The 60,948-nt window shown below is 32.2% G+C and overlaps 6 protein-coding genes across 7 annotated transcripts; 3 read left to right on the top strand and 3 right to left on the bottom strand.

Annotated features, from left to right (window-relative positions):
* Positions 1-16,732: 16,732 nt before the first annotated feature.
* On the top strand, positions 16,733-20,225 carry LOC122594082 (RCC1 and BTB domain-containing protein 2). The gene is made up of 4 exons (XM_043766558.1): positions 16,733-17,082; positions 18,178-18,388; positions 18,849-19,146; positions 19,530-20,225. The coding sequence occupies exons 1-4, from the start codon at positions 16,781-16,783 to the stop codon at positions 20,012-20,014; spliced, it is 1,296 nt and encodes a 431-aa protein (XP_043622493.1). The 5' UTR covers positions 16,733-16,780; the 3' UTR covers positions 20,015-20,225.
* LOC122594083 lies at positions 20,107-21,059 on the bottom strand. Its single transcript, XM_043766559.1, has 4 exons — positions 20,723-21,059; positions 20,589-20,625; positions 20,374-20,495; positions 20,107-20,290 (listed from the first exon to the last, which is right to left on the bottom strand). Exons 1-4 carry the CDS (start codon positions 20,987-20,989, stop codon positions 20,228-20,230), a joined length of 489 nt encoding a protein of 162 aa, XP_043622494.1. The 5' UTR covers positions 20,990-21,059; the 3' UTR covers positions 20,107-20,227.
* A 12,614-nt stretch (positions 21,060-33,673) lies between these two features.
* LOC122594659 (CASP-like protein 2A1) lies at positions 33,674-36,850 on the top strand. Its single transcript, XM_043767089.1, has 3 exons — positions 33,674-33,983; positions 34,575-34,692; positions 36,318-36,850. Exons 1-3 carry the CDS (start codon positions 33,763-33,765, stop codon positions 36,588-36,590), a joined length of 612 nt encoding a protein of 203 aa, XP_043623024.1. The 5' UTR covers positions 33,674-33,762; the 3' UTR covers positions 36,591-36,850.
* A 345-nt stretch (positions 36,851-37,195) lies between these two features.
* LOC122594658 lies at positions 37,196-43,562 on the bottom strand. 2 transcript variants are annotated; one of them, XM_043767087.1, is made up of 8 exons: positions 43,326-43,562; positions 41,465-41,714; positions 41,257-41,380; positions 40,827-41,134; positions 39,139-40,753; positions 38,089-38,339; positions 37,807-37,893; positions 37,196-37,466 (listed from the first exon to the last, which is right to left on the bottom strand). In XM_043767087.1, exons 1-7 carry the CDS (start codon positions 43,409-43,411, stop codon positions 37,822-37,824), a joined length of 2,706 nt encoding a protein of 901 aa, XP_043623022.1. In that variant the 5' UTR covers positions 43,412-43,562; the 3' UTR covers positions 37,196-37,466; positions 37,807-37,821. The 2 variants fall into 2 exon arrangements, with proteins under 2 accessions (XP_043623022.1, XP_043623023.1); XM_043767088.1 differs by having other exon boundaries at positions 37,196-37,469.
* A 6,196-nt stretch (positions 43,563-49,758) lies between these two features.
* LOC122593703 (translation initiation factor IF-2, chloroplastic) lies at positions 49,759-56,095 on the top strand. The gene is made up of 11 exons (XM_043766149.1): positions 49,759-51,612; positions 51,697-51,729; positions 51,896-52,009; positions 52,340-52,489; positions 52,573-52,740; positions 53,267-53,422; positions 53,526-53,591; positions 53,683-53,919; positions 54,375-54,650; positions 54,972-55,160; positions 55,521-56,095. The coding sequence occupies exons 1-11, from the start codon at positions 50,116-50,118 to the stop codon at positions 55,680-55,682; spliced, it is 3,048 nt and encodes a 1,015-aa protein (XP_043622084.1). The 5' UTR covers positions 49,759-50,115; the 3' UTR covers positions 55,683-56,095.
* An 819-nt stretch (positions 56,096-56,914) lies between these two features.
* Positions 56,915-60,392, bottom strand: LOC122594374 (endoplasmic reticulum oxidoreductin-1-like). The gene is made up of 10 exons (XM_043766840.1): positions 60,219-60,392; positions 59,608-59,739; positions 58,936-59,194; positions 58,728-58,838; positions 58,525-58,643; positions 58,320-58,424; positions 58,034-58,236; positions 57,492-57,615; positions 57,240-57,403; positions 56,915-57,134 (listed from the first exon to the last, which is right to left on the bottom strand). Exons 1-10 carry the CDS (start codon positions 60,342-60,344, stop codon positions 57,107-57,109), a joined length of 1,371 nt encoding a protein of 456 aa, XP_043622775.1. The 5' UTR covers positions 60,345-60,392; the 3' UTR covers positions 56,915-57,106.
* Positions 60,393-60,948: the final 556 nt, after the last annotated feature.

Below are 60,948 nucleotides of genomic sequence, written 5' to 3' on the forward strand. Positions count from 1 at the left end.
GGTCATTTTATTTTTTTGGGTCCGTTTTATTTTCTTAATGGTCCAATTCATTTTCTTTTTGACCGATCTTATATTCTTAATTTTAGGCTTGACAAATTATGCTTTGATTTTTTAAGTTGCTTCCAATTTGTTTATAAAATATCACTTATTTTAATTGCATATTATTATTTTTTTAAGTTTGTAACATTTTTAAAATTATCTCATCTTAGCACAAATGAATCATTACATAGTATATATACACATAACAGTAGGGTGTATGTTTTGAATATATACACCTAACCATCTCTAAAAAATTTGTTTGCAATACTTATTAGTTTCAATGTTATTTCGGTTGATGTTTTATTATTATGGATTATTTTTGTTTCAGTTTCTATTTTCAATGATTTGGAAAATTAGCTTTAATTATGTTTGTATTATTAATTTGTTTTTTTTATTTTAAATATTCTACTTTCATACTTATTATCTTTTAAAATTTATATAATATATTAATCTGTCATAAAATTATACTGTTGATTTTTTTTAATTTATAATTGCTTACCTATTAAAAAATCAATATCAACTCAGGTTTTGAGCTAAATAATGTTTCTAAAAACATGTAATAATTTTTACATAATACGAAACACAATAAATATAATGTCTCCCGAATATCTCGTTTTGAATGAAAGAGAAAACGTTGTGCACTTGTATTTTTACCAAGAAGGATAAACCATGTCATATCACCTGCCACTTGTTATCCTTTGAGACCAAGTTTTATCATTCACTCTCTGACCCATTTTAGACTCACAAAATAAAGATGAGTCATCATATTATCTTTGACTCATTTGTTGACTCGTTGATGAATCGATGAGAACTTGCATCAGCTACAAATTAATCATCTCAATGAATCTTTGTCCTAACAGTTTTCAAAATATAATATTTGGGTTTAAACTATATAACATTTCAAAATTTAGAATGGTTATCGACTAAATGAAAGTTTGATGGGGTACGTGCAGTGTTTCAGTTTTTGATTCGGTATATAAAACATAGTTAAATATTGTAAGATATAATTGGTATTAAAAAGGTGTAAAGTTAAATATAGACTAGATTCAATTTGAAATAAATGGTTTACAATAATATAAGTCATGAAGTACGAAAAGATGATGCATGATAATGTCATAATGTTTTTATCTGTTAATTGTTAGATATAAGTTATTTAAATTTATATCATATTGTTATGAATTTGATTGTTGAAATTCAATTTGCTCAATTCATTTTAGTTTAAACGAGGGTTGGTGTTCACGCGTTGCGGCGGTTAAACGGTGATGATAATATGAAACAGTAGGTGAGGAATTGATATGCATGTATGTAAATAGGAAAGAGAGAAAGAAATGATAGTGTGTTAGATCTTGATAGAATGTTTGTTTGGTTGTGTTTAGAGATATAAAATTAAAATTAATGTGTGAATTAAAGGCAATATGAGGATATTGAAAAAAGTGTTTAAATTACTAAAAATAAAGTTTCAATATGTTTTATAAGAGTTTATAGATTTATAGATAGTATTACTTTTTAATGCACACAGATATATCATAACACATACTAATTAAGGTAGATTAAGTGGTTTGAGTCTTTGAGCCTGAAGACAAAAGTCAAATGTCCAGCCATAAGACTACTTACAAACTCGGATACATTACGCATTTATTATCAATAAATTAAGGTATTCAATCAACCAATAGTTGAATGTTTCATACACTTTTTAATAAAAAAACAAGATATAAACAAAATTTTTAAAAAAATTAAGCAATTTTAGTAGGTGAATATGAAATGAAAAACAAGACTGTTGTACTCCTATATATGGTTAACATATTTTCAAATTAATGTTTATCTAATTATCAATTAAAGTAACATTTTTATTCATTAAACCTAGTTAAATTTTAATAAACAAAATAATTATTACATCATTCGAAATGATCATATAAAAACATTACAGATAAAAAAACAAAATCAGTGCTAATTTATAAACTCTATATCTAAAAATAGTTCATTGGTTATTATCTATCTATACTATTATAAAGTATTATCTATTTCTATGATTTTGATAAGTCCAAATATCTCTAGAGTTTTTGCATTTCTCACAACTAAAACATATAAGTCTTTAAAAACACTCAATAAATGAAAGGAAAATATATGTACTAAGACTTTATCAAAGTTTAGGTACCGGCATTTTAAAAAAATTTATAAATTAAACCTTTGAATTTAATAAACATACATAGCCTCCCCCCCTCCCCTGAATTTTACATAACCTCCTCCTGAATTTTACATAATCCCCCTGCTTTACTAATACTGCATGTTTTACCTGTCCCATAGATTAATTCAAAACATTTATTTATTAACTCTTAAAATAACTACACATAAACATCTTACAATAATAACATACATTACTAGCTGCCACCACCAACAATTATCACCACCCGTTGCCGTTTCCATCACCAAACTGTCGCCATTACCATCGGCTACCGGCGAAACCACATACAAAAAAGGGGGAGTTCAAGCTATGGGTCCATTAAATTTTTTTTCCGAAATATGATGTATTTTTCATTGGTGCTACGGGTGAAATAAATATATGATACCGGTCAATATAATTAACTTTAAACTTTCAAAAAACTTAGAAATATGTATTGGTTCAAATAAATGTGAAATGAACACAATCATATGTGAAAAAAACTTTTTAAACCTGTTAAAATTAGAAAAAATTACAAAAAATGCTAAAAATCGTAAAAATTTAATTTAGACGTTATCAATATTTTACGTCGATACGAGGTCAGTGAAAATTCTATGCTACAGATCACATTCGATCATGATTCTATCACTGTATCGTAACCACATCAAGCTAACATCCATCTAGTTTTTCTAAGGGTGTTTCATGTGTCTAGCTTGGTTCATCGTAAGTTATCGCTTGTTAAACACATGTAAAAGGAGCTAGTCGGTAATAATATCGTTCGCATATTATTAAAATGTCATTATGCGGATTATATTAATGTTGAGCATTAACTACTATAACATATAAAGATGTGACATATTTATTATCTTTAGAGAAAACACTTTAATTCGTCATCGAAATTAAATGTTATCACCTTGCATGTGTAGTATAGTATAAAAACACCCAAAATCACCCATATGAAGTCACCCTCAATCTCTCATTTCTTATTGCTCGATCCAAAAATTAAACCATGCTTAGCTTCTATGAAAACCCCGGTCGCGCTAAGGCACAACTTAGCACATCATTTCCAGCTTGTAGACACTTTAACTTGCCCGTAAATGAGAGTTTTACCTCCGAATTCACCTTGAATCCGCGAATACCACAATTGACCACCCAATACGAAGTCGTTGAGTCAAATTGGTTAACCAGCGAAAAACCAAGCGTCGAACTTGACCTTAAACTAGGCCAGCCTGGTCAAACTATCACCAAAAAGGGGCAAAAGACGACCAAAAAAAAATCTCAAAACCAAGACAAATCTGCTGGCCCTAGCCGAGCACATACTAAAAGAGTTGATAACTATGGACCTTGTTCTAGATGTGGCAGGGAATTTGAGATTTCTCAGACCTATGCTGGCCACATGTATTCTCACTATAGAAAGGAAGCCAAGGAGTTGAAGCTCAGGAATGAAAGATGGGGCAAGACTCTCAAAATGTTTACTCAAAGTTAATTTAGTATATCATGATCTCTTGTTTTTATGTTAATCTCCTTTTCACTTTTCTTGTTTCTAGTTTGTGGATCTATGTATGGTTTCCATAATGTCACACCCCACCTTAGGCGGAATCGTAGGATATGACGAAAAGATATAGTTATAGCACATGGACTTTATAATAGAGTCAACTAAATGAAATTAAAATAAATGTAATTTCCACAAACGGAAAGTCTAGGCAACACGCCTCAAATAGCAAAGAAGTAACAATTGCAAATAGCGTTCAATGTTTCACATGCAATCTAGGAGTCCATGAAGGATCTCTTTATTGGTCATCCTAAAGTCCATAAGCTCAATCTTCTTAATCATTGTTATTACCTGAAAATGAATGCTCGAAAATGTCAACATAATGTTGGTGAGTTCGTAGGTTTAAAGGAATACAAATGAGTTTGCTGTGCATGATATATCAAGTTTGGACAATAATGTAAATATAAACATGTAGTAGCATACTAAATACTGATCAATGCCATCATAGTTATCCAACAACACAATCCTCATCACTCCTGCCAACAACTCAATCATGCTTTAAATACCAACAACTACCAGCTGGAGTATAAAGTTGGTCGATAGTTTTCCAATAGTCTTCAATAGATATCAAAAGATATCTATTGCATCAAAGAAATCAATGCAAGCTAACATACACATTTCATAATTACACGTATTTGTCCATGAAAACAAACAAGTTTTGGCACAGCTAGTAAAGAAATGAAAAGTGTTTTGAGCATCATTTTCCCCCAAAGAAATAATATAAAAAGGGGCCACGAAACTCACCTCAACAAGCAAGTAGTTATGCAAAGTCCAACAAGGTCGCTAGAATCTACACAACATATATATGAACAAGTTACAATTATGGACATGGTCAAGAACCATCCATTGTAACCCGTATTTGATGATATATACATATATGGCTACTTTCAAAATATTCCCAACTGATTTGTCATCTATTATTAAGTTACAAGTCACATAACTTAATATAGAGTATTTGTTTTAATGATTTATGATTTAGTTCTACAAGCTCTTATTCGCTGAAATTTTTGGTAACTTTATCAATTTTTATTCTAGATCACACCCGAACTAACCAAGTCCTTAAATTTTACCACAGTAACTTTTATGTGTTATATACTTAAATGAATTTTACAGAATTTATTTTGTTCTTGAACTATTTTTAAAAATTCGATAATTACAGACTAGTTAATAAATTCACTGTTTGCGCACAGAAAAGTTTTATAAAAGTTAAGGGCCTTCGAAGCTTCAAAAAAATCCATTTTTTTACTGTACAATCTTAACATCTCAAAAACGTTTCTAGAGAAAAATAATTTTGTAGTTCATAAAATCGACCAAGATATGACTATTTGAAGTCGACCAAAATCTGTTCGGAAAACTCAGCTTTGCGCAGTTTTGTTATAAAATTCGTTTGACAACCTTTAACTTCATATTTTGACACGAAACTACTTCCACCAGAAAGTAGACTTCCTGAAAATAATTTTAGACACCAAAAACGTGACTTAACCATCTTCCATGACCAAGATACGACCTCTTAAAGTTAACAAACTGAATCTGTCCAGATTCTGAAATAACTCAAACTTACTGTTTTAAAGACTACTACAATTAAATACTTATATAAACCTTTCAAATCCTTCCAACACCTATTTACATCTGTTATTATGATTTCCTTGCCCTCATAATTGTATTTCTTTAATTACATTAATTATTATGCTACAATAAATACGTAAACTTTTAACATTAATATGATTTATACTTCAAGCTTTTGATTTAACCCTAAAAAAAAACCCTTTCATTCATTATTATAAATTTGCCATAATATATATTCATCAAATAGGTTACTTATAAATAAATATTAATAAATAAAAAGATATGCTTATATATATATATTAATAAATAAAAAGACTAATATATATGAAAAGAGAAGACAAGTGATTTTACCCCAAGATTGATGATCTTCTTCTTAGATACCTTGACAAAATAAAATAAAATACAATCTATAAGCTAGGATTTCATTATAAATTGTATTTTAAATAAAAATTTCATGAGGATATATTATTATTACCAAAGCTTACTTTGACAATGTTGATTAAAATTTGTTCTTGTGGTGTAGGCTTGGTTCGACGACAGCAGCAAAACAAAGATTTGTGATTTGATTTTGATATATATATAATTTGTTTTGCCGACTTATAAGCTAGGAGGATGTCTCCATGACTCCATCTCAAATTCAAGTTCTATATTATTTTTTTTATATATAAATAAGTACTTAGAATTTGCATATAGTTAGGATATATATCATTATTATTATAAACTAATTATACAAATTTTAGCCGTAAATTCCTTTTCAAGTTGTTGAAATGAATTTTTTTTTTTTTTGTTGGTATTTGATATTAAACTGCATTTGAACTTTTTAGATGTTTTATAATTTAACATTATAACAAAACTATTATCTTATGACTATAGGCTTTAACTCACCACAATGTATAGGGATTTATCAATGTATAAAAATGAATATGACATATAGGCACATTGACTAGTCAATGAATTTTGAAATATAAGTTAGAGACTATAATAAATTGCAGGTTTTGGTGACGGATGTCACAGTTTCTCCCACTTGAGAAAATTTCGTCTCGAAATTTAGTTAGAATTACTATTGAAATCTATCATTGGTTTGTGATGTTTGTTTTTCATCTCAAGCTGTTTCGCGGTCCAGTTCAGTACCACCTCCATTGTATTGTTAGTATTCATATAAAGTAACTGCAGTTAACCTACCACACTACCAACACACTGATGACATAATAGATACCTACCGTAACCATACACTATACATATTCACAATAATATATATATTTCTTTTGATCCCCTTGCTCTTAAGGTGTTCATTGAAGGTTCCATTGAAGATTAACGATAAGCTTTATAATGTTTTAGTTCATACATCTTTTGATTCCTAATCATAACTGTTTCTCTACGCAAATGTAACTTATGGTATTTGAATCTTATATTCTCTTCCAATGATAAATTCAAAGTTTCGTTAACAAGGCATTTCTTAGGATTTCGACACGTGAAATGTATCATAAACAATGCGTAACTCATGAATAGGCTAACCGAACGACTCATTTAATAATTTTTTTTTTGAAAGAAATCGGAAACTTATGCTATCTTGCCCTTTACTAATCGTATGAAAATTTCCTAAGGCGACACTTCAAGTAGCAGTTTATTGTTGACGCAAACTTCTAAAGATTTTCGTAATAGCTCTTTTTGAGGATCATGTATAGCTTATGTTTGTCCTTCCATCCGGAGGATTATTATGGTAGTTTCTTGTTAGATTTTAAACTTGTAGTATTATGTATATACACCAAGAAGCACATTGATTGATATAAGTAATATGTGATGGGTTATATTTTTTTGAATTGACCGTTTGAGAACAAAACTTTACAATTAATTCAATAATTTTGACATTTGCTATAAACGAGCTAGACCATGGACTAGATACCTTAAATGTCTATTTCAGACACAATAGATGTAAGATCTTTGGCATCGATTAACTGTGAATCAATAACAATGTTGACATATTCGAAATGATCAGCATAACTTTTTTGTAAAATCCAATGTGTACAAAGAAGTTATAAGATTTCATTTTGTAATTCAGCAAATTACAAAAGAATTTGTATTTTAATTCGAAACTTTAAAATGTATATTAAGCAAAAATAAATTATCGAAGAAGTATATAGCTTTAAAAAAAATGACAAGGTTTCCAATGGATTTTTTTTTTTTTTCATTTTATTATAGATGAGATAGTTTAATCTTTTTTTTTTTTTTTTTTTTTTTTTTTTTTTTTTTTTTGTATTCGTCTTTGAATTTTTGAGATACATGGTTAGGGTTGATATATTTTGTACTTTGACCAATTAAATCTTTTCTTAGACCATTATTAACCGTTCACCATTTCCATTTACACATTTTACTCCCACATCGGCTCCATTTTCTAACCATTTTCCTCATTTTCTTTTCTCCCTTAACCATTCCCTTCAAATTTAATACCCCACTATACTCATAATATCATCAATCAAAATAATATAAAGCAAGGTAGTAACAATTAATAAGGTCTACAAAACCATAGCTGAATATAATCATTATCTTTTCATCACCTTAACCCATTTCGTATCCACCCCATAATTGTTCACCAACTTCACCCTCTTATTTCACCTTCCTTCTTTCACCTACCCTTAAAAATGGCCCTCATATTATTATTATTATTATTTTTTTCCTAAGTGTTCAACGTATCTTAATTCAAGACCTCAATACTAGGGATTTTATTGTTATGGACAACCCGACTAATCAACTGTAATATATATTTGGTAATAGTATTAATATATAACAACCTCTTTAGTTAAACTTAATGTAGTTGAAGGAGGATTCACTTAATAAGATTGCGAATGACTTGAATAAATAAATTGAGGTAATATAAAAATTTTCTCCCACTTACGGGGCATCATTCAAACGTCCATCATATAATTTTGCTTTGTAGTAAAAATGAAGTGATATTATTATATCGACTATATGTTTCTTTGGTATGTTTTGGGTTAATGTGGGATTATACATTCATGCGTGGAATTATTGGACTTCATTTGAGTTTACTTGATGATGTTCTTGGCCTTTAAGTTGTTTCTGATTATGTGCCTTATATTTGTTGTATATGTCTTGCTAGCTACACTAGCTTGCTAAATAAGATTGTTATGATTACTATAAATGAGTATAAATTTTCGTATATGAAAATAATTATTTAGCAATATGTATAAGATAGTGAACTAAAACTTATTATTATAATAAAAATAAGATGAACAAATGAGTTTAGAAAAAAAAAATGTACAAATAAGGATTAATAGGTATAGAGTTAAAAATCTATCATCTAAAATTTTCAACAAAATGAGAGAGATATGAATTCATCTCGTGCTAACCCAACAATGTTTTATTATATAATTATTAGAAAGATACTCTAGACACTTTCTTTAGGTGATAGTTGAACACTTGCTTAAAGATTGGTTTAGCTTTCCAAAATGCTTACGAAGGGTTACATTCACTTTCTACATTACTTTGTCGAGTCAAGGATAACCTACCATGATGGTCTCTCAAATAGAGCATGAAAATATATGTGTGGTGTTTGAGGCTTATTTTGGGATCTATATTACCACATAATGATGATAATATAAGATTTTAAGATGGTGATAATATAAATAGGTTACAAAATGATATAACACTTGAATTTAATAAATAAATGAGATGATTAAAGGAACCGATAAAATAACTAAATAGGAAAAATAATTATGAGATATGTGATAGGTATAAATTTTGGATTAGGTGATATTTGAATTATTATTTATACATACACAAATATATATATTTGCGCGCGCATGACTAATTATATATGTTGAAGTGGTGCTTTTTTTTTCCGCATTATCTATCATTTATTATAAGGATTTTGATTAAGGATTTTTCGCATATACTAGAAATAGTCGTTTCAAGTGAAATGGTTGTAGTTGTAATTGAAACGAGTTTCTATTTTTAAGGTATATCTTGAGACTATAATCTAGACTAATTAAAAAAAATGGTATGGGAGAGGAGCTACCATACATTTAACCATACAGATCTAAAACCATATCACTATGACCCTAGACAATGGGATTCCCCAAGATTAGCATGCATTGCAAATTACAATAACGTGTGCACCCGTGATTGTAATTTACTTTGCATGGTCACCCTAATTCTTCCCATTCTCGAATATGTATACTTTCCTGTGTGGAGTGTTATCTACGCTAAGAACATCAGGTCATTAAGTCACTACATGTTTATAATGTGTCACTATAGAAAGCAGAAGAGAAGGTTTCTAAGTTGTACTCAAGAGGACGATGGAGACTTATATATGATCCATTTCTAGTTTCCTAATGTCGTGTTATGTGATGTGTTTACCTTCAATATCCAACATCACTATTTATAACCAGAAGTTTAAACAACTAAGGTGATTTTAGGTCTAAATATTAGAAATTCTCAAAACTACACAACCCCCATAGAAGTATTGCCAAACAAGCTAGATCTAATAATGCAGGATTTACTAGTGATCATAGGTTCATAGTGAACGTATTAGTATTATATGAGTAACATAAACATATACAAGCACCTAGTTCACATAAGAAAACACATATTGGTCACAAAGAAGTGAAAGAACTCATGAACGATTAGACATATATATAATGCACACATAGTCCCTATTATGCATGCTATATGTGGGAACTTAGGTTATAGTCTAGGTCAAACCACCTAATTCTCTATAACCACGGCTCTGATACCAATCTGTCACACCCCACCTTAGGCGGAATCGTAGGATATGACGAAAAGATATAGTTATAGCACATGGACTTTATAATAGAGTCAACTAAATGAAATTAAAATAAATGTAATTTCCACAAACGGAAAGTCTAGGCAACACGCCTCAAATAGCAAAGAAGTAACAATTGCAAATAGCGTTCAATGTTTCACATGCAATCTAGGAGTCCATGAAGGATCTCTTTATTGGTCATCCTAAAGTCCATAAGCTCAATCTTCTTAATCATTGTTATTACCTGAAAATGAATGCTCGAAAATGTCAACATAATGTTGGTGAGTTCGTAGGTTTAAAGGAATACAAATGAGTTTGCTGTGCATGATATATCAAGTTTGGACAATAATGTAAATATAAACATGTAGTAGCATACTAAATACTGATCAATGCCATCATAGTTATCCAACAACACAATCCTCATCACTCCTGCCAACAACTCAATCATGCTTTAAATACCAACAACTACCAGCTGGAGTATAAAGTTGGTCGATAGTTTTCCAATAGTCTTCAATAGATATCAAAAGATATCTATTGCATCAAAGAAATCAATGCAAGCTAACATACACATTTCATAATTACACGTATTTGTCCATGAAAACAAACAAGTTTTGGCACAGCTAGTAAAGAAATGAAAAGTGTTTTGAGCATCATTTTCCCCCAAAGAAATAATATAAAAAGGGGCCACGAAACTCACCTCAACAAGCAAGTAGTTATGCAAAGTCCAACAAGGTCGCTAGAATCTACACAACATATATATGAACAAGTTACAATTATGGACATGGTCAAGAACCATCCATTGTAACCCGTATTTGATGATATATACATATATGGCTACTTTCAAAATATTCCCAACTGATTTGTCATCTATTATTAAGTTACAAGTCACATAACTTAATATAGAGTATTTGTTTTAATGATTTATGATTTAGTTCTACAAGCTCTTATTCGCTGAAATTTTTGGTAACTTTATCAATTTTTATTCTAGATCACACCCGAACTAACCAAGTCCTTAAATTTTTACCACAGTAACTTTTATGTGTTATATACTTAAATGAATTTTTACAGAATTTATTTGTTCTTGAACTATTTTTAAAAATTCGATAATTACAGACTAGTTAATAAATTCACTGTTTGCGCACAGAAAAGTTTTATAAAAGTTAAGGGCCTTCGAAGCTTCAAAAAAATCCATTTTTTTTACTGTACAATCTTAACATCTCAAAAACGTTTCTAGAGAAAAATAATTTTGTAGTTCATAAAATCGACCAAGATATGACTATTTGAAGTCGACCAAAATCTGTTCGGAAAACTCAGCTTTGCGCAGTTTTGTTATAAAATTCGTTTGACAACCTTTAACTTCATATTTTGACACGAAACTACTTCCACCAGAAAGTAGACTTCCTGAAAATAATTTTAGACACCAAAAACGTGACTTAACCATCTTCCATGACCAAGATACGACCTCTTAAAGTTAACAAACTGAATCTGTCCAGATTCTGAAATAACTCAAACTTACTGTTTTAAAGACTACTACAATTAAATACTTATATAAACCTTTCAAATCCTTCCAACACCTATTTACATCTGTTATTATGATTTCCTTGCCCTCATAATTGTATTTCTTTAATTACATTAATTATTATGCTACAATAAATACGTAAACTTTTAACATTAATATGATTTATACTTCAAGCTTTTGATTTAACCCTAAAAAAAAACCCTTTCATTCATTATTATAAATTTGCCATAATATATATTCATCAAATAGGTTACTTATAAATAAATATTAATAAATAAAAAGATATGCTTATATATATATTAATAAATAAAAAGACTAATATATATGAAAAGAGAAGACAAGTGATTTTACCCCAAGATTGATGATCTTCTTCTTAGATACCTTGACAAAATAAAATAAAATACAATCTATAAGCTAGGATTTCATTATAAATTGTATTTTAAATAAAAATTTCATGAGGATATATTATTATTACCAAAGCTTACTTTGACAATGTTGATTAAAATTTGTTCTTGTGGTGTAGGCTTGGTTCGACGACAGCAGCAAAACAAAGATTTGTGATTTGATTTTGATATATATATAATTTTGTTTTGCCGACTTATAAGCTAGGAGGATGTCTCCATGACTCCATCTCAAATTCAAGTTCTATATTATTTTTTTTTATATATATAAGTACTTAGAATTTGCATATAGTTAGGATATATATCATTATTATTATAAACTAATTATACAAATTTTAGCCGTAAATTCCTTTTCAAGTTGTTGAAATGAATTTTTTTTTTTTTTGTTGGTATTTGATATTAAACTGCATTTGAACTTTTTAGATGTTTTATAATTTAACATTATAACAAAACTATTATCTTATGACTATAGGCTTTAACTCACCACAATGTATAGGGATTTATCAATGTATAAAAATGAATATGACATATAGGCACATTGACTAGTCAATGAATTTTGAAATATAAGTTAGAGACTATAATAAATTGCAGGTTTTGGTGACGGATGTCACAATAAGTAGTCCATTTCTTTTTATGTTTTGAAGAAAATAAAAATTTGGAATCCTAGCTATAGCTAGATAAATAATGTCTATTTCTTATATGAAGAATAAATTTAATAGTGTTCTTGCAATTAAAAGTTATACAAAGTAAATCTCGCATCAAATATAGGTTTTGATTAAATTCGATATTTTCAAAAGAGGAAGTTCATCAACCAAAAGAAATCTATTTAAATTATCTTTACCGTCAGCTTTTTGAAAGACTTCTATTTAAATTATCGTTATAGTTAGGTTTTACGCGGGTGAATGAGTTATAGCACGCGCTTTGATGAGATTCTACATTGTCAAAAGAATAAACTCTACAAAAAGAAATCTATTTAAATTATCGTTATACTTGGCTTTTACGTGGATGTATGCGTTATGGCGCACTGCACGTTTTGATTGAATTCTACATTTTCAAAATAATAAATTTCATAGAAAGACCGTAAGTTAGTTTTTAAACGGGTGAACGATCGAGTTATGATGCCCGTTTTGATTAAATTCTACATTTTCAAGAAAATAAGTTCAACCATTAGAAATCTATTTAAATTATCGTTATCGTCAGCTTTTACGCGGTTGAATAAGTTATGGCGCGTGTTTTGATTGGATTTATATTTTCAAAATGGTAACTTATAAAATCAAAAGAAAACCATTTAGTTATTGTTAAATTTAGTTTTTATGCAGATGAATGGGGCACATTTTTATTAAATTTTGCATTTTCAAAAGAATAAATTCTACGAAAAGATATATATTTAAATTATTGTTAATTAGTTTTTACGAGGTTGGATTAATTATGTATACAGTGAGTTTTTGATTAAGTTCGTGTGTTTTTTATTTTCTACTTTGTCAGAAGAATAAACTCAGCCAAATCAATTGGGTGATAATATTCGTACCACAAAAATTATTAAATTTATCACAATAATAATGCATTAAACACTTATATATGTTATATAACTTCATACTCTATCATAAATTTATTAACTTTTATGATACTAATATCATTACTCAAAAAAAATTATTATCTTCAAGCTTTGTAAATCAAATATAACAAAACACAACTTCGAAGTAAATAAACACAAGTTGTTCATTTTTACCATATAATCCATTATTGATTCAATAAAAAAATGAAATTGTGTATTGTGTATATAAGTTTAACACATATTTACATAGTAAGCTTGAACTACTCAGCATTGTCTATGTTCGCGGACATACGGGTTTTGTTTTGTTTTTTTTTTATCATTAAGCTAACTAGCCAGACGTTATTGATCATTAAGGATTAGAAGAAAGTGTTTAAGTATAAAATTTTTAGAAAATTATTGGCTATTGTTAATGTCCATAAATATTTTTTACTTTCAGATAAAGGCTAGCTCGTCTCTAGATCTTAAATACATACCATAAGACTTGTTATTAGCCTTTACTAGGTAATCAACCCGCATATTATGCGGGTAGCTGAATAGAAGTTGTTGTTAAAATTACAGTTTGTTAAGAAGTCAAAATATATAAATCACATTTGTTATATTAAAAATCTGATAATAAATTGATTATTCAATTCTCATACTTCTAACTCCAAAATAAAATTACAATAATAAATTTTAATCTACAAATTTGTTTTCTATTTCAATATCAACCTTTTTGATAACACTTAATATTTCACTTAAGTTACAATGATATCGGGAAAAAAAATATAGTTATATAATTTTAAAAAAATACAATGAAAAATTTAATTAATTATACGAGTTTTGATTTTTAGTTTCTATTCCTCCTAAATATTTAAGTAAAATAAAAATTTTTCATATACTAAAATTATGTTAAAATCATTATATCTTGAAATAAGTTTGAAATTGTTTTGTTTTATCTATTTTTTTGAATGATGTCATACATACGTTAAGATAATATATTAACATATTATGTAAAAAAAAATTTTAAAAAAATGACATCATCACAATCTTCTTTTATTAATATAAGAGATACCTCTCAATATAAATGCCCTTACTCGATATTAAATATATATATATATATATATATATATATATATATATATTCAACATTTCAACATATGACATTGGCAAGTAATAAATGTACATAGAATGTGGAATCTTATTATACGAATTGCATCTCATTGAGCATTATCTATTAACCAGCATTCACATGGTACTTACGGATTGCAACGTCGATAATTTATAGCATGAAAAATGGCATGACAATACAACATATAAGATAGCGTGAAGACAATAATCTATATTGGTGAGTGGCAGACTGGTGGTGTTTGTGAGTGGTGGCGATGATGATGGCAATAGCGACAAGTATGACTGTATGTGTGGAAAGAGATGTAGGTTAATTAGCGATAATAGATTTATGAATATAGTTTGAAAAGAAAAAAAACTTTTGATTTAAACTTAAAAGGGGTATTGATTTATAAGATGGTGATACTTAGAATTGTAAAAAAATTATATAGGTATATATAAGTGGAAATTCCTTCCACATACTGCCTTATATAGATGAACAATCCTTGTGAAAAAATTGATTGTGTTAAATGTTAATTATCTATTTGGCATCCATTTAAACAAAACAAACCATAAGAGAGGTAATCTTGGTGTTAAACCTGGAACATCAAAACACTAATCATGGATACATTTTGTTAATGAATATTATGGTTAATATTATAATCACGTTCAAATGATTCTAATATTAATTAAATACATATATAAACCGAAAGTAAAGAACAAAAAAATGTTAGTTTACTCAAGGTCTTAAGTTCGAGTTTTGAGGTTTTCATCTTAAAGGAATTTTCCATGAGTAGGGGGTTGGAAGTCCAGAAAATCTCTGATTAAAATTGCTTCCAACACGTCTGAATCGAAACTCACTTTAAAAAAATAAAAATTAAAAATTAAAGTTTCTAATAGATTAGTTAGAAACCAAAGAGAAAAAAAAACTATACGAGAAACCAAGAATAAAACGTAGGATTAAAACTAAAACGAGATGCGACGTGATAGAATCCGAACGACGGTATATGTGGTGCAAAATATGTTGAATGAAAGTTTCTAAGATATTAAGTGGAAACCAAAAACAAATATAACTCAACTAAGAACCGACAATAAAATCCGGGAAAAAAGCTTAAATGGGTCCTTACGTGATAAATTCTTCACGATAAATAGAATACCATGCGACTAATGATGGACGGACGGTGAGTTAGTTATTCATTTCATCTCTTTTATAAACCGAATTATCATCTTTCTAAAATATTGAACCAATAACCTCAAAATATCTTTTTTTTTCTCCATTAGTTTAGCTCAATGGTTGAGCACCAGCTTTGCATATTGGAGGTTTCGAGTTCGAGACATGAGAAAGATATATGAAGGATTTTCACAAATCAAGTCTTCCGGTGAAGCAGGTTTGAGTCCTGCGGATGGGGCAATGTTTTATACCAATTAAATGTCGTGCCTTCAGGTGATTTAGTTAGAGGTTTCTTCTCCTACTAGGTATTGCGGGTGAAAGGGATCTATAGCGTGGACCCAATTAGACAACGTAAGTTAGATCCCCTGTTGCGAACAAATGATCCCCATCTTTTTTTAAAAGAAAAAACTTTGTTTAATATACATATTACCAATGAAATCATTTATAACATATATCTCCAATCCTTAAAATAACTATACGATTTCTTTTTACATCAATTATTTTTACATTAATAATGACACCGTTACCCTTGTACGGTTGTACCCCTATTAATCGTAGTCCTTCTATGAGGGCTTGGTTTGGGTATACCTAAGTTCAAGTCGGAGGACAAGGTTTACCCCATTAATCGTCGTGTCTTCGGGCGGATTAGTTGGGAATTTTCTCCAATTGGGTATTTGAAATAGATATTTCTTTTCAAGGGAGCTCTCTAGCACGTACCCGGTTAAAAAAACGCATAGCCTCTCGGTGTTAATTTATGACACAAAGTTTCAAGCGAAATTCACCTTAAAAAAAAAAAATGAAAGATTATTTTTTTTTTCTCTCACCGGTTTTAATAACTCGGGTCCAGAAGTCATCAAGCGGGTAGTTTAATCTGAAAACAGACACCCCCTTCAACAAAAAGAGAAAAATACAATAAAATAGAGTAATATAAAAAGAAAAATAAAATATTGAAAGAAATGATACATCGATTTTTAAAAAACTTTAGTTTAACCGGCGTGCTGGTCGGCCGTCGGCATATGAGCAACTCGGCCACCGTGATGAGCTTCGGTGACGGTAGCCACGGTGCACTTGGGTTGCCATTGATGGCCGGAATTGGTTCCGATGCATATGAACCAACACCCATTTCAGCCTTACCTTCTGATGTTTGTAGCATAGCTGCCGGTCATTATCACTCGCTTGCTGTTACTAGTCAAGGACAAGTATGGTCTTGGGGCCGAAATCTCGAATACCAACTTGGCCGTTCCTTTGATTCTCCTAGGTATATGTTTTGTTTTATTAATAAACTTTTGAATTTTTTTTTTTTTAATAATAATTTTAGACGTATCCAGAAAGAAAGTAAGTTAGTAAGCACCCAATGTTGTCTTCAACGGGTTATGGGTCCCAATACATCGACAGCGTATAGGGAGGTTAAAATGTAGACAACCTTACCCCTACCACGACGGTATATAGAGGCTGCTTCCCGGTTCTATTTATAAGATAGAAAAGGACATTCAGCCTTGCAAGACATTAGGATAGAACCCTTGACCTCTGTCTCCGTTTGTCATATTTTGCTACATTGTACTAGATGAGTAAGCGGAAGAGGTTTTCCTGTTTGGGTTACGTGACTTCTACGTTTGTTTTTTTTTTAAATGACAATCATATAAGTTGTTACGTTGTTAAAATTTACAAGTTATAAGAGGCCAAATACATGAAACAATAAAATTTGAAAGTTTGGTACCTACAAAAGAAGGAATAAGTATTTGATAATGTATTCAACTTAGTCTACTGTATGTACTTCTTTTTCACATATTGATATTGTATGTATCTAGAATGTATTTTGATAATGTGACATCCATATAAGTTGTCACGTCATTAAAAATCCCAATGGTATTGAAGATATACAATAGCAGTATCTAAAAATTGGATACATAAAGTTGCAATGTTTAGAATTTGAAACATATAGTTAAATATATTTTGTAAGCAGTTAACCAAAAGAAAGTTTTATTGTCAGGTAATAAAATACTACATCAACACGTGACAAGTTGGATACATCGAAAATTTGGGTTCATCCTCACCATTCAGCGTACTTTTTGCTGTATTTGTCATGACCGGCATCCAATATGGTAGATTAGGAAAGATATTGGTACATCTTTTGGTGACCTACAAGGTAGTATGGATAATTTTGATGGCCATAAGGATTAATGCTGAATAGGGGTGGTTTCCTTGTATGTTATTTTGAAGTTTGATACAAATAATCTGAGTTTCTGACTTGTAAAATGACCCAGACGGTTCATAATACCATCTTTTGGCTGACTTATGCAGTGGCATCTCATTCTCTTTTGAGGCCTACTAAATTCTTGCTTATTTGTAACAGAGATACATGGGTGGAACCACAAAGAATAGATGGGTTGAGTGATGTAAAGTCTGCATTTGCATCAGGAGTTGTATCTGCAGCTATTGATGTAGATGGGTATCTATATATTTGGGGAAAATCAAAGCGCGGTCAGTTGGGCCTTGGAAATGGTATCGCAGAGGCCGTTCTTCCCAAAAGGATAAAAGTTCTTGATAAAGAAGAGATAATAAAGGTGGTCTCAATACCATTCTTAAGGTAGAATTATGAATTTGAATGTCATCATCAGCCTTAGGGGGTATTTGCCTTTGGCATTGCTCTTTATATATGATTATCCAGTCATTTTGTTTCATTTTCATGTAAAAACCAAAAAGTGTCAATGCAGGTGCTCAAAAACTAAATTAAGCTAAAAATGCAATTGCAACTAAGCACTTTGGAAAATGCAATCCCAAACATCCCTTACTCCCTTAGTGTTTGGATAGTAAAATCTTTCGATTCAGATTTTACATGTTAGTAAAGAATCAGATTTTACCTAACAGATGCAGTACTTCAAACATCATTTTCTCAGCTCGTATTAATGTATTATTACAGCCAAGTATCTTGTTTTGATTAATACCAGTGATATCCTAACTTTCAAAATGCAATGTCAAACACCCTCCAACACATAGAAGGAAACCTAATAAGTTAATGAACAGGTTGTATTTGGATGGGGCCATGCTCTTGCACTTACTAAAGATGGAAAGTTATTTGGTTGGGGCTATTCAGCAGATGGTAGATTGGGAAAGAGAGGAGACACGATGGCTTCACCACTCGAATCGAGTGCAAATTTGTCTTCCAGTTTGAAGCTTGCAGATGCTGAAAAACTAGTCTTGGAAGCTATGGATAAGGAGAATGATATGCCTATTATTTGGGAGCCATGTTTGATTGATGAACTAAAAGGTGTTGAAGTTGCAGATGTGTCTTGTGGACTTGATCATACCTTGGTTCTTCTACGTAAGTCATTTATGCACACAACACAATGTTAGTTTGTCTTTTCTGTATGAAAGTTGCTCAAATAACCTGTTCCTATAAGTGGCAAGTTGGATGGGTTGGGCAATATGTCAAAACAGGTCCAGGTCTACAAATCTCTTTTGGTATGGGTCAAAATTAGGCAGGTTAGAATAGGTTGATGGCAAATCATTCTTTGTTTATTAAATTCTATGCATAGTTGATACATAAAGGTTACAATGATGCAATAAGTTGTATGTATTATACTTTGGGTAACTTTTCTGTCTCTATTTTGTTTTTATCTGCCATGTTGTGTCTAAAACACCAGTCAAATCGGTCTATTTATCACTACCCGGAAGCTGTAAATGATATAGTGTTATTTGTTTTAGGTGATGGAACCATACTTAGTGGTGGAAGCAATGTATACGGGCAATTGGGTAGAGAAACACAAGATCTAGAGCTGCTTCCAGTTGATATAAGTGCCTACCCGGTCTCTATTGCTTCAGGGCTGGGCCATTCTTTGGCCGTATGCCAGATCCCATCTGCAGATGGCGGTGGAGTAGCCTCCGGTATCTTTTCATGGGGGTGGGGTCAGAATTCGCAGCTGGGGAGGGAAGGTCCAACGAACATCCCATTGCTCGTAGATGGACTTTTAGGTCATAACCCATTGTCAGTGTCAGGTGGACGGGTACACTCCATTGCTTTAACTTCCGACGGAGAGGTCTTTTCCTGGGGTTGTGGTAGAAGTGGGAGGCTCGGGTTGGGCAGTTCTGTGGATGAGCCAGAACCCATGTTGGTCGAGTTTCCAGAAGATACTAACGTTTTGCAGATTGCCTCGGGCTTTGATCACAATCTGGTTTTAACTGGCAACTAAATGGTTATGCTGATATGATTGCCTTCAAGATTCATTTGGTATCAATTGCGTATGTGCGATAAAAATGTGGAACTATCACTAATCTAACTTCATACACAAAAGATATTGCATTTAATGTATGAAATGTATCTTGTACTCTTATTTACTTATCAGCTGATGCTTAAACTTACAACATTGTGAAAGGCAATGTTCATGAATTTTCAGTACAAAATCTCAAAAGTTTTCGGGGCTGTCATCCAATTGTTTCTCATCTTCAATATCCACCTCCAATATCTCCTGTAATTAAACCACATTTCTGCCATTAGAGAAACCATTTGATGATCAAGTCTTACTAGTAGTTTTAAATCTAGATTGCTTACTGGAATCCTCTCCTTCAAATAGTTCCCAATTCGTGCTAATATCAACGAACGTTCATGCCAGAATCGACCCTTGAGCCTAATCTTCACAAACGGTCCATCAACTTCAGCTAATTCAGCAACTCCTGTTTTCATAATTCACATTCCTTTATTTATACCATCATCATTTAAAACAATTACACGAAATGTCTTAAGCGGTTAAGCCCTTAATTGGTTACCTGTCATTCCAACTGATGTATCAAACAAGTGCGAAAACTGTAGTACAACAATGACCAACATTAAAAGATTTAAAAGGATTAAGAATTTAAGATATGGAAATCTAGATAAGTAGTTCAGACTAATTGCAACTTGCCTTTGTTGTTCTAGCATCATCTAAAACAAGCTTGACATTGTCTTCAGTTAAGTCAAGTGATGCAGAAACCTTGAAAATTTTCCGGATAACTAGAGGTGGTTTCAAGGCTCTAAGACGCCGTGGCAGTGTAATTGGCTGCTTTAGATGTGAAGTTAGGAAGCTCGTGTTCGTTAAGGTTCGACTACGGTTAGAAGTGTAACATTGTTGTGGTGATATCTGGTGGCGATGATAGTAATAAACGACATGGACAACGTTTGTGGCCATCATCTTTTTTTTTTTCTTTTTCTAATTTCTATCTATCTTTACTTACCAGAAAGTAAGAAACACATTCCAATTGGTGTTTTGTCCATAAGTTTGTGTTGATATGTAATGTGGGGGCATCCTATCCACTGATTTATATATTAACCAAACACCCCCTAAAGTATTTCGGTTACAATATTACATGAACAATATGTTAAGTCGTTATTGAGAAAGGTAACATAAATTTCAAATTTGGACAGCTCAAAATTTTTGTATGTTTAGAAAAAAATTCTAAAATTCAATTATTTACTTTTAAGGGAATATGGAACCAATTTTCAAATCCTATATGTTTTCCTGTAAATGTGAATGATTACATATGCAACTTAATTATATATATATATTGTTGATAGAACATAGAGAAAAAAATAAGTTTCTTTTTAATCTTGACCATCTAAATTAATAAGCAAATGAATCATAGCCCTTGAAACTAAATGTCAAACTTAACTAATATAAACAATGTATTACTCGTAATTAATATTAAATGAAATGAAATACTCTACTTTGACTAATATACTATTGCCAGTGATTTTAAACTTGGCGAATACAACCCATCGTATCAAATTTATATTTAGAGGCAAGCTATATATTACCCACAAATTTTCAAACCGGGTTAAATATAAAATCATCGAAGCTCAATCTGTTTTGGGATGGGGGTCATAGGGCTAGATAATTTTCACATGCACAGATTTTATTTTTGAAATTATATACATAATGTTAGTAAAGCTTGGATAGAAAATTCAATGAAATTTTGATTGTAGACATTTATTCAAAATGATAAACAAAATAAATCATAACATTTGAAACTAAAGTCAAACTTACCTAAAATAGACATTGTATAAACATCGAAATTGAAATATTTGAACACAATTGCAGAAGTTTTACAACTTGACTGATGGTGTATTTTAGATTTTGAATCAAATGTTATAACATATTTATACCATTAATATAAGTCCACTAATATAAGTATTTTTTGCATTAATCACTACGAAGAAAGCTACTATGTCACATATTAATTTAGTTATCAGATACTTAGTTTGTTTCAAAAAAATTTGTTATATAAAAAATCTACTTGAAAATTCTAGCCAAAACCTATCAACCCAACAAAAATCGGGTTGGCAATGAGTTGGTGGGTTGATTTCAAGACACATGGTACATGGGTAGGTTGGCGTGTTAAATGGGTTCGTGGGTTGATCTCGGTTCATATGAGTTGGTTTGGTTGACGGGTTCATTTGAAGTCAAATGAGTTGTGAGTTTTCGGATCAAATGAGTTGATGAAGCGACCTATTAACGTATATATTATATAACTTTAAATAAATCCGGTTGGCGGGTTGACCTATTAACCCAAATGGTCAACCCGACCTCGGGGAAAAAATCAAGTTAGCGGGTTACCGGGTCAAGATTTCACTCGGTTTCAAGTCAACTTTCAAGCAAAGTAGATTATTGACAATCTTAATATATATTAAACCGACTCTATATATCTAATATCAACATATGTAAAAAATTTAGGACTTTATTTTAACATTATGCTCGATTTTATAATAAACTTATGTTTTTGATAAAGGCTTTTAAGTTACTTGGTTACTCTGTCACCGACCGGGTATTAATCTAGTTATATATATATATGGCTATCATAACTAAGAGAAAAAATTATTTTAAGAGTAGATCTTGACCATTGAAAATCTAAAGAAAACTAATCTAAGCCATTGAAATAAAAAGTCAAATTCATAGTTATATATATATAGAGAAACTTGGTAAATTATATACAACTTTTACTACATATGCATACACATTCCTGTTTAATCTACGTGATTGAACATTAAATATAGAATGACAAATACAATATTAAAACTTAAAAGTTAAATACCCAAACATGGAAAGGTTTAAATTCTATTATACGTACATAACACCGAGAGGCAAGAATGACAACCAAAAGTATACGGAAAAAGAAACTAAAAAATTTTCATTGTGCTTTACTCAAACATTCTTAGTTAATATAGAATCTTTATAAATGGGTAAGGATTTGATAATTTCCACTATAAAAATCACAAACCTTTACTTTTCATTTGAATACGTCGTAAGTTTCAAGCAGCAATGAGATTCTAATGTGTTTTTACATTTATATTTTTCCATATGACATTGCTTTAACTATTTATATATATATATATATATATATATATATATATAGGATATAGATCAAATGAGAAGTTACCTTAAAGAGAGAAGAGAGAGAAAGTTCGTTTTTATTTTTTTAGCTTGTTTTTTTGAACTTTTTTTTTCCCTTTTTCACTTTTTTCATTCCCTCTTTAATTAACCAATTTCATATAAAAACTTTTAAAATTTTTTAAAAATATTTTTTTTTCCAAAAGGGCGTAGCCCGTAAGCTATAGGCGAAGCCTCTCAGACCCATGATAGCTAAGGGTGTAGCCCGTTAGGTAGATCACCCCATCACCAATCACCCCTATGACCTATCAGCCTCTATAACCTATCACTCCTACCAGCTACCCCTTATTAATATCCTTAAGGGCGAAGCCCGTACCGTACTCTTACATATATAGCTCACTAACTCGGGTTAGAATTTTTTTTTTTTTTTAAATTTTTTTTATGGATTGAATTAGTTAAAACAAGAATGAAAAAAGTGAAAAAAAAAAACAAGCTAAAAAAAAAAAAAACGGACATTTTCTCTCTTCTCTCCTTAAGAACCTTCTCTCTGGATCTCTACCCTATATATATATATATATATATATATATATATATATATATATATATTAAGTCACATGCAAATTCATTTTTCTTTTCATTCTTGACGTGATCGATGTCTTGAACGTTTTACAGAAAACATGTACAACAACATATATATATATATATATATAATATATAATATATATATTATATATATATATATGTTGTTGTACATGTTTTCTGTAAAACGTTCAAGACATCGATCACGTCAAGAATGAAAAGAAAAATGAATTTGCATGTGACTTAAATGAAGTTCGTCGTCTTGAATGAATTGTAACTAATAACGTTTAGTAAAATAATTAATTATGATTCTTTTTTTTTATCATTTATCTTTGTAGGATGAGGTTGATGGTGTAAGAAAGACAATCTCAAAAACAAGAATCTCTTAGTCCTAATTTATTATGTTATTTAATAAAGTTGATTATTCTTTCATTTACATTGTTGTAGGTTCGTATTTTTTGAATACTTTAATTGTCAATTGATCAACTTTTAGAAGTTTTAACATCAGTATTTGTTAGCTTCAATTTTTTTATACATTTTTTATAATCTTCACAGTTCAAGTTTCAAGAAATATTTAGAGATCCGTTGCTATTTTGTGTTTTTTTTCCAAATAATGTAATTGTAATTGTACTTTTGTTATGTCATTAAGCATTTTGCTTAATGACTTTATTTGTAATAATATTACGCAGCTCTAGAAAGAAATTATGTCACATACATCTAATTTATTAACTTTTATATTTTTTTCAACAAAAAATGGTATGAATATAAACTATTGTAAATATGATTCTAGATAACACTTTGAAAGTTACAAATCAAAGAATTTTCATTACAATTTAATTTATGTAATATGTATCCAGATTATTTTTATTTTGTTTTTAAGTATTGAACATTTCCAAAATTTGATACATTTGGTATTAACAGATAATTCTATAAGAAAAAGATACACATTTGTACGAACTTTATTAAATGATGCTAAATCTTTATAGCTACATGAGTTTATTTTGTTTTTAGTTTATAATTTCGCATTATAGATGAAAATAAAATTTATGTGGAAGAAAATAAATAACTTATTCAAAAGTTCATGCTAATTAATACTGAAATCAACTTCCACTTTTTATTCTTATTATTATTATTATTTTTAATGATAATTGTGTTATTGTTATTTAGACAAGTTTTCTAATGGTAATTACCTAAAACTATTAAAATATTTTAAATAAAATTAACTAAATATATAAAACCCAGTTAATAATCAATAATACTATTAATCTTATGTGGAAGATCTTAGTTGATATCAATTTTTAATACCCACAATAAAAAGACAAACAAATTTGGATTTTGAAAAGAATAATCAGGTACAATAAATAAAAAAATCCGAATCCACAATTCAAGCAAGTTTATATCAATTTCCTTTCTGAATCATGATAAATGTCCAATCTTCATTAATATCATATCTAAGTCTAGAAATGATAAATATACCTGCGTCCGATAGGAAATGTGATACTCAAACTCATTCAAACTGGGGAATCTCCAAGTTGACCAAAGGATGGACACGAGTATAAAGATGTAATTTCATTGGTGAGGATGGAGACAAAGATGGAAAACAATAGATCCCCTATTTCTCATACCCGAACCCGAATAATTATATATATTTAATAAAATCACATTATGGTTTTTAAATTCACATTATAAAAAGGTTGAACTACACATTCTCTTATCCATTTTCTAATATTTATTCAAACATGAAATCCCCGATTACCCAATGGGGACGAGTATGAGGATGTAATCTAATTCTTCAACGGGGATGAGGACCGTGGTGGGGATTGCAAGTATCGAGTATATATGGAGATGAAGATTAAGATTCCTGGTGATCCCTGTCCCATTACCATCCCTATCTACGTCTACGTCTAATATGATAACATACATAGAAGAACAAAATTGGATTGGTAACAACAGTTAGGTACAACACTCATTGTATCAATTTAAAGAACAATCATCGTAGCAACTTGAAAGGATTGAGTTTTTCTGTCTAAATTCTTGGGTGATAAGGTTTCTTGCCAAGAGATTTAAATTGATGATTTATTTGATAAGGAAACTATGTAATACAGCCCAGTTAAGATAACTAAATTTAAATATCTTTACAAATTTCAGAATGCCATCTTTTATACCAATGACGATTCTAATGTAAGATAATTTTGTTTTATGAGATAAAATTGATCGTGTTTTGCATGCTCTATCGATATATTTTAATGTTTCCAACCCGGTCAACGACCGGGTATTGATCTAGTTAAACTAGTTGGCATACATGACGTTCCTTTCGCACCAGTTTAATATGAATTATATTCAATGCTCAAAACTTCACATTTTGTTTCCCTCCTTTCTCCTTCACCTACTTAGATTTAGAAGATAATTTAACTGTTTTTCGATTCAAACATGATGTTGTTGTAAAGAGGTGGAAAGATTGGTTTTATGATAAGTGTATTCAAGTCAAAGACGACTTGATTTTTTCGCAGTCCAAGATGTTAAGGGCCCGTTTGTTTATAGAATTGTTTTCTAGTTTTTATTTTTTATTTTTCTAGAAAATGAAAGGAACTTTTATTTTCTAAAAAACAAATAAAAAATTGAAAACGCGTTCTAATTTGAAAACTTGAAAACATATTAGAGATGTAAAGAGAGATAAGGAGAAAATTAGAAAATGAAAATGAAAAACAAGAAAAAGATGTTTTCAAGTAATCTATTGAAAATTGTAAAACATTGTTTTTGTTTTCATGGAAAACATTTTTAGAAAAACTATGATTAGAACACGTTTTCTGTTTTCTATGTTTTCTTGAAAAACAAAGGGTGTTTTCTGCAACCAAACGCAGAGTGAGCTTTTGATATGAAAGGCATAAATTTTTTGTTGTAAAATTTAAGGCTTTATAATCGAAAACTTACTAGTTAAATGACTACTATCTTTTAAGAAATGGAAATAAATATAGAACGAGTTAAAGGTATCACTATCCTTTTCAAAAGGATGATATAATATGAATCGTATGGGTAAATGTTCTTTTGAATACTTAATTTTGGTTGAAATTTAAGGGTCAAAATCTAGCCATTAGATCATCTCTATCAATGATTAGGATTGAAATTTATCCCTTAATTATATAAAAAAAAACACGGAGGGGTATTTACATAAATTTGCTAACAAAACAAAACTCTCACCAAGTTTATCATTCTCCTTTCTCTTTTCAACTTTCCTTCTGATGAAAAACACAGACACACACAAACACACACTCTCTTTCCCTCGTTCTCTCTCTCATCTACTCCGGCGACCACCACTACTGCTGCCACCATCATCTCGAGCTCCACCCCCTGCCTGGATCTCCACCTCAAACTACTAGCAGCAACAACAAATGAATGATGATATTTTAGATATTATTAGAGTGTATATATAAAGAATAGATAATCAAACCATGTTTATTCATGATTTGTAGTTCTTTTCTATTATTTTTGTTTTTTCATATGATAAGGAATTGTATCCTTGGTTGTTGTTGTTTAATTTTTTTTAAAGTGTTTGATGAAATGTCTAAATCAAAGTGTATAAATCAAATTTAATTATATACGTATTTGCTTACTATACATCCAATCATACTTGATTGTACATAGATCTATTCTAGCATTTGAATTTGTTATATTTTATTAGCTATTTAATTGACTTTATTGTTTGGTATAATATTGTTTGCAAGGTGTTTGATGAAATGTTTGAACCAAAGTATATGATTAAGAATTAAATCACATTTAATTGAGTATTGCATACAAAGTGTTTGATGTAATGTCCAAACCAAAGTTTGATAATATGATTTAATCACCTTTATGATTCTGAATAAAATCAAATTTAATTGGCTAAATCAATCAAATTTGATTGGTCAAAACAAGCACATATGATACGAAATACAAAAGATTCAAACATACAATCAAATTTGATAGTGTATAGGTTTATTGATATAAATTTGTTTGTGCAAATGTATATATAAAATCAAATTTGATTTTATATATATTTTTGAAATTGTACGTATACAATCAAATTTGATTATATATACGTTTGTTGATATAAACCACATTTGTTTGTGTAAATGTATGAATAATATCTAATTTGATTTTGTATATCTTTTTGAAACTGTACGTATAAATCAAATTTGATTGTGTATAAGTTTGTTCATATAAACTCCATTTGTTTGTGTGAATCTACGAATAAAATCAAATTTGATTTTGTATAGCTTTTTGAAACTGTACGTATACAATCAAATTTGATTGTGTACACGTTGTTAAAATAAACTCCATTTGTTTATGTAACTGTATGAATAAAATAAAATTTGATTTTGTATAGTATTTTAATAATGTATATATATAATCAAATTTGTTTGTGTATAAGTTTGTTGATTTAAAATCCATTTGTTTGTTTAAATTTATGCTTAAAATCAAATTTGATTTTGTATAAATTTTTGAATATGTACGTATACCATCAAATTTGATTTTATAGGTTTGTTGATATAAACTTCATTTTTTTTTTGTAAATATATGAATAAAACCAAATTTGATTTTGTATAACATTTTGAAACTGTATGTATACAATCAAACTTTTTGAAATATATGAAGGCCAATGCGCCCTTCATTCCAAAAGGGTGCCCTTTTAGGGTTGTAGAATGCTGTAACACCCCGAGCTAGGCTCGAAGTGCACTGATAAGCATGAAACAAGATGGAATTATCGTAGAACGAGACTATATGAATATAAAAAGATTCCGTGAACCCAACAATTAGTTTTCAATGTCACAAAAGCATAAGGAGCATACAACCATCAAGAGTTTACAAAACAATATCAAAAGATGGCTCATGATCCTAAGCGAGGTCCCATCAACGGGTAATGAATCACGGATCCATGGTCATAGTTCAACTCCTAGCAATGAAATCAAGCTCTTGGATTCTCTTGGTTACCTGAAAAGTGTACTAAACAATATCAACACTAGGTTGGTAAGTTCGTAGGAATGAAGGAACAAGAACACGTACCAATGCCACCCATCACATAAACAAACATAAAGAACAAGAATTTAGACTTCAATTAAGTATCTAACGTGACCAATGATCAAACACTTGTACACAATGTCCCTCAATTGTTCTCATGTCATCCATAATTGTCATCAAGTACGTATCGTACCCGTTTAATGTCATCAAGCACTAAAATGCCCGTTTGTATTGTCATCATGCCCCTCCTTGTATTCATTGCACATAAATTGATCATCCATGACCATCATTATCCACACATAACCAAACGCCGTGTGTATATACTTCGTATGATACTACTTTTGAAAGGCCGTTGATGTTTATATATAGGGTCACCCGCAGTCTTCCTACCACATCTCCAACATTTCAAAGGCATTATCATCCTTCATATATACCCAACTATCCTAAACAAACTCATCATACATACACAAGTAACCATACAACGAATCACATATTTGCATGTCTACAAAACCATCACACAACATGTACATCACAAATGTCATCATACACGAAGTACACTTTTCAGCCCGACTCTTAAAAGAGTAAGGGAAAGCTACGAAAACTCACCTTGCTCGGCAAAAGAGGCTAATATCAAGTTAAGATGAGATTATAAGTGATCAACTTGTTCCACGCACCCACAACCTAAGAACGTATTCAATATATGCATTATTAGCCAAAACGAAGCTTTAACTAGGTTCTTAGCTAGGTCTCATGGCTTGGAAAGGCTTCCGGGACTCGACAAGGTCACTAGGGGGGTTATATAATAGTTTAGAATCAAGTTGAAGTCGTCCCAAGGTTGCCTTGTCCTCAAACAAAAGTTATACGTTTATGTAGTTTATGTTAATGCCTCGAATTAGGTTCCAAAAATGATGCTCGACTTTGAATGACTCGTTTGTGATGTACATGGCACCAATAAAGTCTTAAGAGTACATTCCGGAAAGGTCAGGACGATCCTAGGACATTAGAAAGAAAGCTAGGAATCAACTAGGTGAAACTGGGCCCACTGTGTCGCATCAAGTGGACTGCGTCGCAATCTTGATGTCGAGGATTCTGCTGCTTCGCAGCTTCATTAAACTGCGTCCCAGTCAACCCAGATCAGCACCAACACCAGATTTACGAGCCAAACACCCCCAAAACACCCATTTAGACCCCATAGTCGACCAAGGAGGATCTAGGACTCGATTTCAAGCTTGAATCGACACATTTGGACATAAACAAACTCAAATGAACACAACCCATTCCAAGATTTCATTTCAAAACATCAAATCTAGTTCCAAATTAGTTTTAACCCATTACAAACCCTAATTCGACCCTTGGCTCAATTTGAGACCCAAATTTACTAGAAATCAACTAGAGACAAGTTAATAAACATAAAATGATGATTATGAGATGAGTTTCACTTACCAAAACCTCTACAATAGCTCAAATCCGAATTTGACCTAATTGAAACTTAGTCTTGCACATTAAAACTTTAAATTTTTGATATGATGTTTAGATGAGGAAGAAGTAAATTATTCTTACATTAAATTGCCTTGAACAACCATAGATGGTAAATTAAATTAGAGAGGGAGTGAGTTTGAGTGTATTTAGTGAGGTGGGAGAGAAATGATAAGAGAAATGAATGAATGGATGAAGAGATGAATGGGTGGGGATAGGGTTGGGTTATCTTGGACGGGTCATGGGTTGGGTACAACCCATGGATAGGATCCATATTCATTTACTAGTTAAAGTTAAAGGTTATCTAAATGAAATCGATTAGCACCAACTAATGACCTCGACTAGTACATAACTCTCGAATCAAACAATAAGTTGACCCATATGAACACATTGCACCCAATTGGACCTCATATTGCACTAGAACATATATTGATTAACTAATACTTAGTCAAATATACACATAGTCAAAGAGTCAAGAATCACAATTGTTACAAATGCGTCCTTCCCTGATGATAACAAGCTTTAAGGTTTAGGGTTTGAATGTCGAGGGTTAGCCTATAGAGTTTATATTAAACAGTATAAATCTAATTATTGCATTAAATATATATTAAAAGTAAATATATATTTAAATTGTCAGTCGAGTAGCGACATCAAAAAACACTTCACCACAAGATTAGACCCTACTAATTTCACACCGTCTCATAGGTTTGAGAGATGACAGACATTTCAGGGGGAAATAACCCATAAATTTGTGACTCTAAGGCATCAAACTCAAAACTTATGGAAAAAAACTAAGGATAAATCAACCAATTACACTGAAATCCTCTAGCAAATGTATAGTTAGATAATAAGCATAAAGAATTTTTAAATTTCATAACAAAACGTATATGGTATAGATTTATATTTTTTATTTCTTATCCAGAACGTATGAGCAATAATATTAATGCCAATACAACCGGCTCACAGTAAATGTGAGTTTGATGGAAAACGACATTGTCATGAGCTACCGATGGGTAATGTATATCAAGAAAAGGTGAGGAATTTTTCTCAATGCCGGTCAAAGTGTTTATTGTAAATTAACAAGCATACTATAAAATATTGAAAATTATTGTTTCTTATTTTGAAACGATGGTTATATATCACTATTTTATGCATGTTCAACAAGTTAAACACAGAATTAGAGATCATTTCTTATAAAATATTAATGAAATCAAACTTGTATGTGCAAAATAAACAATTATTTTAAAACATACAATGCCTACGGAAAACTTCAATATACAAGTGCTTCACAAGTTCTAGATGTCCAAACACAAATTAAAAAGCATTAATCATTGCCGAGCTAATTTCGTGTACCGAACTTCTAATAGTTATTTATTTATTTATATCTTGCATGTCCAAAAAAATTAAATACAATACGATGGGTTACGTTTTTAATACTACTGTACTAGTATGATGTTGATGGAAAATGACACGATAATACAAACTATACAATACACGGGTGTAGAATACACCGATGTAGGATGTATATCAAGAAGAGGCCAAGAAGCTTCTTTTAATTTTTTTTAGTTTTTTATATCAATGTATAAAATTCTGGTCGAAAGTGTTTATTTGTTGGTGATCGAACAAATAATCCTGGCACAATAATGAAATATTAAGATCGAAATTCGAAAACCGAATAAATCATTTTTTCATCTTGAATTAATTAGACAAAATTAATATGCATGATACATGGGAAAGAAAACTATGTTCAAGTTAAACTCGATCGATGTTATGCAAGCTAATTTGATATGTCTCTATCTTAATCTTTTCGACTGTGAAGTTATTATATAAACAAATGATAATTAATGATCTTCCAACTAGTAGACCTATCTATAGACATCGCTATCATCTTTTATCAAAAGAAAAGAAAAGAAATAGAAAGGTTGTGATGCAAATTGCAATAGAAATGTGTGTAAACTCTTCAAATGTCGATAATATTACAATTATCAATTAACATTTGTAAATATTATATATGATAGTCACTCAATCAGTGTTGGAGCTTGAGAAATGTAACCAGGGAAAGTAATTATGGCATTATGTTGTCAAATACAGTAATTATAAATTATAATGTAATGACTTTCTGTGATTAATGAAAAAAAATCGTTAATTAGTAGTTAAAAAAAAAAGAAAAAAAATACAATATGTAACAAAAGTTTGTATTTAAACAAATTACAGATAAAATTACACTATTCAGCAACCAACACCCCTGCAACATATTAATCAAAAAATTGTGGGGTTAAGTTTGATTGTGACATATATCCGCATCTATGGAACATAGATGAAACTTTTACGATTATAGTTTTGCTATTTTTAGTTCATCACATTGTCTAAAATGGTATACGTTATATTTGTGGTTGTTTTTCATTTTCATTCCTTTAATTTCTTACACATTTTCTATTTTTATATTCCACTAAATAGGATAATCTGAACTTTAGTCTTTCTTGTTTCTTCTAACACTCGTACATTTTAAAGGCGTCCACCACATATTAAAATAGTTTATTACAATAGTATATTATATATATATATATATATATATATATATATATGGATAATAGTAATAATAATGATAAATTTTACAAGAGAAAAAAATGACATTTTGGATGGATTATATATGTTAAGGAGTCTAATCTAATAAATTAGATGATTAATTTGTGTATTAGTTAATGGGATTGAGCATCATAATTTTTCCAAGTACAAATCGATCGTATCTTATATTCTTAATATTAGAAAGTTGTCTACTTGGGTCGTGTATTATACAACTCCTTTCCATTTGCCTAACGTCATTACAACTACCTAAATCAAGTTTGCATTGAACAAGGGTTGAGCGCGTTTTTCTAATACGCCAACCCATTCATCAAATGCATATGTACAAATATTTTTTTTTTGTAACTACCTAAATCAAGTTTGCACTGATCGAACAAGGGTTGAGCGCGTTTTTCTAATGCGCCCAACCAGTTCATAAAAAATGCATATGTACGAGTATTTTTTTTTTGTTAAAAGGTATGTATAGATTGGTGAGCACACCTTTAACGTTTTCTTGACATTAGTCATTGTCCACCTCACAAGAATAACTCCAAACAACTCCCTTGACAAATAATAGCATCTTCCACCCTTTTTGGTTCATGTTGTGTGCCCTTTCTAACTCGTTTCCGTAGACGCTACTAGACCAGTTCCGACCCAACCCGATTGCAATAAAGCCTAGCTTTCCACATTCACTAAACTGTTAATACAAAATCTATATATCCATGCTTATATGATATAACGTATGGTGTATATAGGGAAGAACAACCTCATTTTAATGTGATTGAAATAAGCATTGAATGTAACATCAAACTAACTTCACCAAGAATTTACATCCATCATTTATTACATATATATATATAATATGATATGATATACTAATTCTATACCACTAGCAGCCACCTCTCACAATCACAACCTTCTTCTGCCCTTGTCTCTACGCAATTCCATACAATATTTGTGGTCTAAATATGGCTGACAAACCAGATAAAAGTGGAGTTGTAGCTTCAGAAAATTGCTCTAACAATATGGGACCAAGTCAAGAAGATTCAAGCTCCGGTATCCGGACGGTGGAGACACTGCTACGGCTGTTACCGGTGGGGCTGTGTGTGGCAGCGCTAGTCGTTATGATTAAGGATTCGGAAACGAATGAATATGGCTCTTTGTCTTACTCTAACCTCACTGCTTTCAGGTATTTTGTGCGCTTTTTAATTTTTATTATTCGAAAAAGATTATGAGACTTGAACTCATAACCTTTTGGTCTGGTTTGGATATATATATATATATATATATATATATATATAGTCTTAGAAATATATATTGGACAATTTTTATTTACCTACAAACTAACACAATTTTAAGTAGTTGTATCCATAACTATGTTTGATGAGGCATTTAACAAACATATAAATACATACATTTAAATTACAAGTCATTTGACAAACCGGGTGGGTTGATTTATGGGCCAAACAGGTTATGTTTGCCACCTATCACCGATAGTTTTTGTCCTAACATTATATGTATACTAAAAATCAGCATGATTATGAAAATTACCATTATAATTAGTGGATATTAATAAAAAAATTTAAAAAGCAATTGTGTTTGTAATGTTTGTTTTCAAAAAGTGAAGTCTCAAGCTATTTTTTTAAAACTTCATCTAGCTAATTACTTTTGTTTAGTCAAACACTATTCTATAATTAGGCGTTTTCATAGTAGTGTGTCATATCAACAAAATGTAGCGAGTTCAAACTTCAAACCACAACTGTTTTAAAATTTTATGCAGGTTTTTGGTGAATGCTAATGGCATATGTGCTGGTTATTCGCTACTATCGGCTGCTGTCACTGCAATACCCCGCCCTATAACGATGTGTCGAGCCTGGACCTTTTTCCTCCTTGACCAGGTTGGTAATTTTCAACTAAAATTAACTATAGCTTTCTTCTTAGAAATAATGAACCATCATCAAGTGGTTTAATGACAAGGCCAAGAAGTCTTGTTTCCTCATAAGAGGCTCAAGTTTAAGTGTAAAGCTACCGGCCGGTTAATTAGACCGTTACATCTGCGTGAAAAATGATTCGTCATCTTCGGATGATCTAAACAAGAAAAACTTTTTTTCGTTTATCCTTTTAATGTAAAACAGTGAATCTATTACACACCAGATTGATTATTTGAGTAGTACAGTATTATATTTTTAAGGGGACCAACAAATTTGTTTATTAAGTCACTTAATAAAAGGTCGATATAAATGTTATTGTATTAATGTGTACCAAATTCATTCTTTAAACCAATGTGTTGATAGCCCAGTGGCCAGCCGTCCCCGACTAAGTCGAGCCCCAACATGTTCATCCCTATTGAATGCATGGGGCGCAGGTTCGAATCTCTCGGCCTGCAAGCTGCATGAGGATTTATTTCGTTGTGGTGGTATTTGGTGGAGGGGTTTCACAGGGATACGAGTTGTGCGGCCAGGGATCGGGATGTTCCCTCCAATTTACACCTTTTTGGAAATTCATATTTTAATACCTCTTGAATAATGTATTAATAAGAATAGTTTTTTTTTAATAGTTAAAGAATTGAGAAATGACATGCATCTACTATTTTTAAAATTCCATTATAGTAATATGTGAAAAAAATTTGTTTTTATTTTACAATAGGCTTTTTCATTTTTTCATCTTGTAACTAATAATATGTGGAGTTTTTATTCTCACACACTTAGTAATGAAAGGTTTGGACTTTTTATTATACATATAATTAAGATCACATGATGGCCTAATGGAAGTCAACCAACCTCTCCCCTAAGACTATTTGTAACCGTTCAACCTTTTCAGTTACACTTTGCTTACCATGTCAGCATCACCTTTCTATCTTTTTTACCATTTATTTTTTTCCTTGACCATTTAACTATTAGTTGGTCCCCACCTTTTTTCTTTTTTAATTAAAAGTACAATATAATTTTTTATCCTGTAACAATAGAAAGAGAACCCTGACAACTCATTGTCCCACAAAACAGAAAATTCACTCGGTGAGTGAAATCAACGGCACAACTTGATCGACTCAAATCTGACGTGTGGTAACAATTGACCGGCATGGCATATATCACCGAACTTGTTATACGACCTTTACATTTGGTCTAAGGAATGCAAATTCGACCCTACAAGGATTATCATGCATTTAGTACTAAGTTTCATTTTAGCATTATGTGATGGCCACCTGCCTCCAATTATGAGGAGCTCCATATTGGGAGGAGCCAAACAAAATAGTGGCACGGGGACGAGATTTGCCTCTACGGATTCCATGTGGTGGTTTCCTTTAGGAGTAATTACTAGTGCACATAAATACTCGTATAGTTTATGAATAGGATAGGTTGCCCTTAAAGAAAAAACCTTATACTACTATCTTGATGCACTTTGTGGAAGTTGAAAGTTACATATATTTTCTTCTTTTAGTCTGATTGACATATTTACACATAATGTATAAAAGAGTGGTACAAAGCAAAATGCAGATTAACATAAGCATTCCCTGAAACTGCAGATTTTAACATATCTAACTCTGGCTGCTGTTGCGGTGGCAACGGAGGTGGCATTTCTAACATACAAAGGTGATGTGGCGGTGACATGGAGTTCAGCGTGTGGAAGCTATGGCCACTTCTGCAAACAAGCAACCGCATCAATCATAATAACTTTCGTGGTGGTGCTTTGCTATGTTTCATTGTCACTCATTTCATCATACAGGCTCTTCAGCAAGTATGATGCACCGGTTGGCTACCACAACAAAGGGATCGAGATCGTTGACTTTGGGAATTAAGATATTTGACTCTTAACCTTTGTGCATGTTTCCATTCCTTGAAGAGCAAAAATAAGATTGTGGAAATATGGTATGTAATGTTCTTCATCGGTACTCCTGTTAGTAACTCAAGACTTTAAACTGTATACGATATAGTATTTGTATCAACTTAAATCTTGTAATTTTTATGAGACAGAGGTTGTATTTGGTAGGCATGAATGAGGCATGTAAAGGAAAGCACGATTCCGTTCTGTTATATAAATCTTGTTTGTTTAGGTTCATGGAAAAGAAAGATCCATTACCTGTTGAACCACATTCCCTTCAAACATAGATTTTAAGCGTCAAAAATCTAGGGTGAATGAACCATGCCAGTTCATAAATTTAGTTTAATCTGATGAGAATATTACGCATGAACATGCTTTATATCAATGTCAACAACACCCAGTCTTGGCATGGAAGAGGTGATACGTAGACATTTTCACCATAAACCGCATGTAAAACAGATGACTTCCAAAGAAATATGATTATAAGCATTTTAGATGTCATAAACCTCGAAAGTACATGTAAACAAGGATCAAACACCAGCTCAAGAATCATATCAGTTATAATCTTGAAGACTACTAGCCTAAATGAAGTCCACTTTATATTTCTATAGATCATTAATAATAGTAATACCTTTAGGATAGATCCAAATGGGTCAATGGAAAGAAAAAATAAAAAGGAAAGATAAAAATAAAAATAAAAAACAAATAACAAATATTAGATCAATAAAATTGCCTTGACAGTTCTTAAGGTTTGATAAACGCTAGAACTAAGATGAACTCCATGAAGAACTCCTCGAAAAGAGTTTAGAGTTTTCCTGTAGCTACTGCTGCTCCCCTGTTGCCGGAACTTAAACTGCTACAAAGAATACATAACAAAATTTATTGTGGGTGGCTTTCTCTGGTTATGCAATATCTCTAACAGGGCAAACCGTAAGACAAGAAAAACGGGTCAAAAGTTGCATATAGTGTATGTTTAATGCATAAAGCTAAAGAAAAAGAAATTATTCAGGAAACTACATCGTGAATGAAATGATACAACTTCTGTGAGCAAATTTGACACGCCAATATTTTACATTAGAAAATGTTCGAACAAAAAGTATATTAGGTCAAGTCAAACCAACCCGCCCGACAAGTTTTAAATCAAACTGTTTTGCCACCTTTAAGCAAGTCATAGAAAGTTTACGAAAAATTACCACTGCATGAGTATTCTAATTTTGTCCACGACTTCTATTAAAGGAATGGCGTGCAATAAGCTTCTTACCAGAAACTTGATTGTCATCCTGCAAATATGCATGCGATGTTATATATCAATTTACAAGTATACATAATTTACATTATGGGATGCACCTTGATAATTATAATATTTCTTTTTGAAGAAAGTTGAATAATTTGAGTTTAAACTACCTAAACGTATATATTAACATCATTACCAAACAAATCGATGGTACAGATATAGTATTATGGACATTACATACCTTATACAGAGAAGCAGCTGACTCGGATTCAACGGTTTGGTTTTGTTCAGGACCTTGGAATCCATCTAAAGCATCTAACGTCAGCTGCCAGCCACAAAGAGCTAAAGCACTAGCACTTGAGCTAGCACCATTATTGTTAATAACTCCAGCTGCAGCGACGTTGCCATTCACCCAAGGGCAGAAAAAGTTATGATGCTTAATTGGATCAAACTCCACAGGTTCTTCAAAGTTGCTTTCTCCATTAGGAGGCCCTGAACAATAAGAAACGCATATAATTCAGTTTTGAATGTTTACACAGAAAGAACATATGCTGTTCACTATCACTTATCAATGGGTCAATTACTCAGTTACATACTAGCTGCAATGAACTGATTATCAAAGGTTTTAACAATTACCTAATTGCTCTTTACTTTTCCTTCCGTCTTCCTATACATATCTTCTTGCACAGGGATATCCTTGGTTATTTATTTATTGCAACAAAAGTACATCTAACAGGCTAACACTATCTCCTACAACCTCTTTTATTACTACCGATACTCTAATTCTGATGATTCATAAACCACAGAAATTTTATAATTTGCGTACTGGAATGGATTAGAAGTTGCAATGATTAGTTTCTAATGCTCAGCTAAATATATAATGCTTCTAATTATCATTATTTAAGGGTCAAAATTCAATAATCAGTTTCATATCAGCTATTCAGCTGTAGCAAGACTGATTGTCTAAAGGTATAGTATCACTTACTTACCCTTATTTATTCAATTTGTAAATTTTTGCTCCCTTTTAACAAAACGTTTCTACTTAATCATGATGATGTCGTTGTTGATCTACCTATTAATTTCTTAAACTAATAAAATCGGAACAGTCAATCATCTTATAATCTGATTATTAAAAGCTTCAAACAGAAGCAGATTTACATATTGTCCTTTTGCAGCCTGTTAATTCCTCTAGAAACATAATTAAATTTTAACGAGTATCACATGATCGCTTTCAAAGCATACATCCCAACACCAAAGTATAAATGATTGAAAGAAAACTAAATGGACTAACCTATTCCGTTTGCAGGCGTGTAACTTGGGTAACCACATTCGTCGGTAGGAGATGACTTACCTCCCTGCATCACTTCATCTTTCGATACTTCAAGACCTGAATATACAACTGCATTGCAAGAAAGAGAAGGATGGGAATCTTGCTCATGTGGTAAGAGATTCAAGTCACTGGTCTTTTCACCACTCTCAACAGAATCCACCTTGACTGAACCAATAATCTTTGACCCGCTATCTGCCCTTCCGGAATATTCTTGCTGCAGTTCTTCGGGAACAAATTCATCAGTTTGACCTTGGTTCTCGGTCACACCAGCAATCGGTTCCATGTCACCAACAACGCTTACTGTCCGGTCAATCAAAAAGTCAGAACCATGAATTTCTGCTTCATGACTAGCACCCATTCCAACACTACCACCACTAATAGCAAAACTAGGACCATCCCTCCTGTGAACTGTGGTGTTCTCAGTGTTCAATACTTCTTCATCATTGGTGCTGCTAACACCAATCTCGCCCGCGACTCGAATCACAGGCGGACACGTACTTTGCTGAGCAGGAATACTGACGTTTAAATCAGAATTATCATTAAGATCCGGGCTTTTGCCTGATGATCCAGCAGGGTAGCTAACCTCGTCCACAAAAGCAGGATGATTTTCGACACTTTCCATGGAGTCATTATCTTCACTATGACAAATTGTATCCATTGCAATAACAGATGAAGCTCTTCCTGCTTGTTCATGGCCTTGGATAGATGGACCAGCCCTATCAATATCAAAATACAAGGTCTGGCTAGGACCCACACCAGATGATGGTTCATTTGGCTCCAAAGCATGAGATTCACATGCACGTTTAGATGGGCCAGCCGACGGTTCGGTGTCGCTGACTTCATCACCATCACGATCAATGACAACACCCTCGACACTATCCGCCTGGCGAATCATCCCGGGTGGCCTATCAACAGTGGATCCACCTTCATCCATATTTCTTCTGAAAGTAGTGGGACCACGGGATTCAAATGATGCTGCACGATCACCTACCTCACTGCCAGCTGGCTGCCCGATGAATAGATCTCTCCCTATACTTGCATCTTGGTAGAGTTCCGATATAGGCCTCTTGTGCCCATGAGCCGTAGAAAATCCACCTCCCATTGTAAGATTTAAATCCATCCCAATATTTGACATAGACTTCCCATCCCCAGTGGTTGCAGCTTCATCAATGTCTTCCGTCTGCTCTTTCTCCATGCCACCATCAGCCACCCACCCGCTAATTCCACTGGCAGCACTCATACCACGAGTGAGTGCCATCTTTTTACTTGTTTCGGGAGCATCAATGTTGTTAGGAGCATAACGAACAGGACGATTGACACGAATGAAATCCAATATTCTCACGGTGGCCCCACATAAGCTACAGTCTAACAATGGTGACCTAGATTCAAATCTTGGAGTGGGGTGCCGTGGAGCTTTTTTTATTGAAGCATGTAATACTTTCTTCATGGGGTCACGATCTTTAATGGGATTAAAAGAACCACCATTTCTAGCCGACTGAGCAGACTGCTCTTCACAGTCTTGAGCATTTGAGAGCCACCTTGGTTCCCATCCACAAAGGCTTATCAACTTCTGGGCCTAATGATAGAACAAGACTCAGTTTGACAAAAAGAACCACCAAATAAATAAAATCACAACCAGTGTATCTTACACGTGAATAAACGGTTGTTTCCATATCAGATGTTACGTCTGGTAGATAAGCAGATGCCTGAACCAGAAAGCGGTCAATTTCCGGACCCCTGGAATACTTCATCTGGTCGAGAGCAGAAGCAGACACAACAGGTAGATAGGGAAACTGAAGAAGTCCATCACAACGATCCTTGTAGCCACCTATCAGGGCTGATGGAGGAGTAGGCGGAAATTGCACTAAACTTTCAGCACAACTGTTTCCTCTCCAAGGACAGGTGGCACTGTGTCCTTCATTGAGCTGATTGGCAAATTCTTCTCCGCCATTTTCACCTGTTTAAATAGTCATAAAATATTATCAATCAAGTCACAGAAGTTTTCATTAAGAACTCTGATGTCACTTATGATTTCCTCCAAGGATTGAAACTTTAACCATTCACAAAATAAGCACTTACCTTCTGTGGAGGTCCATGATTCTGGTGCATTATACTTCAGGTTGGAGCCACAAGACTCACATTGAATCGTATCTAAATTCACATTCACCCAGCCTCTCCTAGCACAGGCAAGCGAGCTAGCAACCTGCATGAATGACATTAAGATGAAAGGCACCATAAGTGTGACAACTACAAAAAAAAGTAAACATTAAATTAACTGATTTGAAACCTTAGGCTTCCCAAACCAATATGCAGGCCTAAATGTGGATAATCGTCTTAGAAGATCACCCCTTTCCCATGGTCTACATGAAGGTTGGGATGATCCAAGAGCTGACCCACATGCACCTGTACTCAATGAAATCCACATAGGCTGTGAACTAATCCGAGATAGAGAACCTGCTTTCGATCCCTGACCTTGACCCAACCAATCTGTACTGCCAGCATTTGTGGCAACAGCTGGTGACGATGCCCCGGCAGAACTGACAATATTGTAGATACATTAACTAGAGTAGATGGTTATAAGTTTATAACACATACACTTTAACTGGATAAACTAAAAAAGACTCATTCGCAAGTCAATGTAATGCTTAACGCCACAATCACTTGTCTTTATTGAACTACATAAATTAGCTCAAAAGTCCACATATTAAGAACAGTTTTAGCTTGCAAAGTCAAACTTTTAATATTTTATAATCTAAAACTTGTACATCTGCTGGATATACAAAGATGGTACTTAATCATAAGATGGTTAGTCTAAAATGTCTGTCCTAACTCCTAATAAATCAGACAAATGTGCCTAAGGTACATAGGCTCGCCTATTGAATTATCTAGAGATTGGACCTTTTACTCCTCTGTTATACAGTCTGGGCCTTCGGATCTTTTTATTGTTTTACTCAAAGGTATCAAATACAACTAAAAGGAAAAACCATAGGCAAACCTATGCCCTTAAGATTTGACGTACTATCAACTATAGATTTACAGTTATTATATGCTAATAATATAGCACATAGTTATGACCATGTATATATATAGCTATACACTTGAAATAGGACTATATGAGCATTATCATTATGTTAGTATGTTAGTAACTATGCAGTTTATGCTTCTGTCCATCCAGGTTATGAAGCTTATGTATGTCTTGATTGCTAAAATGCTAATGTCCGTGTGGGTGTATCAGCCCTGTGATGTGAGACAAGAAGGGCCAAACTTTCAGATGACTTTTTATAATTTTAAAATTAGTATACCTAGAATATTTATTTTATAATTATGTATGCCTTAATTGTTAAAATGCTAATCTCCTTGTGGGTGTATCAGTCCTGTGATGTGAGGCAAAAAGGATCAAACTTTCATGACTTGTTATAATTTTAAGACTAAACATGTAAGACGAGATAAGGTACAAAACGCAGACAAAAGATTGAAAGAGATAAAACTAAACATGTAAGACGAGATCTGAAGTGTGTGTGGGTGTGTATATACACCCACTTTTTTCCGACATGATGCAGCTCAAATTTATGACTTGCACCTGCACTACACACCTCGGGCGTTTAACAACATGTTTTTATAATCAAACATATGATCTGTATCTTTCATTCTTTTTGTTTGTGCCATCTCACGAAACATTAAAACACACCGATTTCATCATAACACTATCCTCGGACTTTAAAACCTACCTAAATCGCCACTACGATAACAGAAAAATCTAATAGGTTTAATTAATTAACATCAATTAATAAACATTAAATTCATAATTCCTAATTAAGCATAAAATCATAACAAATATATATTCAGATTACTAAAAATCCTAAATTTTACAAAAATTCAAAAAATCGATAACTAAGCAATTAAAAAGCACAAATCTTTATACGAATTAACACTGCAATTAATTAAGCTACATACATATATATATATATATATATATATCAATTAATCAAATGAACCTATAATTTACAATTTTAATAATTAAGCAATTCAACAGCACATTGTAACTCTAGATTAAATCGAAATTAATACAATTGCAATGATACATACATCATATAAACGTATACATATATATAAAAAATTAGGGTTAGGGTTTAGAAAAGGGGGGGAACCTGGCAGCAGGGGTAGGTGGTTGAGGGGAATTGGGGAAAATTAATGGGTCTGCTGCTGATGATGAGCTCATTCCTTCTTCTCTCATTTCTACTTATTTTTTTTGTTGTTGAATTTCTAAATTTTGATTTCGATTTTGAATTTAAATTGTATTTATTTAATATTATTAGGGCACACAAAAACGAAGGGCGCTGTTTTCTATTTGGTGTTTTTTGTTTTCGCACTGTTTGATCACTAAAATTGATGTTGCTGCTGCTTTCCCTACAAGTCTACAACAATAAATTAATATTAATTTAATTTAATATTTTCTCTTTTGTTTTTTTTTTTAATTTTTAAATGTCTGGATTTTGTTATACGGCTATTAACTAGAGTTGTCATAATACCTACAAAACATGCTGCGAAACTGTTTTTCTTAATTACCAACACAATACAAAAATCAAGTTAATAACAGAACGACGTATGTTAAATCTTATTACGTTCGTAAGTAATTTGCACCCTTCAAAATAAATTTATCAGTCCTTTATGACAACTTTGGGGTTTTAATTTGTTGTCATTATAAATGATGCAATTTAGTTATGTTAAAATGCTATTTAAGAATCATTGAACTTAAATATTAATCAATGGTGATGAGTTTTACTTTACGAGGAAAAGTGTCCGCGCATTTTGGCGGTGAGATGATAGAGGTGATAGGTGATAATTCATAGAATGTGATAACTAAATGTTTTATTTGTACGGGCTCTGCCTTCACAATTAAAAATTCTTTGAAAGTATATCGAATGACATCTCTAATGAAAGAGCATGGAATTTTAAGAACACCCATACAATTTTTATAATTTATCGATATACGATTTTTAAGATAAAAGATTTTGAATTAATTAAAAGAAAAAATGATTTATGTAGGGGAGAGAAAAAAATGAGTGGTTGAGATTTGAGGAGAGAAAAAAATAAATGGTTGAGATTTAAGGGTATTATAGGTATTATAGGTATATTAGCTAAGGATGTTTAAATTTGTAAATAAATAAGAGGGGTATTTTAGGTACTTCAAATCATGAATTGAGATTTTTAAAAAGGGCAAAATGCTTTATAAGATAGTATAGATATAGAAGTATATATATAGATATTTGGTTGTTAATTGAGAAATGGAATTCTAAGTAATTTTTATGGAACAAATGAACAATCCTTTTCTTTGGCAACTTGATAAATACATATGCAATACGACGACGATGGTGGTAGTAGCAATTGATGATGGTGGAAACCGGTGTCAACGGTGATTAGTGTAGGTTATTTATACCATCTTGTGAAAATTACAACACCTGTAGATATATTACATTCTCTGGCTAGGGAATTTATCAATACATCCTTAATAATTAAATTACACAATCAGTCTCTTATTTTTAAAAATATCACCACTAAACCTTTACATCTTTTACATTAACTATCTAAATAGTTCGACGATGCTACCACTACCAACATTCGCAACTACTACTACATGTTGCCTCCGACGTTGCATTGCGTGTATACCGTGTTAGTTGATGTAAAATGATAATATAGTTATTTTAATAATTCAATTGTAGATATTAAAAATTAATTTATTAAGAGTATATTGGGTGTTAAATAGGATCAAGGATAATGGATAATGTTAGTTATATTATCAATGACATTTTAGATATTTTTAAAAGTAGAAAAGTTGAAAGGGGGCTCGAAAGTTTACTTTATATGTTAGTAAAGATATCTATAAAGATATTATCTCTTATATAAATTAAACAAAATTTTTATGATATCATTATTTTCTAAGGAATGTTTATCTATTATATAAATAAAGGAAAATTGTGATAACCTAAGATTTTCAAAAAATTGTGTATTTTCATGCATCCTTTCAATTAATTATGACATCATCATAATTTATTGATTTAAAATTTAAAATATCCTACCTTTTTTAAATATATCTCATTAATATAGATTTTTATTAAATGTTCACACTATTATGTAAGATTTTAATCACCTTAATTTCCGTTATAATATGCCGAAACTATGGTGTCTTTTAGTATATGTTTTACTTTTTGTTTTTACCACCTGTATGTGTTTCAACATGTATGTACAGCTACACAAGTTTTGTTTCCGTTTAGTTACATTATTTACATAATAATTTATCACAACTTTTTAATTTATTTAACGTTGTTATCATACATTTTAACATGATAACATATTTTAAAGTTACCCGGGTAAAATTCGATTTATTTATTTATAAGTTAACCCGGATTGAACCCGGGATAATTAGCTAGTTTGTCATTATAAGACTATTTTATAGTATTAATTAAATCCTTCTTATTTTCTTGATTTATGACATCATCCTATTTAAATTTAAAATATTTTCTAATTAATTTATGATTTATTTATTTTTTAGCCTAAGTCTTATGTAAGTTAAATGTAATTATTTAGTTTTTTTTTTCTTGAAATGACTATATGTCCATTTATAAAAATAGTAATATCATCTCTTTTCGTCTTAATATTATCGATCAGCCCATGTACATTATATAAAAGACAATTGTTATAGCAAAATCATTTTTTTAATAAGTCCGATTGAATAATTAGCTAGTCAATAAATAAAAAGATATTATTGAATTGATTATTATTGTTTTTTCAAGTTAGCATGTTACAATTGAATTGCGTGAATGATGGGAAATGTGATATGATATGGTTAGTGGTAAAGATAATTTGAATGAGAAAGTCTTAATAGAGTAATCATAGATATTAAAAGGAGAAAAAGATGATCGAAATACTGAAAATGTACTCGTATAGTGTATGTGAGCATGATGTTTTAAATTGTTAATCAACAAGTAAAATAAACTCGCACGTTGTCGCGGGTTTTTCTTCCTAATTAAAAATTAACGTGATTAAAAATTTTCCTTTGAATTTTATGATAAATATATACTATGTAATACACTTTGCAATCAACCTCTAGATATTTGTAATCAGCCTCTAGATATTTAATGAATCTGTCGTTCTAAAAAAAGCACTATTTAATACATTTTGTAATCAGCCTCTAGATATTTGTTTTGAAAAGTCCTTAAAATTGTACTATATCAATCAAATCCATTAATATTCATTCAGTATTACTTGATCGAAAAGTAATACAACTTGCTTTATAGTATACTAGAATAGAACTAAAATGATATCAGCGCACATGGTGTGGTGGAGTCATGCGGAAGTTTCCCTTTATGGTTCATAACTATTTATAATCTAATCTATTTTTCTTTGAAAATCTTCTAAACATAGTATGGTCATGTGTTATTCGTTTGTATCTTTCGTCTTGGCTATGGAAGGAAGAGGTAAAACGATAGTTAATCAAAGCTATGGATGGATAAGCTAAAGTAAACAATTTCTTTTTTTGACATATATGTTGGATTACCAAAACTCTTATTTGATAGAATAAAAAAGACCTTGTTTACTACCATACGAGCCCTTCGTGTATATATTAATGTAACAACTAACAAGGGAAAGATTAGAGTAGGCTGGTTACTAGGTAGCTTCAGTCACCCTTCTACCCTGCAACACTTTCTCTGTGGAGAGATTTTAAGGTCCCTGTGTTTATTATCCGCTAGGAAAGACGACGGAAGGCCTTTGGGTGTCTTCTTTTTAAGATCCACTTTATTTATTTTGTACAATCACTATCATCAATCCATCTTCATCTGCGGCTACAATTTTCCCACCACCACCACATGCAAGGCCCTTTTTTTGTTTGATAACTTTTGGATCTCGAAGATGGTTTGACAGTTGGCGTTGACGGCACCAACATATGCAAGACTCGAGTTTTTGGATGATATTATTTGGATTTGCAAACCGGTGGATGGTTGGTGTTGATGGCGACGTAAACAGTCACTGCTATTTTTTAAGCCTGAAAAAATGACGGCGACGGTTTTTCCGGTGGTTATGTAAGATGTGGTGATTATGTATATGTATGTGTGTATGCTATAAAAGCTGTACTTGATGCTGCAAAAAGTGTAAGGAAATAAGTTGTCACAATTGTAGATCTATTGATAACTAAGCCGAGTACTCTTCAACAAAAACGGATATTGTAGCAACTAAACCGGAGCTGTAGCAACCAAACCGGTTACTGTAGCTCTATTGATTTGATTTCATATGTATAATAATAATGATACATGGCTAAAAAATTGGGGTGATGGCCACCGTCTTGTAGTTCCTTAATTTTGTATAGCAGTGTTTATAACAATTTTATGAAAAAGGAATTATAATGGTATTATGTTATAAGGTTGATTTCCTATTTTAATTTATATTAAAATTGAAACTTATAATTATATAATAACCGATTAAATTTATAATCAAAACCTGAATCTGAAAATGTTCACATAACTACTACCTCAATATGAAACGTACACACATTTACCAACATCAACAATTAAACTGACCCATAGATATTTATAAAAACAAATTTAAAGTAACTATTAAAAAATTAAATACATCTACCATAAACAACAATCATCACGAACTACAACTTAACTAACATCAACACCGAAACCAACTAAGCAACAACTAAAACCCCCAACAAATCATAACAATCACAAATCCAAACGGACCATTCACATAAAAATCGAAAGTCGGAATCCAAACTCTTTGACCAACTATCACTTGTCAAGAAGTAATAAGTTAATTATAATTATGCGTGAAGAAATGAACATAACAAAATTATATGATATATATATATATATTGAAAAGTTATTTTGAGAAATTTTTTTTGCGAGAACCTTTGAGAACTTTTCAAATCAAGCCCAACCGATAATTATTCTTTATATGAAAATTGTTTTTTGATTGTTTTCTGAATAACTTATATGTACTTTTGAAGTTTATAATTGTGTGGAAGCATGGATTATCATCCGTTATACAATTATGTGGAGTTGTGGATTCTTAATCACATGTGCACGAATATTGCTATGATTTGTGGAGTTGTGGATTCTTGATCACATGTGCACGAATATTGCTATGATTACATGTGATCATAGCAATATTTGTGCACATGTGATTAAGAATCCAAATCTCCACATAATTGTATAACGGATGATAATCCATGCCTCCACACAATTATAAATTTCAAAGTTACACATAAGTTATTCAGAAAACAGTCAAAAAACAATTTTCATGTAAAGAACAATCATCGGTTGGGCTTGATTTGAAAAGTTCTCAAAGGTTTTCGTAAAAATAAGGGTTCTCAAAATAACTTTACCCTATATGTTATTTTTAGAATTTTTTTTTTTTGCGAGAACCTTTGAGAATATATATATATATACACTAGACGGATATCTGGACAATGCAACAATAGTGATGACGGGTGCCAGCAGTAGTCGCGGTCACATATATCCATATCTTGGTATCTAACAATCACATATTTTAATTTTTTATTTAATATATTCATTACTCATAATAATGTAATAATATGTTATCTTCAATTATATAAATCCTAAAAAAAGTGAATCGAATTTTGTGCCAGTTTATTTTTTAAAATCTTACTCTATATTTGGACTTTGCTTTGATTTAAACTTCGCTATGATTTTAAAGTTCATATTTAATATAGGTTTGGACTTCAGTATGATTTTAAAGTTTCTATCCAATACCAATATTGTAAATAAAAAAAAATTATTTTAGACATATTTCTTTTATGTTTTTCGAAATAAAACGTTTTATTATTTTTAAATATATAGTTTTAATTTGCTCTTTATTATTTATATTTTAATGTAATTTTAAAAAAAAATTGAGTCGGGTTATGATTGTATATGATTCTTGGTACCAAAACGACTAGAGAGTTTATATTCATTTATCTTTTTTCTGTTATAACCTAGCAAAAGAGGTATAAGTATATGTATTACATGTTACTTACCATTTTCGTGTACATATTTTTAAGCAAGATATAAGGTCAAATATTTTGTAATAACATCAAAACTGTAATTTACCTAGTATTGTGGGGAAAGACTCTCCTCAATTTGTTTTTAACTTCAAGTTAAGAACATTTCAACATTTGGATTAAATCGAATAGTTAAGAATCTTGACCCCTATATTTAATACAAACGTTGAGATATTCCTAACAAGACTAATTATCTTAGAGTACTTAGAGAGAATTATCTCCGATTATTATGATACTAAATATTGATGCACGTTATGTTCATACTTTAATCAATATAATATTTTTGGGAACACATTATAAATTTATCGTTTGCACAAAATAAACATTATGTTTTCTGGGATTTACGAAACTAGTTAGTAGTAAAATTTGGTACCATGTAATAAAATGCTATCTAACAATTTGAGTAGAAATATTTGTTTTAATATATGTAATTTTTTGGATGAGTACCAACAAAAGAAATCTTGAAACCTTATCGAACACATGGAATGTTATCATTTGATGAAAGGCATAGAATTAGCCACACACACAAACTCACACACTCTTGCTTTCATCCCCCAAATTTTCAATTTTCTACAACCACACACGGTTCACAACGCACACTCTTTTCTTTCTTCCACACACACACAAACACACACTAACTGTTATCTTTATCATTTGAGGTAAAGCTTCATCCTTTTCTTGTTGGTATTTCGTTTTATTCTTAAATTTCTTATCTTTTTGCATAAAGTTTAAAACTTTTGGCCCCTTTGTGTAAATTGAGCTAAAGATTGAACTGGGTGTTAAAGAAATTGAGTTTTTAGGATATTGCAGATAAGGTGCTTGTCAAATTGTCTAAGTGAATTAGAAAGTAATGAGTGTGTCTACATAGACTGCAAATTATGGCTTCTTTTGCTTCCTTAGTTGGTTTAGGAAGTACTTGCACTTGCTCTCCTGGTCAATTAGAAGGAACCCGATTATCGATTAGACGAGTTTATTTGCCTAGTAGTTCTTGTGGTTTTCATAGTTTGTTGGTGGGGAAAAGATGGAGGTATATTTCAATTTGTAAATATTCTGTTACTACTGATTTAATAGCTGATCAAACGACTTCGATATCGCTTAATGTGGCTAATAATAGTAGTAGCAAGGATGATGCTTCTGATCTTTTACTTAAACCAACTAGAAGGCCTGTGTTGAAACCGCCCGAGAATAAGATAGAACAACAACAACCTTCTAGTTCTAGCTCGGGTAATTCTGTTTGGGAAAGATCGAAACTTGGTGAACAAGAAGAGAGAAATAAGGTGATTGAGTCATTAGGAGAGGTGTTGGAGAAAGCTGAGAAATTAGAGACAAGTAAGAATACGGATATACAAAATAGAAAACCATCGCAGTCACCTCCTTTGAGAACAAACACTAATGGTACTGAACGGAATGGTACGCGTAATAATTCAGTACCTGCTGGGAAGGCCAAGACTCTTAAGAGCGTGTGGCGGAAGGGGAACCCGATTGCAACCGTAGAAAAAGTTGTGAAAGAAGCTAACAAAGTTGAGAAGGTGCCGGAGGAGAAACCAAGGTTGGAGGTAACTGGGAAGGATGAGAGTGAAGCGGTTGCATCACTAAAACCACCTCAGGCTCCTCAAAGAGTTCAACCACAATTACAATCAAGACCGTCCGCAACTCCACCTGCAAAAAGACCAATAATCTTGAAAGATTTAGGAGCTGCTCCAAAGCCTGTTGTGTCTGATGTTATAGAAAATTCTGGTACAAAGACAAAAGAACGAACTGGTCCGATTTTGATTGACAAGTTTGCATCTAAGAGGCCGGCTGTTGACCCGATGATGGCTCAAGCAGTTCTGGCACCTCCTAAACCAGGAAAGACCCCTGCTCCTGGAAAATTTAGGGAGGATTTCAGAAAGAAAGGTGGTGCAGCAGGGGCACGTAGGCCGAAGGTTAAAGATGATGAAATTCATGATGAGGAGACATCAGAGCTTAATGTCTCAATCCCCGGGGCCAAAAAGGGAAGAAAGTGGAGTAAGGCTAGTAGGAAGGCGGTTAGAATGCGGTTGGCCAGGGAGGCTGAGCCGGTCAAGGTGGAGCTCATGGAAGTTGATGAAGAAGGTATGTTACTTGATGAATTAGCTTATAATTTGGCTGTGAGTGAAGGTGAAATTCTTGGGCATCTTTATGCAAAGGGTATTAAGCCTGATGGGGTACAAAAGTTGGATAAGGAGATGGTGAAGATGATTTGTAGGGAGTATGATGTGGAAGTTATTGATGTCGGGCCAGCTAAAATATCAGAAATGGCAAAAAAGAAGGAAATCTTTGATGTAGAGGACCTAGACCATTTACAAGATCGACCCCCCGTTCTCACCATTATGGGCCATGTTGATCATGGAAAAGTAAGCGACATCTTATATGAGTTTGCCCTGTAGTTAGTGCTTTATGTTTTAAGTCTAATTTCTGGTGCTTTCTGTGTTTGACAGACTACACTTTTGGATTATATCCGGAAAAGCAAGGTACGACTTCATTTCACTCCACATTAAATAATCTTGTTATGATTACAGTTATTTATTGATCTAGTAATAAATTAGAATTCATAATGGCATCAAACACCCAGCGATACATAATACATTGTAATTGAGTTTAGCTGGAGATTGGAGTTTGACTCTAGGTATTTAACAGGTAGCAGCCTCTGAAGCTGGAGGGATCACACAAGGAATTGGGGCGTACAAGGTTCAAGTTCCTATTGACGGGACTGTGCGACCATGTGTTTTTCTTGACACTCCCGGACATGAGGTAATTGATTGAATACTTGTGAATCGGGGCTCAAAGATACCTGCAGGCGTGGCAATATGGGTGGGTTGGGTAGATCGAAAACACTCTATCAAGTATGATTACAAGTTTTATTATATTTCAACTATTATCTAATTTCTCGAATAAGATGTTATAGGTGATTTTATGCATTAGATATGCATACACTCTGCGACTTTTGTCCCGTTTGCCCATAGGAAATGACACATACTTGTATTTACGCATCTATTGGGAACTGGTCAAATTTACCACTACTGTATTGCAAACGATGTTCCTTCTTTCCACCTCTCTTTAAATGTCTGTTTATACGTGCAGGCCTTTGGTGCTATGAGAGCTCGTGGAGCCAGAGTAACAGATATTGCTATTATTGTAGTAGCTGCTGATGATGGAATACGTCCTCAAACAATCGAGGCCATAGCCCATGCCAAATCAGCTGGTGTGCCAATAGTTATTGCCATTAATAAGGTACCATGGTACCCAAATTGTCCCATTTTCAATGTTGGTACACAGTTTCTTAACTTTTATTTCAATATACTTGATATGTGTAGATAGATAAGGAGGGAGCTTCAGATCGAGTCATGCAAGTCATGCAGGAGCTTTCCACAAATGGTTGTCAACCAGAAGATTGGGGTGGTGATGTGCCTATGGTACAGATAAGTGCTCTTACAGGCTTGAATGTTGACGATTTATTGGAGACCACAATGCTTGTTGCAGAGGTATAACTTATGACTGTTTTTTGGTCCAATTTTTTTTCTTTTTGTAAATAGTTGGCATATTAAATATGATTACTAGATTTATGTACTTTCAAAGGTAGTTTAGTCTTTAAAAAAATGAATTAAAAGCTAGATGCAATAAAAGTATACTTCGGGTGACTTTACCCATTTGACCTCCTTTCTTAAGCAAATTTTTTAAATATATCCATTTGACCCGTTAGAGATAAAACATAATCCAGATTGCCCCATTCATTAGTACTAGGGTCGAAATTGCCAGCTTCATTCTAATGTGTTAATGTGCTATCAGTTTTGTCATGTGGGTCGAAATTGCCACCTTTATTCAGTGTATCCGTTTTTACTGAACTAAAACTAGCAAACTTGAGCAATATACAAGTTTCATTGTATGAGATTCCATGTCAATAAAGCATTATGTTCAAGAACCAGTAGTTGTCATCTACAGAAGGGATTCACATCAGTGAAGGTTTGGTCTTTTATGTTAACCGCTTCCTTTTTTCTTTATTGATATTAGCTGCAAGAGTTGAAGGCTAATCCGGACAGAAATGCAAAGGGTACAGTCATTGAGGCAGGCCTTGATAAATCAAAAGGACCAGTAGCTACTTTTATCGTGCAGAATGGCACTCTTAAAAAAGGGGATGTAGTAGTTTGTGGTGAAGCATTTGGAAAGGTTGGTAAATATTATGATTGCAAAGATCAAGATTTAAAATCTGTGACTTTCAGACATTGTCTTGGATTAATTTCATGAATTTTCCCTTTTTGGCCATTTCCAGGTAAGAGCTTTATTTGATGATGGTGGAAAGCGAGTTGATGAAGCTGGTCCATCAATACCAGTACAGGTAAATATCCCACTATGACCCATTACTAAATATGACCTGTTTCAAGTTTCAACCCATACCATATTCAGTACTAAAAGTGTATACTTTGCAGGTAATCGGATTAAACAATGTCCCATTGGCTGGTGACGAATTTGAGGTCGTTGACTCTCTTGATATCGCACGAGAGAGAGCAGAGGAACGTGCAATATCATTACGGGATGAACGAATACTGGCCAAGGCCGGAGATGGTAGAATTACTCTTTCGTCTTTTGCTTCTGCTGTTACAACGGGCAAGAATTCTGGATTAGATTTGCACCAGCTGAACATTATTATGAAGGTCGATCTTCAGGTAGGAACATCTACTTCATGTACAAAAATCACCAGGTTTTAAATTTAACATGTCTAGAGGTGGCAAAGATGGATGGGTCGTTGGGGTTCGGTTACGAAGTTAAAATCGAGGAATCATTTGGTATGGGTAGGGGCTGAATTAAACCGGAACACTTTTGATTCAAATTTTTTTCATACATTTTTAGAGTGCTTACACAAATAAATGTATTTCAATAATTAATTGATTTTGCAAAAATGTTTTTGAGGTTATGCATTAAAAATACACTCTGGGAAATTTTTGGCCCTTCCTATTTTTAGGGTAGTTCTAATCTATATTATGTGTTGGAGATAAACATCCGATTTGACCAGTTAGATAGTACATGGGTAAAAATTTCGGCATCTAATGTCATATTTTAAAAGACAAATGGGTTCGTTATTCTTCTATTAAACCATGTTTTTTCTGCTAATCTTAATTAGGGATCAATTGAAGCCGTGAAACAAGCCCTACAGAAGCTGCCACAAGATAATGTGACTTTAAAATTTATTTTACAAGCAACTGGTGATGTGAGCAACAGCGATGTTGATCTTGCGGTCGCTAGCAAAGCCATTATTTTTGGGTTTAATGTGAAAGCACCGGGTTCTGTTAAAAGCTATGCAGACAATAAGGGCGTTGAGATACGATTGTATAAAGTTATATATGATCTTCTTGATGATATGCGAACTGCAATGGAGGGACTACTAGACCCTGTTGAGGTATGTTCAAGTTGTACACAAGGTTGGGGAAGTCCCGACTCGGACTTGGCCTTGGCTCAAAGAGGGGGGGAGTCACAGATTTTTGGGGACCCGGACTCGGACTGGGTTTTTTAAGTTAAATGTAATCGAAAATTAGAATTACACTAGAACTTCAAACTTAAATATAATTGTTTAGAACATTAACATAACACATCAAAGTTCAAAGTTCGAACTTAATTTTTGGAAACATAAACATAATTCTTCAAAAATAAAAAATGTAAATATTATTTGACAGGTTGGGTTTTAGGTATCTTTATGTAACAAAACTCTTTTTTTTCACAGGATCAAGTGCCAATTGGTTCGGTAGATGTCCGTGCGGTGTTCAGCAGTGGTAGTGGACGTATTGCTGGATGCATGGTGACTGAGGGAAAAGTAACAAAAGGTTGTGGAGTTCGGGTTCTAAGGAAAGGCAAGCCAGTTTTTGTTGGCGTTATTGATTCGTTAAGACGCATCAAGGAGGATGTCAAAGAGGTATGATACATTATGTGTGAGGCTTAACATATTAAAGAGCACTTTGTGTGATTTTCAACCCGTTTGACCAGTTTTTTTTTTTTTTTTATCTATAAATATAATTTTGTATAAAGTATAGTACCATTACATCTAAAACATAATGTCAATCAACCCACAAGTAAAGTCAAAATTGTTGAAATTGCCAAGTCTAGTTAGTAACATACATGAACTTCACGTAGAATAATCGTGGTCAATTAGAATTCAACACAACATCTACATAGCAGTTCTAAACAACCGCTAGGTGTCATAACTCATAAGTAGCAGTTGGAAACTGACTTTTTGCACTTACAAGTCAAATATGAACTCTTGTTTCCTGAACAGGTGAATGCAGGATTAGAGTGTGGAATTGGAGTTGATGACTTCAATGAATGGGAGGAAGGTGATGTAATTGAAGCTTTCAATTCTATTCAAAAAAGGCGAACACTTGAAGAGGCATCGAGTACTATGACAGCAGCATTTAAAGAAGCTGGAATTGAGATATAATAAACTTAAAGTCGAATCTTCATTTTCTCATACTTCTAAATGACAAAAGGCACGTACAAGATACACTTCGATCCAACATTTTACAACTCCCCCCTAAGGCGCTCACAGAAAAGGTTCACTTAGTTTGTCTATCATCGCTACTACGTTGTACATAAAAATAGAATTGAGCTTGTAAAGAGGGACAAAGTCGACAAACATAGTTGAAAGGCTCGAGTCTGTGGTGACAATGATGACTGTTTGTAATAGTAGCAGAAAACTGTGACGGGGAAGCTAGGAAAATATTGTTATACCTGGAAGTTGGTGCGTCATGTTCATTATAGGTCATCTTTTTGCTCTTCTTGTATTGCTCTTTTTTGTCGCTCAATGGATGTGGAAACCTTATTCTTTGCCGGTGAATACATTTACATTCTATATGCGAAAGGTATATAATTAACAAAGTATTTCATTTTTGTATGCATCATTAGCATGTTATTTAACACTATGATTTGTAACAATAACCATCGAGTCTTTTCAACATGTATCTGACTTGACTGGGTATGTTATAATAGTGAGTTTTCTGTTTTCACGGAAAATGTTTTTGGAAGAACCACGTTTGAATATGTTTTTTATTTTCCATTTTTTCCTTGGAAAATGCTTCTACAAACACTCCTAATTCCACACTGTATTTAGTTGTGGAAAACTCTCTGTAATTTAGAAAACTTTTCCAAGAAATATGAAAAATGAAAAATAGAAATCAGAAAACACCATTTTCTCTTATAGTATAACATGAAATTAGAAAACAATCTTCTTTCCTCTTTCGTTTCTGTTTTCAACTTAACCATGTTGTTATAACACTCGAATTTTTAGCAACTATCAGGTCAGGTCTTTTAACTTATAAGTGAGTTGATTCAGGTTATATGTATTTTTTTTAACAGCTTAAACAGGGGAAAAAGCAGCCACAATAAACGTATCAAAAAGGTTGAATATGTCAGAAGTTGGAATAAACCTCTTTAATCAGTTATAAAAGTAAATTATGTTTAAGATGTTGGTAATCTTATGACACAATGATGTTCCTTATATTTTCATATTACTGGAAAAGATGACCCAACACAACCATTACACAGGCTATCCTTACACAGGATTTGCCTGTTATCACCTGAACACATATTGACCTTTTACCCAACCTGCTGACCCAAACTACCTCATGTGAAGATCGATGTCACCGGCATATACTTGATTACTTTGAGAGAGTCTCATAAAACTTGAGTGAATACAAAGGACAAACAATGAGGGTACATAATCTGCTTATAACTATTACATCTGCTACCATCATAATCATCCAAATTACATTGCAACTGTTCGATTCTATACATAGTTGTAGACACATTCACACATTTCTACACTAGATTGATCTCATTTGAATCTGGTTGGTGCACAAAAGATGGTCAGTTGGATTTTGACAGGTTCTTCCACCTGGAAAAACAGCCCAAAAGATTTTAGTTTTTCCTACATATCGAGCGTGTCATGATTGGTATCTGCCTATCTGGAATAGGTGACAATTTAGCAAATGAAGCGTACCAGTGAGCTATTAATGATCCCCATTGCTTGTGACCTAAACTGAAATCTTTAGCAGGAAGCTTTAAAGTAACCTTATCTCTCGTTTTAGTAACAAATTTAACAGATTCTGATAGCTGATTTAGCAGATTAATTAAAGCGATCACTTCATTTCTTTGTAACTGCAACTGTAATAACAATAGAGCGAACATATATTAGCGTTTATAACTAAAGAAACTACATCGGGACAAACTTGAGTGAATGATAGAGACTTACATGTGAGTCAGGGGTTCCCTGACTATCGACAGAAAAGAGAATTTTTAATGCAGTCCCAAGGCCAAGAACCTGAAGTTTTCCCCAAAGACGACACTTCTCACACCCTACACAGTCCATGAGTGCACTGCACAAGTTTCAGTTCTTTACATGATGAAAACAGAAAACATACATATAACTAGAGGTGGCAAAATGGGTGGGTGGACAGGTTGAGATATAAAAAAAGTGATATTCTGTAGGGGTCACGTTGAATTGACCCAAAACATTTGTCCAAATTTTTTTCATTTCGCAAATAAGTAGCGCTACACCTGGGAGGTTTTAAGAAACTAGAATACGCATTGGACATCTTTCAATCCTTGCGACAGGTGTCATGTCAAATCTAATTATGAGTTCCCTCATTTGACCTGTTAGAGATGAGACACTTCAACCAACCCTTTCTTAAATAAATGGGTCGAGTTTTCCACGTTTACATACAATAGTAACGGGATAATCAACAATAAATACATAGGCCTAACAAGCTATATATACAGAATTCGAGATGAAACCTGATGTTTCGAAATTGATTCTGGATCTGTTGCCTGAGTTTGGGTCCACCTTGGCCTTGCCACAGTTCAGCCTCATCAAATGGAAGAGCACACGCAACTTGCAAACTGGAATCGTGAACCAGTTGTCGAATTAAGGATTGGGCTTTCAAATCCTCCACATGGTTACCAGAGTCATACTCTGCCTGATCCAAGTAAGCAGCTGCCTATTACCGAGACGTCAATATTAACAACATTCTCAAGTGAGTTAATATGTTCAAGTCCTTAAAAAAGATGTCAAAGCAATCACCTTCATCACGGCTCTGAGTACAAAAAGAAAAGTGAAGTACAAGTTTTCCACGCGATCATGATGTTTCAAGACACGGTCATTCATCAATTCAATATTTGGACCCCACTGTAATTTATTCAAAAAGATGGTTACCTACCAGTAAATTCCTTGTACTGCATTATATGTAGATTGAAATAGCTAATATGTGACATCACATATCAAGAACCTGATAGGTGGTCTCATCAAGTAAATAATCCTTAGCTATGTGGGTTGAAATTGAGGAGTGTAAACCAGAGATTAACTTGAATAATACTTTCTTCTCCGGGCAAACCTCTCCATATGCATCTGCGATACAAAAATAAAACGATCATGAAGTTCATTGCATATCACCACATAGGCACATAGTAAATAGACATGCAATATTTTTACATCTTGGACAATTTTCTGAGTATATAGCATCCCATATTCTTCTTGCTGATGGCCCCGTGTAACCTGTGTAACGTTCGACGTTCAATTGCAGATTTACATATGTCATTTCTCCTGCATATTTTCATAGCACCAGTTAATGTTGTCAATAAAAACAAATAAATGCAGGCATGCATCATATATCACAGTTAATATGGGGTTTTAGCATTACCATTATCAGTTTCATCGTCATGAGTCCACGGATTATCTATTTCTGCCCATCCTCTAAACCACTTAGCCTCTAGAGTTCGATCAACGGTAGCCTCTGGCTTTCCCTCTTGACATGTGGGGTCATCTCGTGGTAGAATATGCAGCGATGGATTCTTAAACGATTCTGGGAACTCATGTTCTGGACACTCACATACACTGCAGTCACGTAGGCGACACATACCATCATCAGGCCAAAAGGGGCAATCACACCATAACTTAACCTGTCAAAGGTACACATAAATCAAAATTATACATAATAATGTAAAAAAAGATTTAGAGCTTTACGAAAAAAGTATAGGCCGGCCAAACAAAACCAACTACTTTTACAGGTTCTACATACTTGCTAAAGAATTAGGTAAATATGAAAATATCATATTAAACCAACTGGGTTGGATCAAGTGGTTAAAGCCCTTGCCTCTAGAAACAGAGGTCAAGAGTTTGATCCGCAGAAGGCTGGAGGTCCTTTTCTATTTTTGGTTGAACCTGGAAGTAGTTTGTCTACCTTTGGTAGGGGTAAGGCTGTCTACATCTCAACCTCCCCCTACACTGTCGAAGATGATACTGGGACCCAAAACCGTGGAAGACGGCATTGGAAGTTCCTTTAATTTTATGAAAATATCAGATCAAACTAGACCTTGAAATAACGGAAGAAGGGAGTCTTAACAAGCGTCTGCAACAGGGGATGTAAAACTGCTTTAATAACATCATCAACGCTCTTATAATCACAACAGCATTCCTCAACAATCCCTGCTTTTTCACAAGTATCCTGCTCAATAAATAAAAATAAACCAAGCTAAATTAGTAAACTTCATTACATTTCTTATAGCTTGTCAAGTAGATCTTAAGTAGTACGTATATTGCTTGCATTTTGGCTCAAATTTGCACTATACATTGTATACAATAACATTGCATTTCAATTAGCACTTAATTTTTGAATTAAGTTATACCATATATTTTGTTTAAAGTCAAGTATTTCAAAATTCATCAAGCATACATTTTGAACCTTTACCACCTCTTACATGAGAGTGTACCTAATCACATGGTATAACTTTACCACATTTCAATCTGCATTTTTTTTTTTCTCATTTTGAACCTTTACCACCTTTTACATGAGAGTGTACCTAATCACATGCATTATCACATAACTTATATATATATATATACATATAATACAATATATCAATAGATATAGATATATGTAAATGTAAATGTAGAGAAAGAGGAATTAATCTAGAAGATGATAACCTGAGAAGTGCAGAGGTGGGAGGTGGTTTTATAAAAGTTGAGAGAATGCCAACGTAACAAAGGATTAAAATATATTGCAATTAAAATTACGATCACACTTCCAAACCACCTCTTTTTATTGTTCATCCATTTTTTATTATCTCCGTAATTATTAAAATTACCGTGGTTTGATTTACTGTCAACCACCATCACCATCACCATTCTCTTCTTTATTAATTTATGGAATCTATCTATCTATAAACCCTCGGCTCATATATATTTTGAACAACTAGCAAATTAATGATCGTCTATATATGTAGATATTTTTACAAATGATTTATTGTTCATAGATAAATATTTATTTATTTTTTTTGTAAAGATTAAGGTTTTTTATTAGGGGAGATATGATGCCGCCTGAAATTTATTAAATATACTTTCTTCTATAAAAAGGGTCTTTTAAAAAGCTTATAAGACAAATATTTAAATTATTTGCATAAATAATAATAATTTTACATTTTAAATTTAGAAATTAAATATATAAATTATATCTACCAATATACTAAAAGAGGATTGTGTATTTTTTTAATCGACACTCAGCGCAATCCTTACACGATATGTATCACTTTAGGTGTAATTAAAAAAAATTCCTAATTTATAATTACGTAATTGTAATCAGATACTAATATTTCTTTAGATTTAATACAAAAGAGATTTTTGACCAACACTTGACGCATTCCTTACACGACATGTG

This window comes from Erigeron canadensis, chromosome 3 (assembly GCF_010389155.1).
Source record: "Erigeron canadensis isolate Cc75 chromosome 3, C_canadensis_v1, whole genome shotgun sequence".
NCBI lineage: Eukaryota > Viridiplantae > Streptophyta > Magnoliopsida > Asterales > Asteraceae > Erigeron > Erigeron canadensis.

Excerpts from the sequence above, each read along its gene's own strand:
- LOC122594082 (XM_043766558.1), top strand. The coding sequence starts at position 16,781 with ATGATACATCGATTTTTAAAAAACTTTAGTTTAACCGGCGTGCTGGTC. Across the intron at positions 18,389-18,848 it reads ATAAAGAAGAGATAATAAAG|GTTGTATTTGGATGGGGCCA; the intron begins GTGGTCTCAATA and ends GTTAATGAACAG. Across the intron at positions 19,147-19,529 it reads TCATACCTTGGTTCTTCTAC|GTGATGGAACCATACTTAGT; the intron begins GTAAGTCATTTA and ends TATTTGTTTTAG.
- LOC122594083 (XM_043766559.1), bottom strand. The coding sequence starts at position 20,989 with ATGATGGCCACAAACGTTGTCCATGTCGTTTATTACTATCATCGCCAC. Across the intron at positions 20,626-20,722 it reads ATGATGCTAGAACAACAAAG|TTTTCGCACTTGTTTGATAC; the intron begins GCAAGTTGCAAT and ends GTTGTACTACAG. Across the intron at positions 20,291-20,373 it reads ATTTGAAGGAGAGGATTCCA|GAGATATTGGAGGTGGATAT; the intron begins GTAAGCAATCTA and ends GTTTAATTACAG.
- LOC122594659 (XM_043767089.1), top strand. The coding sequence starts at position 33,763 with ATGGCTGACAAACCAGATAAAAGTGGAGTTGTAGCTTCAGAAAATTGC. Across the intron at positions 33,984-34,574 it reads TCTAACCTCACTGCTTTCAG|GTTTTTGGTGAATGCTAATG; the intron begins GTATTTTGTGCG and ends AATTTTATGCAG. Across the intron at positions 34,693-36,317 it reads CCTTTTTCCTCCTTGACCAG|ATTTTAACATATCTAACTCT; the intron begins GTTGGTAATTTT and ends CTGAAACTGCAG.
- LOC122594658 (XM_043767087.1), bottom strand. The coding sequence starts at position 43,411 with ATGAGAGAAGAAGGAATGAGCTCATCATCAGCAGCAGACCCATTAATT. Across the intron at positions 41,381-41,464 it reads ATTGGTTTGGGAAGCCTAAG|GTTGCTAGCTCGCTTGCCTG; the intron begins GTTTCAAATCAG and ends TCATTCATGCAG. Across the intron at positions 40,754-40,826 it reads AAACAACCGTTTATTCACGT|GCCCAGAAGTTGATAAGCCT; the intron begins GTAAGATACACT and ends TTCTATCATTAG.
- LOC122593703 (XM_043766149.1), top strand. The coding sequence starts at position 50,116 with ATGGCTTCTTTTGCTTCCTTAGTTGGTTTAGGAAGTACTTGCACTTGC. Across the intron at positions 51,613-51,696 it reads GCCATGTTGATCATGGAAAA|ACTACACTTTTGGATTATAT; the intron begins GTAAGCGACATC and ends TGTGTTTGACAG. Across the intron at positions 55,161-55,520 it reads TCAAGGAGGATGTCAAAGAG|GTGAATGCAGGATTAGAGTG; the intron begins GTATGATACATT and ends TTTCCTGAACAG.
- LOC122594374 (XM_043766840.1), bottom strand. The coding sequence starts at position 60,344 with ATGAACAATAAAAAGAGGTGGTTTGGAAGTGTGATCGTAATTTTAATT. Across the intron at positions 57,404-57,491 it reads AGGGAACCCCTGACTCACAT|TTGCAGTTACAAAGAAATGA; the intron begins GTAAGTCTCTAT and ends TTGTTATTACAG. Across the intron at positions 57,135-57,239 it reads GGATCATTAATAGCTCACTG|GTGGAAGAACCTGTCAAAAT; the intron begins GTACGCTTCATT and ends CTGTTTTTCCAG.